At 45.8% G+C, this 62,174-nt stretch overlaps 1 protein-coding gene across 4 annotated transcripts; it reads right to left on the bottom strand.

Moving 5' to 3' along the window:
• Nucleotides 9,052–43,355, bottom strand: MRAS (muscle RAS oncogene homolog). Of its 4 annotated transcripts, none has more exons than XM_021399200.1 (6): nt 43,283–43,355; nt 25,292–25,502; nt 16,637–16,790; nt 13,544–13,643; nt 12,183–12,262; nt 9,052–9,491 (listed from the first exon to the last, which is right to left on the bottom strand). In XM_021399200.1, exons 2-6 carry the CDS (start codon nt 25,482–25,484, stop codon nt 9,392–9,394), a joined length of 627 nt encoding a protein of 208 aa, XP_021254875.1. In that variant the 5' UTR covers nt 25,485–25,502; nt 43,283–43,355; the 3' UTR covers nt 9,052–9,391. The 4 variants fall into 4 exon arrangements, with proteins under 4 accessions (XP_021254875.1, XP_021254876.1, XP_021254874.1 ...); XM_021399201.1 differs by having other exon boundaries at nt 25,292–25,505; nt 43,283–43,301; XM_021399199.1 differs by lacking the exon at nt 43,283–43,355 and adding an exon at nt 42,975–43,276 and having other exon boundaries at nt 25,292–25,505.

The raw sequence follows: 62,174 nt of genomic DNA, 5'->3' as shown, positions 1-62,174 counted from the left end.
AATAGCATAATGAGCAACAATGAAATTATGACAAACTGAGAGGCCATTAACAGTAGTAAAAAAGGAAACGATGAATTTCCCACTGACCTGTGTGGTACTTTGAAGAAACAAAACACATTCCTACTTGTCTGTCAGGCTCTGATTTTACTGAAATTTGCTGGCTCATGTCCCGTGTGTCTGTGTTTGTGCTCAGATTCTACACTGTTAAACCCAAACCTGTCATTCTCCACCCATCTGTCCGCATCAGTCAATGGCCCTTCAGTGCTGTCCTGGCACATCCTCTTCTGCCAGCCAAGACAGAAAGGGAATAGAAGTGCTGTGGAAAGACATTGACCCAGATTTACCCTGGCAAGCACGAAAGCAACAGGAGATGACCATGGGGCAGGCAGTGAGGTGCTGCCAGCTCTGAGCTTGTGATGCCTGCGTGTCAGCCTCTGTGGGCAGCTGGGCATCTGGCCCTGGGCTCTGCTGGTCATCCCCTGTCTGCATGGGGGCTGCTGGGAGTGGTCTGTTTTGGGATGCTGTAATCACACCTTGGGACTCATGCAAGTTATTAATTAGTTTTGTGTACAGGGTGCAACAGGACTGGACAGCTGGGTGTGTGGGGTAAGATAATCGCATGGTGGGGTGGTTGAGGTGGGCTAGCACTTGGCAAGGGAGTGAGAACTTAGAATCATAGAATCATAGACTCATCAAGGTTGGAAGAGACTTCTAAGGTCACTGAATCCAGCTGCAGCCCATCTTCACTATGTCCACTAACCATGACTCTCAGTACTAGCTCCTGAGATGGTGACTCCATCACCTCCCTGGGCAGCCTGTGCCAGTGCTACCACTCTTTCTGAGAAGAAATTTTGCCTAATTTTTCCTAATATCCAACCTGAACCTTCCCTGGTGCAACTCAAGGCCCATCACCTCTTGTCCTTCTGCTTCTACCTGGGAGAAGAGGCCGACCCCCACCTCGCCACAACCTCCTGTCAGGCAGTTGTAGAGAGCCATAAGGTCTCCCCTGAGCCTCCTCTTCTCCAGACTGAACCATCCCAGCTCCCGCAGCTGCTCCCCATAAGACCTGTGCTCCAGACCCTTCATGGCTCCGTTGCTCTTTTCCATGCTGGACATGCTCCAGGGCCTCGATACCATTCTTAGAGTGAGGGGCCCAGAACTGAACACAGCACTGAGCTGCGGCCTCACTGGTGCCAAGAACAAAGGGATGGTCACCTCCTGCTCCCGCTGGCTGCGCTATCACTGACACACGCCAGGATACTGTTGGCCTTGTTGGTCACCTGGGCACACTGCTGGCTCACATTCAGGTGGCTTTCAGCTAACACCCCCACATCCTTTTCCTTTGCACAGCTTTCCAGCCTCTGCCCCAAGCAGAGCTCTTTGAGCAGATTTGCGTTGCTGGAGCAGTGAGATGCAGTTCCATGGGCACATGGCTAATCAGTGACGTTTCATTTAGTGCACAGCTCCATGTGGCAATTCATTAGAAAGCCCTAGGGAAGGAGAATGAGGTTTTTATTTCAAAAGCTCTCCTCTCCAGGACACACACAGCCCGGATTTGTCACAGCCGGTGCTACAAAGCCATCCGCAGTGCATTGTCATTGTAATCGGCAGCAGATCTTCCCAAGTGATGCTGGAGGAGGATTGGAGGATGACAGCACGTGACAGAGTGAAATTACGGCTAAGGAAAGATGGGAAGAGCCGACTCTTCCCGGAGAGCTCACGGCTGTCAGGAGGGGTTTTCTTTTTTGTGTCTGAGATGGGATTAGCCATAAGGCCCATGGATTTGCTGCCAGTTGTGCTTCAGCCCTTTATTACCAGAAAGCAATGGGGAGCAAAGTGCCAGCGCTCTGCTTGGAGGCATACTGCACCAGCCCTGCAGAGCAATCCTATCTGCAGTGCATGCATTTGGTGAGCACTCTGGATGTAACGGCCCGGCAGAAGGCTCTGACGCATAACTGAGAGCACACTTAAGTGCCACGGGGACCCTCTGCCAGCCCAGCAGCTTCCTGAGTGGCTCAGCAGAGAGCGCTCACGCTGGTCCTTAGGCATTAAATACATTTCTTTCCAGTTTTGTATGGTGGAGGTGCTGGAAATGCTTGTGATGTGGCCTTGTACCCTGACCCCCGTGAGCACGAGGTCCTTGGTTGAGCGGGGCAGAGCCTGCAGAGGGGCAATTCCCAGAGCACCGTGGGACTCAGAGCAGGGGTGAATAGAAATGAAGGATGCTCACAAACTGACGTACGCTGCGTTCGCTCACATAAGCACCTTTCTGCCTTGTAGAGGTGTCACCAGCACGGACAGGAATGAACTATGCAGCAGAACTGAATGATTTTGGAAGAGGTCAATCTCTTGATCGAATTTGTCTTGTGAGAAGGTGGCTCTCTGTTAGGCACCGTTCTGTGCTTTCTGTTTGAAGGAAGAAGCCGGCTATGACTTTTCTGTCCAAGCAATATTTCTGTGCAGGTTCATGGGCATATTTTCTCTTCTAAAAGCACATGCTCAGGATCAGAGGGCTCCCTCCACCCAACCTCTCCCCCCATAGTGCTCACGCTTCCAACATGCTCGCAGAATGGGTTTGAGCCTGCCAGCCGCGTGTCTGCTGCGCATTATGGATTATATTGTCATGGATTAATGTTAATGACACAGCCTAAGCCTCCTGGGCACAAATGAACACGTGTGTGTAACTGTGCCGGGCTGTAAGGCAGTGTTGGGTGCAACCCATGCAACCCAGGCCCCTGCTCGCCTGCTGCCATGGAGGGGATTCCTGCCCCGGTGCGGCCACAACGCGTTCTGTCTGCCCGCAGAGCCAAGGGAGGTGATGTAGGTCACCGCTGCCTCACGAAAAGAATTCATTATGAAACTGTCCTTTAATTAACACAATGCGCCAGCTCCTAATAGCATTTCAGCAGGACATCTGGTAGAAGAACATTAGCTACAGCAAAGTGGTAGGGTGTGATGGCACAGAGCTCCAGCAGCTGGAAGGAGTGGGGCTGCCCTCGGGGCCGGCCCAAAGCCTCAGCGCGGCCAAGCCTCCAGCTGCTGCCCGCACAGCCCTGGGGTGCTCGCCCCATCTACCAGCACCAGGTACCAGCAGCCACCGATCCATAATCCTGACTGCAAAGTAACCGCGGCCTTCTGTCCTTGTTTTGTTTGAAACGCTAAACGGGCTTTTGTAAACCCATTTTCTTTTGGCTTAACTTTGAGCTCTTTCTGCGCTAATTTTCTCTCTGCATAATTGCGTGCTTTAATACTTCTTTGATTATCTGCCCGAATTAATGTCAGAGCAGCAGCGCTCCGTGCAGCCGTGCTGACGAGTCATGGCCAAGTGCGAATTTTCAGCCCTTTGTTTTACAGAGATCTCCCGGAGAGCAAAACGTGACCTCTCAGAAGGTTCTGGTTACACTGGCACAATGGTTCGAGTCCAACTAACGGGAGCTGGAAGATTAATGCGTTTGGAAAAATATTGTGAGCTGTTTGAGATCTGTTTGCTTTGAAGCCGTCTCCTCCACTTTTCCTCTCCTTTTCTTTTTAAGGATGTTTTTCTCTCCAGTCACAGAACTAGCAGAGAGCACCTTTCGCTAACACACATGAAGATTGCTCGGCTCCCCTTTAACATTATCCCCTTTCAACAACTTTCCACCAGCATTTTTGGGCAGTGCTGCTCCCACCCTCTGCACAGAAGGGACACAAAGGACTGAGGAGTTACAGACACTTTTTCTGTTGTTTGGCTCTCTGAGCGTTTTTAAATGCTGCAAGCCCCACACTGGTCACGGTAAAAGAAAACCCAGCTAAGCCCATTGCTAGGGCTCAATAAGCCTGCAGCTGGGCAATAAAACACTGAATCATAGAATCATTGAGGTTGGAAAAGACCTCTAAGATCGTCCTGTCCAACCCCAACCCACCATGCTCACTGACAACATCCCTCAGTGCCACATCTCAGTTCTTGAACACCAGGGTGACCCCAGCCCCTCTCTGGGCAGCTTGTGCCCATCCTGAGCTTCCCCCGGTGCAACTTGAAGCCACTGAAAACACGCAGCCTTCCTCCCTGTAGCACCTGTCTGGCTGGTGCTAACCCTGCCCCAAGGGCTGGATGCAGGCTGCACTGGACAAATGGCATCCTTCAGTGATGCTGTTTACATGGTCCCCTACCAGAGACCAAACCCTATGGGCCAAAAAGAGATGGGCAGCTCTCACCATGCTGCACAAGAACGTGGGAATGAAACTCTGTGGCCAGCTCTGTGGGAACTCAGTGCCCGAACACGGCTTGGGCTCTCGGGAAGCTTTGGGAAGCAGGATGAGGGAATGGCAGGAAGCTCCCGGGGAGGGCCGGCCAGCGCCCCGTCCCAGCTCACACCATTGTGCTTTGTTCGGCCGCCACAATGGTGCGAGCAGAGCAGGCGCATCAGCCTTCGCTTTGAGTTTCCTGCTTTTCGTCAGCTCGCATCCTGGGGAGTGCTGTTTGAAACACAGCTCTCATTAAGGAGCTCACAGAGAAGAATGCCCTGCCCTACCAGCATGTGCCCGGGCTGCCCAGCAGATTCCCAGCGCCAAAGCTCCAGCTCTAAGGGGGTGAGGGCTATTGAGATGCAAAGAGGCGTGCTGAGCTCCTCGTGGCATGCTGATGGCGAGTGAGCCTTCCTCCTGCCTCCCCCTGGCAGCACCTGTGCATTTCTCCTCCCAACCCCATAGCCACCTGTGGGTGGACCCTGGTGAGCTGCAGGGAGCAGCAGAGATTTCATAAAATCACAGAATCATTAAAGTTAGAACAGACCTCTAACATCATCCAGTCCATCATCCCACCCCCACCACGCCCACTGAGCATGTCCCTCAGTGCCACATCCACACGGTTCTTGAACACCTCCAGGGACAGTGACTCCACCACCACCCTGGGCAGCCTGTGCCAGTGCATCACCACTCTTTCTGAAAGAAATTTTGTTTAATTTTTCCCAATATCCAACCTGAACCTCCCCAGTGCAACTCAAGGCCATTCCCTTTTGTCCTATCACTGTTAACTGCCAACTCCCACCTCGCCACAACCTCCTTTCAGGGAGTTGTAGAGAGCCATAATGTCTCCTCTGAACCTCCTCTTCTCCAGACTGAACAATCCCAGTTCCCTCATGTGCTCATTTGTCACAGCAGTGGGAACAAAAGCCAGCCTGGAGCACACTGCCACGCTGCAGTGTCAGCTCTCGCTTCGGGGATCCAGCACTCCCAGAGTTGCAGGCAAGTCCCACGTCATCCCAGCAATGCAGAAGCGTGCCTATGGGATCATCTATAAAATATTTATTGCCCTCACATGAAGGAGAAAAGGAAGAAAAAAGCCTACACAATATCAGTGGAATCCCTGATAGCCAGACATTGAATCACAGTTACAAGTGATGTTCATGAGAATGCTCGGGCTGCAAGATGCAGTTAAAACAGATCACGAAATTGATGACCTCTCTTTCAGGCTTTGCTCTGATACACTGATGAGTCCCTATAAAACAAGTGAGATGACTTTGTGGAAGAGGAGCTGGAGCACCCACAGACTTTTCTCAGTGCACGTAGCTGCCTGAAGATCCAGCCATAGAGCCATTGCTTGTCAGCCTTACCTGGCTGCTGCTCCAGAAAGGCACAGACCTCTCAGTTCCATCTGAAAGTCCCAGCAAATGCCTTGGATGTCCTATGGCATCTCCGGTGACATGAAATACATACACACAGGACACAGAATGGAACCTACCTGACCGCTGGCCCCAACAGAGCTCCCATCCCTGCACAGGGAGCTACGTCCCAGCCCTGCAGTGCTCCTCAAGCAGCTGCATGCTCCACCTCAGTTCTGCTGCAGTGCTGGACGTGTAGATGTGCTGCAGCACTTTCTACATGCACTAAAGCTCTGCCTGCCTGCTAACCTGCAGCTCACAGAGTTTGGCCACTGAATCCCAACTAAAAGAATGTGTGTTTCCAGATAGATCTCTTCCATCCAATTCCAGGTACATCTATTGATGCGACAGCTGTTACATTGGCTTGGATAGATTTCTACTCTCTCTAGCCCCCTCTCTAGTTCATACACAGCTGAACCTTGACATCCAGCATAGCCCACCAGTTGTGCCTCTTAAGGAACTCCTCTACCTCATACTCCACTCTTAAAGCTCTGCAGCAAGTGCCTAATTCCCAAGCACTTCAGCAGCATTTAGCAACCGTCCCTCAAAATCACTGGGGCTGAGCAAAGCTCTGTGCAGTCACAGTTCTGGCTCCATCATGGTAACAATCAAAAAAATAAAAAAGGAAAAGTCTGAGCCAGCATTTCAGTGCTGTCCTCTCCATGCCTACCAGTGCTGTCTGCTCATTTCCTCTCGAGACCAGACACACAATGTATGTCTAAAACCTTCAGCCTAGCCCAATTTACAAATTCTAGTACAGCTGTAGGTTTAAAGAGTCAGCCAAAATTAATTATGGCAGATTAAGGAACAGAGCAACACAGTGCAACGGCCTCTTGTTAAACACAAGCATCTGATCCAAACCAAGCAATCTCAGTCTCCCACTAAGCTCTTGCAGTCATCTTGTTCCCTGTCTCTGCTATTTTCCTGCTGAGCACCATCATCTAAACACGGTTTATTCAGATGTAGCCACACTGTCACTCAGCAGCATTGCCTTGGCTGAGACATTGCTCACTTGAACCATCAGACCAGGTGATGTCTCCAAACCATGGGTCTGATCAGGTCCCACTCGCTGCAGATGGAGGAAGGGTGCTCTTGAACAGCCCTGAATGCCAAAGGGTGAGGTACATGGCAGCAGGCTTTGTATCCCTTCAGTGCTCTAAAAATATGATCAACATGGAAAAATCTGCGTGCCCCCCCAACCCTTATCATTACACGTATTAGGTTGTTAATTTGCTCCTTTCCCCTCCTCCCCACATCACTCTGCAGTAGCTGTTAGTTGCTAAAGAAGCTGCAGGAACAATTAAGACGCTTCAGAAAAAGCAGACAATTTCCCACATGCAGCGCTGAGTACCCCGCAGATGTGACTTGAGATGCACACATGCTGTTTTCAGGCAAGCATTCCCAAGGGTCTAGATAAAAATAATAAGGATGAGGGGTTTCAGCAGAAATCAGGTTATTTTTAAGTGGAAGGGCTCTAGGGGGTATTAGCAGGGCTCCCTGAAAACGCCATCAACCTCTTGTGTGGGGGATCCCATAGATTAGTTGTTTGTAATTAAAAAAATTAAGCCTGTACTCAGACTAGACAGGGACCCTGTCAGGCAAGCAACAATGGGGTTACAACAAATTGCCTCGGTTGTAAGCATCAGACACCTCACAAAGGCAGAATGAACGCGATGCCTGCAGGGAGATCCACCCCCAGAAGATAATGGCAAGTCCCAAGGGCCAGGGTTTGACCCGGATGCTTCAGTCACCGCGCTTCAGCCAAGGAGGAAACCAGAGAGGGAGAAGCGCTGGACGGGCTGCAGCCAGCTCTCAGCTGACACAGGATGTTGCAGCTTTACTGAAGCATACGACCTCTGTACAAAAAAAGGGTCCACGAGAAGTATTTCTTTCCACCGTCCCCCTCCTCAATCCATCCCCAGCATCTGTCATCGCACTATAGAGGATGGAGGCAGCTGAGCCAGCATCATGCTAAGCAGCTTACTGAGATGATTGCTGTCTTTTGGCTGTAACAAAGACTGGACAAATGAGGAAGATGTTTTCATTAGCTGCACTCACCTGAAACACAACCAGCAGCCAACTCCCACTTTACAAGGTGGCCTGGCAAAGAGTCAAGAAGTGAAATCCAGCAGCAGATTATAAAGACAAATACAAACCATTACGTTTGTGATGATCCACCATCTTGTATGAATCTTCAGTATCCAGGGCCACGATTTGCTGTTCTCAGACACACAACTCACAGGCATTCACGCTCTGCCAATATTTTAAGTCATGCCAATAAAGCATATTTGAATAGGATTCAACCTGATGAAAAGCAAGTTGTTACTTTCAAAGGAGGTTAGTGACCCCATGAATTGAGCTGATGGCTTCGGTCCAGCAGATGACAATCCATTAAATTAAAGGAAAAAAAATCACCACTCACAATCCTGAGTGCCAATAAAGGTGTGAAACAAAAACGTGGCCCCTCCGGGATGTGCACAATCATCTTTCTGGCAGCTTGAGTGGCTGCGGTTTTTTTTGCCTTGCCTTTTCAAAAGGCAAAAATATTTAGTCTCTGCTGTTTTCAGTGAAGCGTTTTAGATACACTAAGCTTATGCAGAGACACATCCCACTTGAACCATATCTAAAACACCTCTTCCTTTCCAGTCACCAGCTCTCAGGGAAGAGGAGGAGAAGAAGAAATATTAAGCCAAAGCCCCATGAACAGATTTTTTTTTTTTTTGTCTGAGTGCAAGATGAGCCTGGGAAAAGCAAAACAATTCATCTACCCCAGAGTGGCTTCGCAGGGAAAGGTTAAGGAATAATAAAGAAGGATTTAGATCACACCACTTTACACACATTTATAAGGCAGAAATTCAACACTCAGATAACAAACTCAGTTCAGTTTTTACTTCCTCTCTCCTTTCCCTCAACCCCTTAAAGATGCCGTACCCTTCCATTTGTAAATTACTTTAATTTAAATACTTCCAGGTTAACAAAACATCTTAACTTTGACATGCCCCAAGTTACAAAACAGAAATAAAACCTCTTGACAAAGGGTAGGAAAAAAATATATCCAAGCCCAAACCCCCTTTTCTAAGCTGGAGTTTATGGTCTGTGAGCTGGCTGCCCTCCAGAGTCTGACACAATGTCTGGAGAACCCAGAGCAGCTGGAATTCATTTTCTTCCTTCAAATCTACGCACTTTCATATGAAGTTGTGTTTTGGCACTGCTGCATAAGAAAGAGTTCAGTGCAAAAAATCTAACCCCAGCCATGTTTCTTTGCAACCCAATGCTTGCTGAGCAAACGACAAAAAAAAAAAAAAAAAAAAAAGAGAAGAGGACAAGGAAAAAAAAAAAGAAAAGCCCTTTCCCTTCTCCCACACATACACACACGACTGTACCAANAAAAGCCCTTTCCCTTCTCCCACACATACACACACGACTGTACCAAATGGGTCTATTCATGGCTGCTCATAAAAGGGTCACAAGGAGAAATGTTTGCAGATAAAACCAACACATTTTTTTTCTTTTAAACACACACCATGGAGGCCTCTGGAAGGAGCTGGGAACGTTCCAGCATCAAAGTCCTGCTGCTCCCTTCCACCTCCTGCTAGCACGGCTCCATGCAGCCCCACGTACAGCCCCTCCAGCTGATTGCTGGGGTCCAGACCCCTTGAGCCGCCTCCTCCGAGCCAGAGCTGCTGGGAGCCTCAGGTCACAGTGAGTTGGGAGCAGGAGGGAGATGTCCAAGGCGCTCCTGGGTGCCCCCGTCACAAAATCGCACACTGGAGTTTGTGGGAGCCTGTGGCTCGGTCCCCTCTCCATTTGGTCTTTTTCTTCTTCTTCTGGCTTTTCTCTGGGATCTGTTGCCTGTTTTGGGTGGGAGGGAAAAAGGGAAGTAAGGTGAGGGAAGCAGCCACAAGGCTGGGTCAGACACTGGATGGGGGTACAAATACATATTCTCGCATATATACGAATCTCCACACACCCCTTCCACCAACACGTGGACTCTCACACCACACAGCTAACAACAAACTCTGTTTTCAAGGAAAGAGGAAAGAAGCCATAAGGAAACATCACAGCTAAGGGCAGTGATGTATCTCCTGAGAAGGCACAGCGCCTCCAGCTGCCCTGGGAGAACTGCTACCTGCTTCCCTGCCAGTGGGCTCCTCAAATCACCTGGGAAACAGGGATGCTCCAAGAAATGCAACATCAACCATCACCCAGAGAAGCAGGGGATGACCCATCCCTGGAGGTGTCCAAGGCCAGGCTGGATAGGGCCCGGGGCAGCCTAAGCTGGTAGGTGAGAGCCCTGCCCATGGCTGGGGTTGGCATTACATGGTCTTAATGTCCCTTCCAATTCAAGGCATTCTATGGTTCTATGCTTCATTCTACAATTCTACGATATAGGATGCCCCAAGAAATAAACTGTCCTGGAAGGATTTGGTTTCAGCTGGCATTGTCTCCTAGCCACTGTGTGGATGTGGTTTTGTGTTTTTTTTTTTTTTTTTTTTTTTTTTTTTTTTGCTTTTTTTGGAAAAGAAGTGGCATCTGCTGCTAACGAGGTTCCGGCCTCCCACGGAAGTTGTGATGAGCTGCAGTGCACTGGCAGCAGGAGGCCAGCCCTGCACCCTCGTCTGTGGCTCACCCCAGGAAGAACCTGGCTGTAGCCATAGCCATCAAAAACACAGCTGCCAGCCCACTTGTGCCATGCTGCAGCAGCCCTCATCAGTCAGGTGGGCTGTGAGCAACCTCTAAAGTACTATCTATTTCCATCTCATCTGGTGTTATGCTGGTGGCTTCTCCCTTTTCATTAAAAGATGAGGCACTGCTCAGTCATATTGTTTAAAGAGGTGTGATGGTGAAACGCTGCATCAGCTCCTCACCAGGTGCTACACTGACAGTTCTGTGCCATCAGATATAATACCCAGCCTTGTGAAGCTGTAATAGTGTCAAAAACTTTAGGGGAGCTTTACCTGTTTGCACTAACCACTCAGGTCAGTCCAGCACTGCAAATTCAACAGAAGGTGGCTGTGTAGTTCAAACACCTGGGAGGCAGTCTGTGGACTTAAATTTTTTTGCAAGATAAACCACACAGACACAGGCAGCTTCCGTTGACTCAGAGCCTAAACAACCAACCTGAGAGCTTGAATAGTTCAAAATCAGCCTCCTTGCTATGTAACGTGCCAGGTGCTAAGCTGAGCATTTGGACCAAATTATCAGGACCAGAATGAGACAAAGCTGGGGGACAAATCACATGCTGTCCTTGATGCCACAGAGAATTTCACGTGGCTAGCAAAACCCCTCACTGTAACTACTTGGGGGAATGAGGTTGATCACCTATATTTTAGGTTATGGAGTGCATTTTCAGGGCTTGAAGTTAGTGCTGTATCATTACAGTGCTTCATCCAGACCGTGTCTGGAGTCACGTTATGCAGAGAAAGCAAACAGAGCCTCACCATCTTATTTTTGTTATGTTTCATTTTTTTTTCCCCCTAGAGTAGAATAGATTGCGGTAAGAGCTTGCTGTAACAAAAAGCAATATCTAGCCAACTAATGCTGAGTTCCAGAACAGTTGGGAAACAGCTTGGGACGTTTCCAACTCTGCTCTGTAGTTCTCCAAAGATTTTCTGCCCCCTGCTTTTCAGATATGTGGGAAGAGTGGGCAGTACCATCTGCTTTTGATAGAGGCTGGCTCGAGGCTGTGCTAAGAGATTCACAAGTACAGATACATTGTGAATAAATGTCTCATGGTTGAATTGCCGAGCAAGGCACTTTGACTGCATGGTGGGGAGGAGCATTATTTCAGCTCAGCACCCTCCCAGCACATGAAAAATGGAGGCCCAGAAAAACCTGGCAGACAACCCCTGCCAGAAAAACAAATCTTCTGAGAGATTTGAGGTTATCAGCAAGATGCTGAGGTGTGCATGCAGCTCTTTTCCTGCGAGGCAGCCAGGATTTTGGACAGCAGTACCTTGCCAACAGCAATGGGAGCTGGGTTCACCCGGAGAGGAGGCATTTGCCAAAACGAACAAAAGCAGCTTGTGCCAAAACTGGGAACAAACCTCTGCTGTCTGAGGAGGAAACCTGTGGCTTAGCCATTAGATCACGCTGTTTTTCATACAAAATGGCTTAATTTTTTCTGCTTAGTGAGCAGAAAATGGTAAAACTCACCTATGAGATTAAAAAAAAAATAGTTCTTTAAACTTAGGGCAACATCTTGAGATGAGAAAGCCAGGAAAAAACTGGCCCACAGCTTTAAATAGTGGCCTTTTAAAGCTGATTGTTATAGTAAGTTTTGCTTTCTTCAGTGATTAACATTTCTTTTGTCACAACTAGTTCTCAAACTGTGTAGCACTGGTACTTTACAAAGGTAACATACTGTTAGTAACATTCACGTGCATGTACAGAACAAGGAAGTTTATTAAAACCCAGAAATCAACTACCTCCAACCAAACCATCTCACTCCGGCCCCCCAGATGTTGTCTCCTGGCTCTCCAACCCAGGTCTCCTGCATGTCCCATCCACAGGCACCAACCAAGCCAAGTGTTTACAGCTTACCTTATTACTCTTACGAGATCATGGAAGGCCTTGTCAACATTTAGAGGCGGGTCCTTGGCACTAGTTTCTATATATGGAATCTGAAGGAGAGAAGTGTACCACAAAAGAGGTAAGTATCAGCTTGTATGTTGGAAACAAAGCAGTTTCAAAATGAAAAATACTCTGCAGGATGGAGAAACGGGGTGTCTAAGATACTGAAGAAATACCAGTAAACAAAATGTTGTCATGACACTGCTATCAACATCTTCACGCTCAAAGAAAGCTCAGATTTGGGGAAGAGTGATCACAAGACTCCATGTAGTCAGATGTTCTCTCTTCCTAGGTTGTGTCTGTAGACACGACAATTGCCCACGGTGGCTGAAAGATGAGCACTTGCCAAAAATTCTTGTTTGCCACATCTTATTAGGACAACTGCATGAATATTTCATGACTAAAATTCCCCTTTGGTGTAAAATGAGCTTCCCCTTCAAAGTCTAACAAACAGATGAAGCCTCCTAGAGTGCTTGCCCAGCACGATGGCAGATTGATTAAACTGCCCTCTTATAATGCATTTACATGTACATCCTTTTCCAAAATGTGTACATACAGATGGGTGCAATGTGTTGTGCTGTAGTTTCAGTGTACTGGCTCTTACAGCAGTGAGATTCCTTGGGGAGGGGAGGCAAAGAATCTGCCCTGCTAAACTCCCATTGTGCCTTGTTTAGAAACACAGAGTAGTTTGCCATCTAGGCACAGTAAGCTGCCAAAAGGTCTCAGGCTTGTTTGCTTTTACCTTTACCTTTCCATTAAGCTCCTCCTACGGGAGTTGTTGCCTCCCTCTGGGTATTCAAGACTTCTGGCATTCAGAGGAGAATAGTGGAGTATCGTGTGATCTACACCAACGCAAGACCAATTTCTCAGGCTAAACTACAGTGTGAATAATGCAGAGCTAGGATGGTGGGCCAGATTTATATAGACTTCACAACCCCGTAACTTCATTATCTTTAACAAGTTTATTTCATGTGGGCGCCTGGGTATACTTCTTAACTCCTGACTCTGTTTTTTCAGTCTGAGAGGTTGTGCTTTCCTCCCTCATTTTGAACATTGACATTTCTCACTGTTTGCAGACAGCTTGTACACATGACTTTGTGACAGCCACAGATTTGCTGTAGCCTGGCACGCAGCAGAGCTAGTTTCAGTAACAAACGGACCCTACTCTGAGGGAACTCTATAGCTACTGCTTTGAGGTAGACAAAAATGCAATTGCAAATGTTCAATTCTAAGAAAAATACTTAAATTCAGCTCCGTATAAGCAGGTAATTCAATTCTGAAAGCCTGTAATGGGACTTACAACAAGCAATTAAACAATTTTACAAACTTACATTATGTTTTGTTGCCATTTCTCTTCCCTGTTCTCTTGTAATTTTCCGTAAATGCATTAGATCAACTTTGTTTGCCACCAAAATCATTGGAAAGGACTCTCTGGAAGAAAAAGAAAACAAAACAGTTATTAGTAGGCTTCAGTACAAAATGCTAAGTCTAAGTTTCACTTTCTAATACTGACATCAAGCATTTTCAGCTACAGATGTACCATGTAATTATGAAGAAATATAAAGAAAGATCATACAAATGTACGTCAGCCCCCAGACTGAACTACTATGCACGTTCATAAAAATTTACCTTGACAACACGCACACATCCACCCTTATTTCGCAGGCATTTCAGGAGTTTATTAAGTGCCATCATAATGCTGGGTAACAGAGTGAATCCAGCTAAACGAACTACAGAATTAGTCTGCCACTATCAGAGGAAATTAACTGAGGCATGGAAGCAAATCTTGAACAGAGAAACAGGACTCTTTTGTAACAGCTAAGGCATCTCAGTAGCTGCATACCTTACAGCTGCTTGTCACTGCAAGGTAAAAAAAAAAAAGTCAGAGGAATTGGTGTCAGTTCATGTCGTGGTGGAGGACAGCACAATGCTTATCCACTGAAAGCAACCATAGGGGAAGAAAAGACAGACTTGCGGAGTTCACTCTTAGGGAGACATCAAATTGGGAAGAAAATGACTGGGGACAATGACTGTTATTACTCCAAGACCAGCAGTGGTAGCTGGGAGGAGGCTGGAGTGAACCCAGTCTTGCTACATTTTCAGATGCTATTATCTACTGTTCCTGCTTCTAATCACAGAGCAAAAGCACAGTGAACAACAGTTCTTCCATACCAAAACCATCTCGCTTGGTAATACTACACAGTATTTCTATAACTTTACCAGGCATATAAGTGACTGTCTTCAGACACTAGAAGGGAAGAGCCCTACGTGAGGCTTTCCTGACAAGGCGTGTGGATCGTGGTAAAATTCTGCGTAGCTCCAGGGATTAAATTGAGCCAGATTGTGCTACGGGAGGTGCTGGCAGCATGGCTCCTTCCTGCTCCACCTCCCATACGAGAGCATCTCCTCCAGCTGCATTACATAGAGCAAAGCTCTGCAGCGTGGCCTCTACCCACTGCTACGAGGGAGGAGGTAACTGCCAATAACTGATGCTTACTGGAGCATTATTTTCTTATATTTAACTTTAAACCCTCCTAAAATGATCCCAGTGTTCTCTGCTGTAACAGAGCTGATTTTATTAGAGTAAGGAGCAGCTGGCTGCACTCACTGCTGCATAAAAGACTTCCCTGGATTTTCAAACAGAGATTCTGTGCCATTTTTCTTTGAGACGATAAGAGCTCCATCTTCCCTGGCATGTTGCCCGTTGCTCTGGCTGGAAACACACTGTACTGCACTCTGCATTTTAAATGGGTCTTCCAGTTATTGATTCTGATAATGTGGATTTGATTTAACATTTACACCTGAGCACTAATACATCTTTACTCTGATTATTCTGGAGCAAAACACTTGCTTGGATTATTTGATTCCTTTTGGCTTGTGGCACATTGATAAGAGAAGGATTACATCTGGACAGCATCTCACTTGCTTTGTTTACATCGGGCATAAAACTGTGAGGACTTTGCTGTGAGCAGCGTGACTGCTATTTGGACAAGCTGCTACAGTTGGAAGCTCTACTGTAATTAAGGTTATGGAGAGAAAGGGGACAGAGGTTTTGAGCAGCAGCCTACAATTGCTTTAGATTTGGAGTCCTCAAAGCTGACTGCTGGCTTGAAAACCTGGGCACAGGCCTGGCAGGATGGTTTCTTCATTCATGCTGTTCAGAAAAATCACAGCAATAGGAACAATCCCTGCATGAAGTGTTACACCCCTGGCGTTATATACTCCAGCGTGGGGAAACACAAGCAGTTTCATGAGCCTGTTTCACTTCCTGGTTCTCACACGCTGCCGCTTGTTTGTACAGCGCAAGGAGGGCTAGAAGTTTCAGTCCAAAGCAAAACAACGAACGCTGCATCTTATTTTCACGAAGCTAAGTTAGACAAAACCAACATCTGCTTGTGGCAGGTTACAGGAAACACTTGGCTGTTTTTCCTTTCAGGAACAAGGTGAACTTGCCCTAAGCTAAGCCGGCAGCGAAGGAAACGCCATCATTATCTGGGAGGCAGACTGAGTGACTGACGTTTTTGTTCATTTAGATGAAATCAAAGGGTGGATTTTCCTCTACTTTCTACTCTCACGGGCTCTGTTCTGGGCGCTTTACTGGAAGAGCTGTCAGCTGTGAACCTCACATGATACGCATCCACCCTTCCTGTGGGGAAGTTATTCAGAGCTGTGAAAGGAAGCCAGCAACGAGGTCCGAACCCTCCGGTGGCTTTTGTTGATGACTTCCATAATTAAAAGCTATTATGAACGGAAAAACTAAATGTTTCAAAGCTGCAGACAAATATGGGCTTAATTCACACTCCACCTAGTGCGAAAGGACTCATCTCTTCAACTGGGAAGGGAAGAGTGAGTTATCTGAAAGATAAGGCCCTGGCAGCTTCCTTTAGGTCTGCCAGGATGTATTTGCTCACCACAGTAATCCCCCAGTGCTAATTTCTCCCACGTGTACACAAGGAGTGGGGCAGCTGACCAGTCTTATTTCCCCCCGCCCCGTCCCACCATGCAGATGTTTCATTCATTGAAAACAGTTGCTACATAGCACAATGCATTAACTGCATTAATCCCCTTTTGAGAAATACAATTCCTCCCAACCTGAGGCATTTTCCCCTTCAAGATATCTGTTCCCAGGCCCATATCATGTAGAACCTTCTAAGGTTTGTCTGGCATGACCAGGCACTCTAGCTGGAGCTTCTCCCTTCCAAAACCATTTTCACTTCATTATAGGATTCCATCAAACTTTTCCACGTGGAAAGCAAATCAGAAAGCTTATCAGAAAGGATATTTCTTATTCTCCACACGCAGACCTACAAACCTACACAGAGCACCCAAGAAGTTGCCCTGAAACATGCAGGAGGACTCAGTGACCTGAAGCCCCCAGCATGGCCTGCAGCAGGGCTGGGGAGCGCCGGTGGCACAGCACAAACCTGTCTTTGACTCTGAGGATCAGCTGGTGGAAACGGTCCACATGCTCGAAGCTGGCCTTGTCTGTCACAGAATAGACTATAAGGAAACCATCTCCAGTCCTCATGTACTGCTCCCGCATCGCACTGAACTCCTCCTGGCCTGCAGTGTCCAGAACTAGGACAAAAGAGAAAGGTTTTTAGTTACCGAGTGAAACAGCAGCTGCTGTGCTGCATGGCTCTTCTGCCTCTTGCTGGACTTGGTCCTCCCAAAGGCTGCAAGACTGCGAAAACAAGTTGGAGGAAGAAGGTGACAGAGAAGAGGGCTATATGGATTTTAGTTTCCTTCAAAGTATCAGATACCACCCACTGAACCTGGGGAGCTGCTCGTCTGCCAAGATATGGCTCAAACTATCCTGCAGCCCAGCCCTCCATCTCTCTTCCTCTTCCTGCTCTCACTGCTCCCTGCATGGAAAAGCAAAGAGCAAGTAAATGACAATCTAAATGCCAGGGACAACCCAGAGACTGTGGTGAAGCAGAGCTGGGAGATAACCTGGAGTGATGGCTACATGCATTTTCCCTTTCTCATTGCCTGGATATTATTTCTACACAATTATGTGCTTTCAGAGCAAGATGGTACAGCCCTGAGGAACTCCCTGCATAGGTAGTCCTAAGTCATGTTTTTCTATTTAGAAGATAGTTAAAACAGGCAGAAAAGCTGTTTGTGTATCACACATAGCAGCCATGTTTCTGAGTCCGGACCTGCCTTCCGGGACAGCTAGTAACGATGCCTAGATGCGTAAGCTCAAATCCTACAAAATACTCAGGCTATGGAAGCAACATAATGCTGTTCCCCAACAGACTAAGCTCCTCTCCAAAGCAGCCATAAATTACTGCTTCCATCAGTTTGCCTGCTAGGGTGTCCTACTGGTTATGTCATGAACCACATCTGGAAGAAGCAACACCTGCCTTCTGGGAGAGCATCATACACTGATGCACGTTAGTAATGCCAGTTATCAGGCTCCAGCTTAGTACTGCTGCCACAACTTTGGCTGGCAGGAGGAGGGTATGAAAGGAGTTCAGCAGCTTAAGCTAGCAACACAAGGTGTGAGCTCAGAAACCATTGGCTGCTCTGAAGTAGCTGTCCATATGCATCGTTGTACCCTAGAGGCAAACGCAGGATCTTCATGAAGATTGGAAACATTTTCACATCCCAGCCAACTGTGCAGAGTAGGAAAGCTGTTTTCACCTCTGCTGTACAGCTACAGAGTTAGCATCTACTACCCACGAGTGACAGGGAAAGCCCTGGGCACTGGTGGATGGAGACAGTGTCAGGTGTGTACTGCTGACAGAGCAGCAAGGCTTGATGAGAGTTTTTCTAGTCCAAGCAGGCCCACAGTCCTAGTAAGACACTCCCTGCAGGGTAAGTACTCCAGATGCCCTGATTTCCAGATGAGGCTTGGATAAAGCCCACTTCGCTGCCAGCATTACATGCTGAATCAGCACGGGTGGCCATGTGGGGACATGCTCAACATGCTACACAGCACACCACAGCACTCTGTGTCTAGAGGAAAGGCAGCTGTGCTAGAGGAGGTATTTGGCAATGGCAGACCTCTCAAAACTCCTCAGTCTTATTCATTTGCCTTCCCTCACTTTGAAAACCTGAAGGGTAAAAAATGCTTCTAGGCTCTTACAAAGAGCCCAAGATTGAGGATTGTTTGCTGAGTAGCTAGAACTTGCTGGAAAGTCACGAGTATCCTTTCACAGCTTTTTATCCCACTTCCCTCCCCTACATCTAGGGAACAAGGGTCTCAGCTCAAAGGCATCCAGGCTGTTCCTAAGGATTGTAGAAAAAAAGAAAACAGGAAGGAAGAAGAAAAGAAGATAAAAGGAAGAAAAAAAACAACCCAAAGACACTGCATGCGCTGGTGAATTTCTACGCCCTGAGCAGAAGAGCTACCATGGAATAAGGCCAAGACTGTGCGGCTGGAATGGAAGAGGAAATCAATCCTTCCTATCCACCCAACCTGTAAGGAGAGGTTGGGCTGCCCTCATCTGACTCTTGAACCAGCTGGAAGCGATGTCAGGGCAGGGCTGGGAGCTGACTGCCAGCCCTACATACACTCCCTTCCTTTCTTGTACATGCACACCCAACCTGTGGAGGAGTGGGACAGCTTCTAGCAGTGGGCTGGGCTCTCCTGCCATTCCTCCCCCATCCTCACACTAAACACAAGCAGGGCTGCTGCGTCAGCAGCCACTATTTACAGGGAATTCATTTGCAGCATTCTTGGAAAGGAGAACAAGTCCAGGCAGCATTGAAAATGGCACTTTGGAAATTTAGGCAAGAAGACGCACAGCGGTGAAAGTTAATTTCCAATTCATGCAAAGTTAAGGGTCATAGGTTTGGCCAGAAGTCATCCTTGCTTCAACTTTAAATGTGCTCTTCTTAAAGACGGCCCTCTATATCCTAATGGTTTTCACAATTTGTGTAGTGCAGAAATCAGAGCAGAGAGTGCAGCTGGGATCCTTTTGCAGGGAGAACTGGGTCACATCCTGGAAATCATCAGCTCCAAAAGAAGGCCAGAGGCAAGCAGCTTTGCCTCTAGCATAATGTTGTGGCATAAAACCTTCAGGATTATAATGCACTGAAATGGGAAAGCAGCAAGCAGAAATCCTGGGAAGATGCAACTCAAAAGGTGATTTGGCTGGCTTCCCAACAGGGTGAGGAGATTTAGGACTTCAGCTAGCATACTTAATATCCTAGTTTCTGCAAACAGGATGCCAGGAGACTTAGAAATAATCATAAGCAGAAAAGAATTGCGAGCTCTCTTCCCTTGGTACTCTTTAAAATCAGCACTCAGTACTTTGACTGTCAGTTGCCACCCTGGCAACACATAAAAGCCTATGTGGAAATAAGGCTGGAGGAAAGCACAGCGGGTTTCCCCTCCCTCATTCTTCCAAGAACTGAAATCAAATTCATGGACTGTGCAGTGCAGAGAGGGCCTTCCGACAGCAGGCTTGGTTTAGTTCCCACAAACTTCATCAAAAAGGAAGGAAGGAAGAAGAAACCCTAATGAAAACCTATGGGAGAGCAGTGAGAAGCCAACAACTGTGTCTGAAGTAGGAAGAGACATCCAAAGAAGGCAATGCAAAACTCTTATTACAGAGCTTTCATGCAAATCATTTGGAGAATAAACTAAGAGCAATTAGCCTTCAGAGCCCAGCGTGAGGACTCTCGCTTAGCGAGTGAAAGGTTGCTAAGCAAAGAGATAGCCTTTTCTGCTTTCCAGTGGATGTGACCACAACTGCTGTAATTATGTTAATTGAATCCTTAGAGCTTTACACACCGTTTTCCTGTGAGTCCCAATGAGTTGGACAAGAGCATGGCTGCTCACAGAAAGCACTTCTGAGCAGACATAGGAACTCAAAAAGCCCAAAATAGAAGCACTCAGTGCTTCCAGGTATAAATGTCTTCTGCGTAGCATATCTCTATAACTGAGAGTGCTCTGAGTGCCCATCCAGAGATACAGGCATGTAAATCTAAGTCAAGGGCAGAGACATATTGACTATGAAATTCAAGCCATGACACTACTTTTTCCAAAGCCTCCGCTGGATTTAGCACAGATTAAAAAATGGCATTCCCAGCCTTGAGGGAGCTCACATCTGGCTGTGCAGGAGAGTTCCTCTTTTTCCATACCGAGGCAACACTCCCTCCTGTGTCTTTATCTGTACATTGCTGGGCAAGTAGGTATATAGATCAACACGAGGGTTCCTCCACTATCTCACCTAAGGGGCCAAAGATGACAAGACAGGCACTTTAAATCTTTTTTCTATCTTCCACCCAAAAAATCAAATACCAGTGGCATCCACACATTGCCGCAGCCAGACCTGAAAGCAGCTCTCAGAGCAACTCTCGTTCTAGAAAGGTGGCTGTGCACCACACGGCTCAGGGACAGGACACAGTTCTTCATGCTCACATCAATCTCCTGCTCGGAAAGGCAAGTACAATGTGCATGACCTGATTTTTGCAAGCAGTCCCTTCGGCTGTGTACACGTAGCGTATGTGCAAGCCTTGAAAAGGCTGGATGGGTCTGCAGGCAGACAGGAGCCAGGGATAGGAGAAGCAGCAAGAAGTCTGACTCCAGGCATTTTCTGCCTCTTCAGCAACTTAATGCAAAATACAGAAAAAGTCCCTGGAGCAAAGAGCAGAACTAGGAATGTGGCACCGTCAGGGGAATGCTGTCATCATGGGCTACAGAGCCAGACTCCTCTTGGCACTTCTCTCTGAGTCTTGATTTTCTCTCTGCACAGCAGCTCTGCTTTCAGAGGTGGGGCCAGGGAGAGAATCTCCATTCCCAGTTACCCTGCGGCTTGGTAGCTCCGGTCAAGGGAAAATTTAACTTGAATTGACAAGACAAACCTAACAGTTTCAGGCTGAAGAAAGCCCTGTCCAGTCTTCACACTCCCATCAGCAGTACTGGGTAGAAGGCAGACCCAAGAGACATTTGTGTTAGCTGAGGAATTGGTTCTTTGGGTGCTGAGCAGACAGGGCAGAGGGACCCCACAGCTTGTACGCTGTATTCCTGCACCCCAAATCACCCTGCAGAGATATGGAAGGTGCTTGTGCCACAAGCAAGGAGAGGCAAAGTGCTTTGCTTGGTCTCTCCAGTTGTCACTGGTCTGCTGAGATGCAGCCACCATGCCCCTGGCGTGAGAGCCTTCCACAGGGATAAACATGTGATGGGAAACACTGGGGCTTTCATAAGCTTTTCTTCTGTGCCCTAACTAAATACACAGATGTTATAATATGGAAAACCCAAGTACTTGAATTCTTGCCCTTTCTTTAAGGAAAGAGAAAAGGGGAGCCTTCAGAAGAGAGGCTGCCACATCAACACACAGAATAAAGATGCGAGCCCTTAAAGGAACACTTTCTCTAACAAAGGGCAAGTATTCAAAGCCTTGTGTTTTCCATGTTGCAACATCAAAATTTTCCTGGCAGGAAAAAAAAATCCCCACAACTCAAGACAAAAAAACCCTCTTTCAAGGTTGCAAAATCCAAGCAATCAAGGGAGGGAAAATACTGTACACACAAATAAGAGGATGAAAGTATAAACTTCATTTGAATTTTAATTCTTTCAATGACATTACCCAAAGTTTAAAGAAATAAAGAAAGCGAGCCGCAAAGCAACCATTCTGCCTGCAAGTCTCAAGTGACCTCTGCTCTCCCTCTGGCCTCGTGGCTGAATTGTTCCCAAGCTTCCTGAAGAGAAAAGCAGACAGTCTGTCCTGAGATGACTAGCAGCAAAAACCCTCTGCAAAAAGGAATGCATGGGTGACATGGGTGGAGAGGGCAGAAAGAGAGCCCGGAGAAAAGAACAGTGCTTGCTGCTATTCCATGGGGATGCACACCAGGTTGAGCCCAATGCAAGGGCACTCAGGGATTGAGACAGGGACTAGGGTAAAGGGAGAAGGAAAAAAAAAAGAAAAGAAAACTAAAGCTCAGTAATAGGAAGACAACTTATGGTCAGTGGGAATTTCATCTTAATGATTCTGGTGGAAGGAAAGAGAAGAGGAGAAAGAGACCACAATCACCCAATACACAGGCACAATTCCTGGCTCTGCTGCTACCAACTGGCACAGCTGTACTGGCAGCTAAGGGTTTAGCCCAGCTCATCATCATGCCCAAGCCATCTGTTTGTGGCCATCACTTCCTCTCCTCGTCACCACCTTTTTATCTGCATGTGGTTTATGAACTACAAGGAATTTTGAACCACTGGGAATTTTTCCTGTATTGATACTCCACTTTTGTTTTCATGCCCAGATGAATAATTCCAGATTGGCACTTCACAGCCACATCAAAAGAATCCTCTGCTAAGTCAGCCTGCACACAGAAAGGAGCGTACCAAATTAACGATAGCAACTCAACTGGAGCAACAGCTAATTAAAGCAGATTAACCCTGGCCCCCACTTAATTCTGACCTGATGCTTCTATACAGCACCTGCATGCGGATGCATTTAACCAAGTACATCACCGTGCTGATTTCAGTATGAACAGCAGGGAATAAACAAGGATAACGCATGCAGAGAAAATTGGAGGCTGATCTCAAAGCCTTGTTGGAGATGAAGCAACCTAAAAACAAGGGCTAGCCACAAACTGCCTGCACATCTCTTACCCAAGTTAAGTGCCTTGTTCTACTCTATGGCACCTGTCCTCCAAACACTGAATCAATGGTCCCAGAAAACTGATGTTAAGGCCTCCAAATAAAGTATTTCTGCACTCAGCACCCAGTGTACTGTTGGACTTGAATACACCAAGTACAAGTCAAACAGTGTTCTGGGAGGCATGAAATGATCATAGATTCTTTTCTCTTAGGAGCATATAGACAGATACCCGCCTGTGCCAGAGAGCAAATGTGTAGAAGATGAGTTTGAGCTCAGGCTTGTCTCTAAGATCTAAAATCTGAAATAAAAGCCCATTCCATTTAAGTCTACCATCAATGAGAGATTTCAGCAAAGGAAAACAAAAAAACTAAAGTCAAACACTTTATCAAGCTGCAAGTTAGTGCAATAGTGCTGTCAAATAAATGTGGGTGTAGGTCTTCACAGAGGGAAGCCAAATACTTTATGCAAGCTGGCTAGCACAAGGTGAAGATTTTTTGGTGCATTTTTTGTTTGTTTTTAATCAACATAACACTAGTGCAGATATTTAGTGCTGGAGATGCTCAGTGCTTAAGTGCTTAAGTGCATTAAGTGCTACAGAACTGCTCAGGCTACAGCCTAGAAGAGGATGGGCTGTATGTTTTGCTGGTTTGGTTTTTATTTATTAAGTTGCTGGATGCCTACATATATATATATTTTATAAACTATTTCTACAAACTTAGAAACTTATGGTACCCCTCACACTATGTCCTCACTAAATAGTCTTATCTTCTAAAACTGTTTCCTGTTTTGGAGGTGGGCAGGATGAGGCAAAAGGCTCTTTTGGTTACCCTTCCTTTCTCCTCCCCCCAGAACAAGCTCTGAGGAAAAAAAAAAAAAAAAACCACAACAGAAAAACCATCCCCCTGTAAAGAACTTAGCCATAAAGCCAAGTGGAATGTCTAGAATTCATCATGATGCATCTGTACCCTTCCTATCATGTTTGTCCCTAATTTTATACCATAATTGATTCATGCAGCCATGTGTAACCACAAGGAGAGCAGCTGCCCAAGTGTATGAGAATGTCCTAGATCCAAGTCCCATGACACATGGCTGTGGCAGGAGACACATGCGATAGTCAGTCTTCATGCCATGTTTCTACTGGGCAGATGGTAGAGGCTAAGCTTCTGCTTGTTGGAAAACAACCTCCTTCCCCACTCCCACTCCAGGCCAGATTTTTTTTTCCTGAATAAAAAAAACCCAAATGCTCAGTGAAAGTTGCCTTTTCTTCCAAATAATAATAATAATAAAAGGCTGTTTATGTCAAAACCATGTATACAGCAGCTGATACCATAATATTAGAATATGAGGCATACCAGAGAAGGTAATTTTAAAGGGCTGGATTATGGACTAAAGAGTTATAAATTAAATCAATTCTCTCATGTATAACAGGATCTTTTCTTTCATTTTTTTTAATGCTGCAATGACATTTAAAAAACAAAAGTTACACAAGTACATTATGTGACAATCAACTGAGAGCAGGTATCTCTGATGCAGATAACACCGTGAGACACACATGAGAGGGAATATTCACAAAGTAGATGCCCATCAGCCACCAACTGCTGACATAAGTAAATGAACAAATGTTGGCAAGATTAAGGTACTTTTTTTTTTTAAATAATGAGTTAAGGCTGTTCTTTAACCCCTTGGGGGTCATTAGTTAGTGAAGAAGGTTTTTGATTAAATGCTCTTTCTGGTTATAACCCCCATTCAGTAACCCTCTTACCAGTATTTCCCAGGATATAAGCTAGCTACCATGGATGCCTACCCCAAATATCATTTGCAGCATGGTATAACCATGCACAGACATAGCCTAGAGCTCCATGTTGTGGAGTTCACAGTTGGCAGAGCTGCAGGGTAGTTGTTTTTGAAACATAGCCAGCTACAGCAATTCCTCATGCAAACAGCAGAGCAGACGCTGTACTAATGGGAAACTCGGGAGTTTCTCAGCAAAGTGGTACAGCAGTTCAGCATTAGTTTAGAGAAGAAAGCATAGATTTAACTAGAAGTTATATGCTATTTTCTTCCTCCTAGCACTATTGAAGCACATGGCATTCTCCCTAAAGCCTCTGTAGGTCAACTGTACTAGAGGAGGTCATCACAGTGGCTCACAGCCTGTCCACACAACCCTAACAAAATTCTCCTTGCTAAATGCAGAGGATTTAAATAGGTACCCCTTGGTCATTAGAAGACTGACAACATAGATCCAAGCAGCCTGGAAACCACCGCTCAAGATGATCTAGTGGTTTTCACACTCCTTCAAGAAACAGTTCTGTGCAGAACTGGAACCAACGCAGCCAGAAGTAGAAGCTTTGCTGGAGGTCAGCTGCAGACCACATGCTGCTGCTCACAGGACAGCTTGCAATAAGATTCCTGGCAGCTCACAGCACAGGAGAGACGTAGAAGCACAATATGCTGTGAAAGATACCATTCTCATGTTCAGCAAGAAAGGATAGGGGACCATGAAGATGGTTTGCTCACCATCAAGAATAGCCCATTGCCCGTCTATTTCCGTGTGCTTCAGGTAGGAGTCTTCAATAGTTGGGTCATAGTCTGGCACAAAAATCTTCTGGAAAAACTGTATGGTGAGAGCGCTCTTCCCCACGCCGCCATCTCCAACCACCACCAGCTTGTACGTGGGGAGGTTTTCGCTGGGAACAGCACTTGTAGCCATGCCTCCAGTGTGCTAAACCTGCCGGAGAAACAGACCATGTCTGATTATTCATTAGCAACAAAGAGAGTAATATGCACAAGGCAACTCTGACCTGGTATCTGAGAAGCGAGGAAGAGCTCCACACCAGTACTCAAAGTCCTTCTGGCCCGCAGCGCAGCACCTGCCCTCCCAACAGCTCCATCGCAACTCAGACCCATCAATTCCACAGGCAGACAGTACCACGGCTGCAGCTCATTTACACAAGTCTCAGTCTACAATGCTGGCTAATTGTCACCAAACACATGTCCCGCTGGCAGACAAGAATGCACTTAACCACTTTCCTCTCTCTCAGTCTCAAGTCTGAGAAATAAAAACCAAGAAACACACACAGAGGGCAGGAGGCCAGGAACTACAGGTGTTTTTTGTTTTGCTCTTTTGAAAAAAAACTGCCCTGTCAGGAAGGCTGGTTTTGTGGCTCTGTGAACAGCCACGAGAGTCAAGAGACCAGCTTCCTCTTGTGTGTGGCCTGTCCCCTTAGGTGACAGCAGCGGAAATGATTTTTTTAAGAGACAAAACAAATCCACTGGGTGCAACTGGACAACAGCACACGTGGGTGTGAAGAAGGGAAAAGAGGCTGAGCTGGAGGGAGTGCTTCACACCACCATAAACCATCAGTATCCTGACTGGTATCCACATTAAGCCGCCAAAAGCTTGTGTGGGGTTCTCAGTGACTGTAGGGATTTTCCTCAACTAAGAGCACTTCCCAGCTTTATTGGGAACTCTGGTTGGCAACCCTACCCACAGCAGGGGGGGTAGAACGAGATGATCTTTAAAGTTCCCTCCAACCTAAGCCATTCTATGATTATGGAATCTAACCTCCAAGTTGAGTCTTAGCTTTCTCTAGTCCTACTCTCTCAAAACACAGTTTCAGTTTAATGCACATTATTGAACCATAAAGGCAATTTTCACTTAGAGCGCTTGGGAGTCCCATGTTCCTTATTATATAGTGGAGATCCTACCCTTTGACAAAGGGCTTTTCACAGCTCTACTAACCAACTTCTGCCCCCCCACTACACACCCACTTTCCCATGCATGTGAGCAAACACATGAAAGGAGGCAAAATAAAATCAGATGTGAATATCCAAATTTGAGTTTGTTTTACTTATGGGAAAAAGATTCTCAGGTCAAAGCAGCCTGTGGAATTCAAGCCGTAATCAAAAATGTATCCCCCAGAATATTCAGCGTCAGCAAGTGACCCCCAAATGAGCTGTGAGAATGCTGTTCCAGTCATAGCTCAAAGACAATGTAAAGATAATGCAGATGATTCACTGCACTGTGCATATGCATTTTTGCCTGCAAAATAGGCATAAGAAAAAGGTTTATTTGCTATTTAATGCCTCTGACCACCACATTATGACCCAACTACTGCCAGCGCAACACAGTTCGTGAAGTTGCGTTCCCAGCTACAGTCACAGCTCAAAGCCAAGAGAGAAAAATCCTCCATTTTTTAAATGGGGGACATCTTCCCTCCTCCTTCCTGCCGAACACTACATTATGTATGATAAGGTACAGCTTGTGCCTGCGGTGCTTCTGAAAATACAGAAATAACTTGCCATATGCATAAGCTGTATACTGTACAAGTTGAGTGTCTTCACCTCTAATTAAGGCTATGTAATAGACTTCTAATGTAGTAGACTTCTTCTTGGGCCAAATGAATAGGAACCATCCTAATTTTTCCTCTAAAAACAAAACCCTGTTGAAAAGAAAGAGGGTTATCACAGAGGTGAGATCACTGGGACTAGTGGGAACTGCAAAGACCTCTCGTCAAATGGTTGACGCAAGCCAGCGTTTTCAGAGGAAGGAGAAACATGACCAAGCCAGCTCGTGTCTGAACTGCCTTTGGAGAAATTCTTGAGAACAGCATCTCCACCTCTAGCAGTAGCAGCTGGATGGGGAGAAGGGGATGAAGCACAGCTGAGCTCTCACCCACTCTGATTTCAGCTCCTCAGTACAATCCTGAGGGAAAGTTTCTTACTCCTGTTTCACTAATAAGCAATTTCTCTCATGTTTACAAGATCACACTATCAACAGGCAGCATGCCTGGTTTGCAGGAACCTACCAATTTTAACTAGCTCTCTCACGTTGGCTTGTAAGATCAGGCTTTCTTTCAGTACCATCATGCTAGAGTCAGATGATCCTTAGAGGCTCCTTAGTCCTAAGGCTCTGCCTAAAAGCTGTCCTCAATCACTTCCCAACACATTTGACAACAATTTTTTTGCTTTGCCTGTGGCCGCAACTTCACCCTTCCTTTATTTACACTGGAGCGCCCAGGAGTCAGCCACCCTGCGTGTCTCCGATGGGCTGTATGAAAGCCCGATTGTTGCTCACAATGCAGAGGACAGGACACAGATGTGAAAACCACACTTGGTTTGTGCACAGTTTTGACCTCCTCACAAAACCGCAAGCTACTGCTCAGCAGAGAAGAATTACGTTTCACCAGCATTTAGTACCAGCCCCTTTAACTCCCTCCTGAGAAGCCTTGAGCTTATCTTGCACGGAACACTTCCCGAAGTACTAAGATAATATTTAGCCCATTGTACAAACTGACTGTACAACACTCAAAGGGGTCAAATCAGAGTGTTTATCTGCAGTTACTTTGTTATACTGAGCAACCTACAGCCTGCAGAGAACCAGCAAGAATATAACTGAGAAAATAAAATAAAAAAAAAATAAAAATCAGTCAGGCGCTGTAAGCTAGTTTATTGAGTACAAAACCTATTTTAGGTGATGTCAGCATGAATGGACAAAACCTTCTATCCGAGTATCAAAAGGCAGCACATGAATGCTTCTGCATGGGTGTTTCTACTGTGTCAGCATCCACCAGCAGCAGCGGGGCCCCAGCATGCTGCCCAGATGTGCCACCCTCAGCACACTGCTGAAGGTCCCCTGAGGCAACGACAGCCAAACTGCCCAAATCACTCGAGCATTTCCTAGGGAGTGTCCTTGCGCACTCTAGACAGAAATGTGTCTTTTGGGTTCAAAGCTAGACAGTCACGTGTTTCGGCAGACACCAGACGTGTTCATGAAAAAGCTTCCACCTCAGAAGAGAAAGCAGCGCTCCCAAACCTGCCGGCACGTAATGCAACCTCCAAAATCCAAGTACTTCCACACTTCTACACCTCCACCTGCCTTGACAATCAAAGCAAAAAGATGGATCATGCCTTGATGAGATTATGATCTCAGCCATCCAATAAATCAACCCTTGAAAACAACATATGTCACCTCCTGGAAAGCATTAACCACTCACAAAGGTGCGCAGAGCTTCACGCTGGCTGGTTACATCGCCACGGGCAAGTGCACAAGAGTCAGGCTGATTTTGTTATGTTTTTGGCAGGAGTACTGACACAGCCTTTCTCAGAAGGGAGCAAGGAGGAATGTATTTGCTGTAGATTTGATTGAGAAAAACAAAACACAGACATTTTTTAATCTATTGTCTGAATACAAAGCAGCATGTGGTAATACGCTAATAAGCTGTGATGATAATCATCTTACAATTTACAGTTGTTTATTTTGAAGGAGCCAAGAGAACGATGCGTACCCTACACAGGCAGACGCTGGCAGGGCGCTGGTTAAGTCACTGCATGGAGGCGGATTTATGCGGCCCCGCTCACATGTGCTGAGGAGATCTGTGTCCTGACAGCACGAGCCCCTAACACTGAGACAGAGATGTGGCCCATCAGTGCCACTGAGGTTGAGCACTCCTCAGCAAGAAGGATTTCAAGTACACAGGCAGAGCGAATGGAGTAAAGTGCCATTTACTTGTCTGGACAGAGGTGGAGTGGAAGGGGCTGAGCAATGCATGACAATGGAGAAATTCAGCTTAGTTCGTGCAACCAATGGGTCACCACACCACAGATGTGGTGCACATCACCATGGGGAAACTTGCCCTGAGAGTAAGTGGGGCAAGATCTCAGCTTGCGTAAGCCATTATAACTCATGCTGATTGGAGCAGAGGTGGGGCTCTGTGCCATAACAGCGAGATCTGCCCCAGATACTTGACAGTTAATGCATGAGTGCTCCTGTGCCTGGCTCCAGCTCCACTCTCCTGGAGGCAGAGCTCCCAGGGCTAAGCCATTACCTCAGGTAAAGAGCTCAGAATCAAGCTCTGGATTCACAGCTGAGGTTACAGCAATTAAAGGCATCAGCTCCCTGACAGAAAAGCCCAGCATGACAGTGATTTATGGTCTCCATGGCAACACATGACAAATTGCTTAATTCTGTTATGAAACCTCAAGAAAGCTGCAGCAGGGTCTGTGTGGGAGCAACCAGATCCCTCCTCCTCGCTACAGCTCTCCAAAAATGACAACTTTAGGGAGCTGCTAGAGCAATAGGCCAAGATTTAGTGTATGCATGCATATTTATGTTGATCAGCCCATCCTCAAGCAGATTTGCCATTGCTGGTATGCTTTGGTCCATGAACAGCTTTTCATGAATGCCCTGCCAGAGCTCCGTGTACCTGAGGACACAAGCCTCACCTGAGGCCAAAGAAGCCACCAATGCTGCCAACTACTCCTACAGTTGCCATTAATAACTCTTCCCCTAGCCACAGCTCACTTGCTTACACCTTTTTTTACCCAGTCACTTTGCAAGCACTAGCAGCTCCCTGCAATGCCTCCAGGGCTGAAACTCTGCAAGAGCTGAACACTTCCCTCTCTGTTCCTCTTGCAGGCTGCTGGCTGCAGCCACACCGCCACCACGACACACCCAAAGACGCTTGCCAGGTACCAAAATAGTTCAGCTTTGCATCTTGGAGGCAATCCCTTGGACTGGAAGCTACCGAGAACCCTTGAAACATGGGATGTGCACTTTTCAGAGGGAGCTGTCTCCCTAGAGTAACGCTGAATGAACTTCAGGAATTTCTCCCTTGAGTTGGCATGACTGACTTCCAGGCCTTTAGGAGCCAAAGGACCTGCAGGTGTACGAGTAATCACCAACAACTGTTACTTAATAAATACGATAAACTCTTAGCCAGGCTTCCTTCAGTCTGTCAGATATCCTGCTTGGTTGATGCCTCCAAAAGGATGCACTGAGCAAAAGCCGGACCACATGAAAGTCTCCAGTGGGAAGTCAACATAGAAGAGACCAGTTGTGTGGGAAGACGGAGTCTGACACCCTTCAGCACTATGCTGTTAAAAACCCAAGTTTCAACTCCTGGAGGTTTTCTAAACAGGATCTTGCCAGGTGAGAGTGCTCTCAACTCCTTCAGTTTCCAGGATGTCTGATGGAGTGCAGAACCTGGCAAGACCTGCACAGCGAATTACAGGCATTTCCTTTTGGAGCAGTGATCAAAACATTATTAGATTGCTATTAAAGAAGAGGAAAAAGAATAGTCATAAACCTACTGTTGTTTGAAAATAAAATCCTCTGCTTTGCCACTGGTTGAATTTTGATTTGCGGGATGTAGCTGCAGACTTGAAAGTGGCCTCCTGAATTCTCCTCCAGTGCAAAAAGATGTTGTACCCCAAAGGCTGTGCTTTCTGAACTCCTTATTGATGTTCTGTGCCAACCAGATCTTTTCTCTTTCTTTTTTAAACCAAGATCACATCACCTCCCCCACTGCACAGATGCTGCTCAGATTTACTGTAAGATAAAGAAAACTCACCAGGAGAGTAATGAAGCACTTGAGATTCACACAAAAGGCAGCTAAAGGCAGTAGCTGCCTGATGAATACGTCGTCGTTATTTTAGGAAACATGGAATTAAAGCCTGAACAAATAATAATGTAAAAAGCCACGTCACTGGAAATTGCTTGGGTTGAAGGCAGCCCCCTCTGCTTCTCTCCCTCATACTGCCCAGTAAATTCTTAAGTAATAACAAGGAGCTCTTGCAGTAGCACTGAGCTGTAGCAGCTTTCCCTTGCTGAGGCTGGGCTTGGGGGTTCACTCATCTTTACTTTTAAGCATGTGCCTGTTGCTGCTGTGATCTTTACCTAAATGCAGCACAGCACACATCAATCATATTGACAAATGTCACCGAAACAAACCCCAGCTCCTCCTCCACCTCTCCAGCAACTCTGTACATCTTCAGCATGTTTCTTGTGGTGATTTAGTGCCCTCTTCAAAACATGTAACAAGACTCGTCACCTGACAAGCCTACAGTCAGATGAAGAGGTTAAATTCATATTAAAACAAAAAACTCACCCCACAATTTAGTCTAGGGTTGCAGAACCACCGCTATCAGTTTTGTAGGAGAATTCCTATAGGTTAGGAGGGAGCCATTCCTCCATCTCCAAGACCTGCATTAACACGATATGGTTTCCAGTCTAGGAGTGTCCACCTGCAGTTGTTCCTACCCTTTTGCCAATAAATCAAATGAGAGCATCCCTGCATGCTGGGCTGGGGCCTTACAAAGCACATGCCTCAGCTGCTTTTGTTCGCCTCACTTATGTATTCAGATCCAACATCCCTTTCCTTACTCATTTAATTCCAAAGCTCCTGGGAGGCATTGTGGGATGACAGATTCCTGTACTACTCTTGAAAATTCTTTGCTAGTGAGGCCAGGAACGCCTCTCATGTTATCATGGAAACGGTGAAGCTGACCTAAACATGCTGTAGCAAAAGAAATCAGATATCCAAGATGTTCCCCTGCCCTGCCCAGCCAGAGATAACAAGAACAAATTTGCACTGGAGGAAGCAGCTTCGAATTCCAATAGCTGCCCTTCCTGCTAGCACAATCCCTGGAAATGGGCAGCTTCCCTCTTACACATCCCAGCCTGCTGACACACCAATAAAAAGACCCCAAATTCACTATCCGGCGTGGTTTCACTACTCTTCTGTACTGTGCAGGAAGGTTTCCATAGCAAGTGCAACAGAGCAGTGCTCAGTTCCTCTGCTGCTTGTACATGGCTTGCAGCAAGCCAGGTGATACAACTGGGTAGGAATCCTGAGCAGCACCAAAAACTGCCAGCATGGACCATCCTTGCTGCTCCACATTGCCTTCCCCAGTGTTGTCTGGCAACAGCAACAAAACAAGGGCTGCTTGATCCTCACCATGCCATGCACCAAGCTCTGACCAGCTCCATCACTGCCTGCTGTGCTGTGACCTTATCTGGACATTGGGCAGGCATGGCTGAGCCAACACAGACATTGTGGCACCTACAGTTGCTTCGGAGATGCTTTATGGAGTGCATCTCACTCCAGTCACCCTTCTGCAAATCAGTCAATGCATTTGGCTCCAAGTTTGCATCCAGTCAGGCTCTATTGGGTATTTAATGGTTTTTTTTACATCTCTCTTGTTACTACATCTTCTGGGATGTAAATGGTTTTATAAAGACTCCCTTCCCTCCTGGCAAACACACTTTGTGTCTCTTTAGACAGCTGTAAAGGGCTGAAGACTGTGAAGGTCTCTGGTTAACACTATTTCCAGATGTGGATCCTACAAAGTCCCAGGCTGATGCTGCTAGTCTTCTGGGAAGAGACAGGGGAAAATGAGAAGAGTAATGATCCCATTTACTGGCTACAGCTCTCCATGAATCTGTCTGAGGGCGTGGAGCACTTTCACCTCCAGCATCCAAGCCCTGGCACCTCTCAGCCCTTCTCTTGTGCAGCAGTCACCTCCTTCTTTGTATCCTCCTCATGCTCTGGGTGGCGAAGGCAGACTTGATGCTCAGACATGAAGGAGATGCTAAGGAACCAGAAGGCAACTGCCCAAAACCACCCTTAAGCAACAGAGTTTAGCCATGCCTGACTCAAGTCCTCCCTCCTGCTGAGCACATTTGCCTTGCCAGGGCCTGAGAAGCATCCTGTGAGGATCCAGGGCACACGAAGCCTGTTCCCTCTATGCTCAGTCGGAAGCCTCTGCCTCAAGCTTTAAGTCATTCAATTTCCCGCAGTGTGGGAGGGTATATATGTACATTCATTAACACTTCCATTATGCCCTGCGGTTTGGCAGGTGGTACTGCATTATGGATTTAAACAGTGCCAGCAAGCGAGCCTACAGCACTTCACTGGATTAGCGTGTTATGGAAAACTGTACCTCCAGAGTGTTTTGCACTCTCTTGAAGTACCTTGGATGAGCAGGGCTCCAACCACCGCTCACTGTGCAATCACATCAGAAACCCACTTGCAACTTAAACATAACCCCCCTCAAAAATCAATTACTATTTGGATGAAAAAAATTAAACCAAAACAAACAAGCAAAACAAAAAACCAAGAGCAGAATCTCTCCCTAGCTAAAGGAAAAGGGAGGGGCACACCCTCAGCTGTCATCACCACAAAGCATCTTTCTCACACAAACAATAACATCTTTTCCTTCTGCACTATAGCTGCTTCTAGCATCCACATGGGGAAAACATGCCATGCCACACATGGCCAGACACATGTCAGGAGTCAGCCTTGAGGGTACTCAGCCCTGCCAGAAGATGATCTCTTCTGTCTAGTCACTGGGCTGGAAGGAACACATTTCCAAAATCTGCAGACCTCCCATGGGGCCCCTGTCCCAGAGGTATGAGGAGATATGCTGGGCTACGTTCCTTCAATAGGGACCCAGAGAGCAAATGCACCATTCAGTATTGGCACTGGGGAACCTCTGATGGGAGGAGAGGGTGAAACATCAGTCAAACACTGACAGCACCATATTTCTCATCATTTACTGGGGCTGGACACACATTTTTTTCTTAAGTGTGAGTGCTTCTATGTGCAGCCATGCACACAGCATACAGCGAAGTTTCACAGCATCTTCAGAACTAGCAGGACTCATTTTTCCTTCTATCCACTGCACAGATGTGAGGTACAGCCATCCTGCCGCAAAGTCACAACAGAGTCAAGACATTGAGATATTCTCAAAAATCCTGGGATGCAGCACTGCGCTGTTCCAACTACACAGTAAAGTCCCATATGCCATCCCCATGTCTGCAGAGAGCCGCTATTTTTTTTTTTTTTTTAAATACCAAGGCAAGAGAATGCCAGCCTTAGCCTTGGCAACCCAAGTACATCACGTTTTAAATATCAGGATCACAGGAAGAACAAGAGATTGGGAGGGATTGAGATCCCTTCTAGAACTGCAGGATTCTCCCTAAGGGCCACTCACTCCACACAGGGGTTCTTCTCATATGCTTTGGTACATTCAAGGAGACCGGAGGAAGAAAAATAAACACAGAACAAAACCAAAACTTGAATAGAAAGATAACTGTAGATATCCTTACGTTTTATCTTGACCCTGTGAACTATAACATAGCATGAGATGAGTTGCCCTGCTGGTGTTTTGGCATGATTCTGCATATAAAATTCTCTCTATTAAAAGCAGAGAAGCCTAGATAGAGACAGCATGGATTGCAGCCACTTGGAAAAAAAAAAAAAAGCCCCAAAGCGTTTAAGGGCTGGTAAGGGACACGATTACTTTCATCCTGCCACAGCATGTTTCAGTTTAACCACTGCATCTCTCAGCACTTTTGGTTCATACTCTTTTACCGCACCAGCTTGGTACACACCCAGTCTTAGGAAGGGGAAACTATATTTTGGGTCATAAGTTCCACCCACTGTGTCCCCCCCCACCCACACCGCACAACGCTTTTGAAGTGCATCGGTCAGCTTGGGGTCAGCAGGGCTTGGTGAGCACTGCCTAAAGCTGCAGACCTCCACCCACCACCAGCGCTCAGGAGCCCTCCATCACCTTGGCTCAGCCTTGCCCCTTCCCACCTCATAAGCTACACCCTTCCACCTCTTCACCAGCCTTCCCGAGCCCACACCAACTGCCAGTATTGGTGCTTTCCCCTCCCTCTCCAGAAACAGATGAGGCAATCCGACCTCCGAACCAGACAGCTGCTCCCAGTGTTTTGCGCAGCAAAAGGATTTATTCTGACACAGCACAAAAGCAAACACATGCTTCCATCCAGCCTACACCCGAAAATGTGATTTTTCTCCTTCGCTTTGACAACTTAACGCTTATTCCCATACTCTTGCGAGGCTGCTATGTAAACAACAGGGAGTGACTTGCTGTGCTCAGGGGGCCTTAGAAAAAGAGTTGTATTTCTCAGCTCTTCTGGACCCAATAAGTCACCCTCCTGAGGTTCAAAGAGTTTCTGAAGCCTGTAATTGAAAAATTCAAGGAAAAAAAATGGGTTGCTGGAGATCTTTACTAACACAGAAGTAGACTGAAACTGTTCCGTTATTTAATAATTCAAATCCCAGATGCTTAATTAAACAGACTCGCTATACGGAGAAAAAAAAAAAAAAGAAGAAGAAATTACATATCCCCTGAGCAAACCTCACTGATTAACATGAGAGACTTTGCATGCTACCATCCAAGTCCACTTCATAACTACAGCCCCACAGAGCCTTAACCTCACTCTTAATTTCAAGCTACAATTCTTCACCAGCTACCAACACGGCCTCTTCAGGTGGAAGTGAAGCACAGCGTGCACAGGATGGGCTCAGGTGATACCTGATATGTTTTCCAAGGGTGCTTACATCAGGTACAGATTTGTGGTTACAGAGGTACCTAACTGTGAGAGCTAAAATCTCAGTAGTGATGTTGCTCTGCTGTTGCACAAAAGTGATTTTCAACAGTTTGGGGTTTTCCCAGAGCACTGGGGCATGTCTCCTCCACCTCCATGTTCACTGTGAACTCATTCCCACCAAAAGCCAGCAGCCAACAAACCAACCTCCAGCCCACAGGTTTGCAGCAACCACTCCTGAGCGAAAGGGACTCTCGTGATGATTTCCCCTTCCTGGTCCATCACAGGTTCCTAATGACTCTTTCTGGGATTGAGCACTTGGTACTGGAAAACTTTCCTCAGCAGTCACACTTTATAGGTAGATGTTCCCCACCCAGCAAGTCTTACACTTACACTGGTGGCATTAGTACATCCATACCAAGCATTATGCAAGACATCAGTTGCATGTTTTCTGAAGATCGCAATCTTTACTGAATTACCAGCTGCCTATGCAGACCACTCGTGAGTTATCAGGATATGTTAAGTAAAGATGACAGACCTGATAACAGTGCCTAAGATTAAATTCCATCTGCATCCAGTTACTTTTTTTTCCCCCATTATCTACCTTTATAGAGTCTCTGTCAAACAACCAACTGCTAAAGCAGCTTTTATCACAAGCTCACAACCTGTAATCAAAAACTCCCTAAATACTCTTTTAGCATCAGTGGGCGCCTAGAGACATGTGGCAGTGGGTGCTTTGGTAGCCCTTGAAATGGGAAGGCCAGTTCAAGAAAAAAAAAAATGGATGCAGTTCCCATTGCACCAGTGTCCATTAACATCCTTTCAAGTTGGATTGGGTTGGCCTTTATTCCAGCTATTGCATATCAGATTCACCCTTGCTTCCAGCAATGCAAGTAAGAGATGTCTATTCAAAAGCTTTTCAATTCTTCTTTCCATTGTAAGATGAGCAAGTATTTTTACCAAAAACCAGAACCAGCTTCACGGTTGTCTCTTTTCCAACATACTTCTTAAAAAAAAAAAAAAGTAGAAGAAGCTTCAGCATTTGGGAACTGGTATGACAGATTTTTAACAAGTAAAGCAAAAAGCCTACTAAACGGGAAGATTTCACTTTAATGGTTATTTGCTGCTAGGTACTAGTTTGCACAGTGCTGCATTCATGGCCTGAAACACACAGGGATGCAACACCGACTGCCACTGTGACTTTCCAGTAGATGAGCAGCTCAGCAGCTCCGGCCCCAGCTCTGTGACTCACATCCAAGTGCAGGGAAGCTGACAGCACTGAGCACTTCCAGGGCTTGCTAGGAGAGTACTTCACTGTAACCAGCACCAGGTACCTGAGAAGGGCGCAGAACAAAAGCACTGCATGACTTACAGCTGGCTTCAGCTTGCTCCATAAATCCCCTAGATGCTTCACAAAACAGTTACTTAACTCCTGTTGCCTTCAGCCTCACAAGAGCATTAGCATAGCTCCCCATGACTCATTTTTTTCCTCCTTTTTAAATATAGCAACCTATAAACGTAGATACATTCTGAGAAATAAAACTCATTGTTACTGTTCACCACGCAACCCCCCAGAGATAGAATTCCTTCTGCCAGCTTTACAAGTTTCTTTTCCTCCAAACAAATCACTTCGGTGCCCCTCGCAAGGCTGAGACAGACAGAAGGAGGCCATCTGGCACCACAGAGCCCAAGGACATGGCACAGTGGCAGAAACTTTGGAGCCAGTGACTGGGCAGAAGGTTCTGTGGCCAATCCAGCCACTTACATCAGCTCTATCCTAAAGGGGACGTTGGCAAAGTTGGCTCTGGGCACAGGAAAAGCAGGTATTTGTCCAGAGGAACAGAGTTTCAATAGCTGTGATGTGCCAGCATGAGGGAAGCCAGGTTTGCTACAGAAGCAGTGGTAGCATCTCGAGCTAGAGGATATTCCTCACTCCTCACCTTTTCTCAGACATACATCAGTATCCATCTATCTTGTCCCTCCCTCATCAGGCTTGACCTTTCCTCCTTTTAAGAGCCCAACCTCACCTTGTCCAGGTGAAGAAATACCCTGAAATACCTTAGAAGCATTGAGGAAGAATCTAACTAGTAGAGTATGGAGCAGAGCTTGGTGGCTTTCACCAGCATTGAGAGGCAATCTCAGCACCCTCCTGCCTGTCCTGCTGCAGTCTTCCCTGCATGATTCTGTGCAGTATTCCAGCTGTAGAAGCAAGATAAGTAGAAGGTGCCCATCACATAGGTATGTTGCAAAATAAATACACTTTTCATTATTAGTGTTCCAGGAATACTTTAAAAATTGCACCACAAGTGCTAAGAGTAACCTATCACTGCTAAAAAAGAAACCTAAGATTGAAAGCAAATTAAAGTCTTAACAATGCAAACATATATATCAGAGTACAGAAGACTGTTTCCTTAGTTTATCTGTTTCTTCTGATAACTGTGTTTGTCCTGGTGACTCAAACTGTTCCAATCACATGCTGTTTGAATTCAGTGCCCCAAATAGTATCTGAAGAAACACGTGGTTTAGTCTGTCTACATTGATGGCCAAGGCATCTGCCATCCTCCTCACTGTCCTAAGGACACAGCAGAAAATATATGTGCATATCCACCCTGCTGTCAGGTGACAGAAGAATAGACATTTTCACAACTTGGATTTCTCTAGTAAGATTGATTACCCATGAGAATCTACTTTCCCACAGTATTTTTCTAATCTTTCTTCAACCTCCTCAGTTAATATCTGAAATAAGTAGAGTGGAAGAGCTGCCATACCTGTCCTCGAAATTGACATTTTAAAGACATGATAACAGAAGTCCTTTCTTAAAACTTTCAGAAATATGCATGGCTTAAAAAGCTAACTCCTATTTAAAATAATGACTAAGCCTCTCAGGAATCCAGCTCCCAAAGTCACACAGGTAGTTCTGAATATGTTACCCTTTTACAGTAATTACGCTATCAAAGTTCCAGTCAAAAACTGATGAGTGTTACTAATATATGCTGATGAGTGAGCTTCTAAGTGAAAGACCTTCTTGCTTTATTTACACTCCAGTAAATCACAATGCAAACCAAGACTTACTTTCACATACAAAAGCAATAGACTTGACCCCAGGACACACTTAGCAAGGTTAACCCATGCCCAGGGAGGTGGTTTATGGGAAACTGACTGTGAGCTGATGCAGTTCTACCCATTTTTTTTTCCTGCTGTAGACTGTGAGAACTTGGAGCAGCCATTTGGTCTTCAGTGGCTTAACACCAGTCACTGCATCAACCAGCAAACCTAAAGAGAGGCAGAGTCACAGGTATTTATCCATAAGAATTTCTGATCTTACTCTACCACTTCAAAGGCTGTGACAGAGAAGACATCGGGAGGTAGGTTTCCTATCTCTTCAGCTAGCTCTGTCCAAGGGACTGCTCCCTCTGATGAAGTCTACACACGTGTTACTGCATTAACCACCACTTACTGAAGAACTCAAGTCTGAAGCAGTAAAGCTGGCAAGAGGGTCAGCAGTAAGTACTACAGCAAACTACTTAGAAAAAATAAATATTGCTAACTTCGCTCAAATCTGCCCCCACCTCTTCCCTCAGTCATTATTCCAGCAGATACATTTCTGTAAAATATTTCATCATCTAAGAGCAGGTGGCCAGTTTGCCATATCTCTATGCAAGATTTCCATATGTATTACTCCTCCGCTGACATTTTCTCATACATACATGCATGGATCAGCAATTGCTCCACTACATTTTCAAACAGAGAATAAGAGTCATAAATCTGAAAAAAAAATATATATATGCCAAGAAATCCAGCACCCTAAGCTACAGCTGTTCACTTCTCCCCTCCGTTCAGGAAAAAAAGCCAGTTGCTCCTTACTGCAGATGTTATGAAGTTGATGGACTTGCACTGGATTTACATTAGATACAAGCACTCAGGTTTTGACCCACTGGACTGTTGGACATTGGTCCCCATGCAGAAAAATCCAGTGACATTCAAGTAGGACAAGCAGCCTGTACTCTCCTCCCACTGACTATCTTCTGTTGAGTCCTTTCTGTAGGCAACAACAGAAGAAGCAAATCCAACAAGGAGTGGGCTAATGTTCCTCCCATCTGCCAGTCCCACGCTCATTCTGTTTTCACTTGGACCAAATCTTCCCAACTCCTTCTGCTTTACATTTCATTAAATTTGGATGCCTCAGACACCAAGAATAATATTGTTGATCTTTGAAAGGTCACTTTCAAGGCACATTTCCATATCTTTTAAGACCACTTCTCTTCCTAAGCCCTGTCTACAGGACTGTCTTGAAAGCCTGAAAATGAATTCCATATTTTCCATATTAAATCTGTCCCCTCAGCCCTGATCTACTTATTGAGGACAGCAAAAGCTTATGCAAATACCATTCTAGGGGATTCATGTTAGTATTCTCCATCTCCAGAATCTGACATTCCCTCTGCACTGAGAAGCTTCACATTACTGCACTAAGGTGAAATCTCTTCCTCCTTCAGCCTAGACAAGTATGAAATGTAAAGGAAGGCACAGAAGCTACATATCGAGGCAAAGATGAAGGTAACTCCCACAAGCAGGGGGAATGCATTGCATGGGCCGTGAAGTTTAAGTGCAGCAGAGCAAGGAGCCACCATGAGTGACAGCATCACAGGAGCAGTGCAAAGCAAATAAACCAGGCAAAGACAAAGTAAGACTGGTCCAGTTGAAGTCAGCATCCTAAACCCCTCAAGGACAGACTAACTCATTTGAATGAATTGCCCAACCTGTATGCAACAGGTCAGCAGGGAGACCTGGTTTTGCATGCAGGTGACATACATAGAGACTCCTAGCTTAAATCCACACAAAGAAATTTCACACCCAAAGATAAAAAAAAAAAAAAAAGGATCAGAAACAAGCAGGGCCAAACAGCTACCCCCAAGGAGCCCTCCAAAATTATTAACAGACTATCTGCTCTGATGATCCCAGCAGTGAAAAAATCACCTAGCAGCCACCAACAGCACACAGCACGAGCAGCAGGCCACACAGGTCTTGAGCACAGGATACAACCAAAGAGGAGCACTGAGGAATTGCAGCATGATGCCAACAACAAGAATGGTTCATCACTTGTCCTATATCCACCTCTTACCACGCCCTTCCTTACTACTTTGCCAGGGACAACACCAGCTGAGGTACAGGGCTTGTACTCTTCCTCCCAGTCCTGAAATGCCAGTGGGTCTCTCCCAGTATCAAGGAGGCATGGAGAAAAGGAAGGAAGTTCTGTCTACCTGCCTGAAGATCCAGTTTTATTCTTCATTTTTGTAAGTCTAAGTCTTAGTTTAAGGAAGAAAAAAAAAAAAAAAACGACAAGAACTCCAAAATGAAATAAGCAAACAAAATACCACCCAATCACACACAAACGCCACAAAAAAGGCAAGCTTTGTTTCTGCAATTCTTAGTTCCTCTACAAAGAATCTTAAGCGGGTGAAAGCACCCACCAAAGCTTCAGTAAATTGAAGCTGTCCTTCACATTAGTTCTGAACATGGATGCTAGGCCAGCTCCGTTCCTCCTGCAGCTGCTCTGATTCAGGAACCACGCTAGCAGGGTGTTTGGCCCTCTGCAATTTGTACTGCACCCCATGTTGTGTGGGATATCTCCTGGGATGGAGGATCAAAATAAAAGCAAGTCAAACAAAATGATGCAGAACAATGACATGAAGTACATCCATTACTTTTAAATAGATGCTGCCAGCTTTGCTGTCAGGATCAAGTACAAAGAAAGAATTCCTATCTCTATCAGAGAGTCCAAAGCCATAGGTGTACTTTCTAAAGCTTCTACTTTACTTCCTTGCCACACCCCGTCACTTCTTTTATCTTCTCTTAAAAGAACAGAACCCCATTTTTATAACGACCCTAACAGATATGGAGCAACAGAGAAGCACCTTTCATAAAGAAAATGAATGACAGCAGATCCATGCAAATTTTGGCCTTTGAGATTTGTCTCTCTTGTACAGTTTCATTGCAAAAACACAGAAAGGTACACCCTGGTAGGGTGCACACCAAGCTGGTGCATCAGTACTAACCAATGCAAGAACGACAGTTTCCAGATGAGACAGATATTTCCAGACAACAGCACTCTTTTAAGCCTGCCACCAAAATCCCAACTTGAGTTGACTCATAAGACAGCCAAGGCCTTGAGGGCTTAGACTTTCACACTTCCACAACACTGAGCAACTAAAGCAGAGAAGTGCCCGCTGGTGCATGTGGAGGTGCTGCAGTTACCTGTGCCAGGACAGCCGCACTCAGGGCTCAGGTCTTCACCGTGAGCTGTGCTCCCCTACCCAAGCCCCAGCCTCTACTCTGTGCTGACACGGCGTCCCAACGTGTTGCACAAAGTCATCGATCTGCAGAGAGTCCCTGGAGCAGCCCAGGATGCTGAGAGTGGTCCACAGTGAGCGGAACGCTACCTCGCTCCTCACCTGTCAGCTCGGCTCTGTCAGAACCCCTCTGCCCGGTGATCAGGGCTCTCTGAGCACAGTTTCCAGAGTTTTTGAGCCGTTGGGAATAAAAAACAAGCTGCAAGTTTTCTTTCTGATCCCCAGCAATCCCACGCACATGAGCTGAAAACGCCCAGTCCTTTCTTAAAAGAAAGAAAAAGACCAAAAAAAGAAAAACTACCTCCTCCTCATTGTAAGGAGAGAGAGCATCTGCGTCTTGCTTCGAGAAGCCAGCAAACGCTCGAGCAAACCAATCCGGAAGCTTTCACAAAGTACTCTGAGGTCCAAAAGCAGTTTCAGAGCAAGATAAGAGCTGTGGCAGCGTGAAGAGAAGGGAGGAAAGTAAAAGATCGGCGCGCATCTGAAACCGCGGGGAGGAAAGCAGCGAAGACGGACACAAACGCAGCGATCCCCCGCCCGACAAAGCCCTCTCGTGACACAGTGTAACTCGGCACAACGCCCTCCTCTGCCCACCGCGCACTCGGGAGGGAGAGACACGGGACCCGGAGCATTCCCCTTCTCCCCATTCTTCGCGTTACCACAAAGCGAGAAAACCCCACGAAGCCGACAGCCCGCACAAAGCAGCCCCTACCGTGGGCAGCCCGCGGTCCCGAGCCGAGCAGCGCGGAGCTTCCTCCGGGGCCCTTCCTTCCCGACGCCGTCTCGGCCGAGCAGGGCCCGGCGGGGCGGCTCATGCCCGAGCGGCGCTCCGCATCGCAGCGCTGCGGGGAGAGGGACGGAGCGAAGTTGGATGCGGCTCCCACCCCTCCGAGGGCATCTCCGCGCGCTCACGCAGCCACGCTCGCGATTCTCCACAAAGCCCCCAGCGCCGCCCCGCGCAACCCCGGCTCCGCGTCCCCCAGCAGCGGGACGGGTCCCCGCCGCGCTCCCGCCGCTCACCGGGGCCGCCGCCACCGTGGGCCGCGCCCTCAGAGCCCGCCCATGCCCGCCGAGAGGCGCCCGCCGCCGGGCAGCGCCGGCCGGCCCCCGCCCGCCGCCGGCCATCCCTTATAGCGCCGCGCCGCTGCTATAAATAGAGCCGCCCCGCCGCCGGGGGCTGGGCCGGGCGCTGCGGGCCGCGGGGAGGCCCGGCGTCACCTGGGGGGGGCGGGGAGGTGTGTTCCGCTCCGGGCTCGTTTACCGGGGGACCGCAGCGCGCGGCCCGAGGGCCCCGGCGCGGCAGTGGGCCCGGCGTTAAGGTGGAGCGCGGCGGAGGAGTGGTGGAGGCACCTTAAGGCGCCCGGGGGCTGTCACGGGGACGGGGCGGGGGTCCCTGCGGCAGAGGGGCTGTGTCCCGTAGGGTGCTCTGAGCATCAGTTCTGCTGTACGCACACGTATAAATGTACATCTGTACTAAATACAAGGAAGCCCTATACCTCTTATCACGATAACACAATTTGCCTTTTATGCACCGGTCCCAGTTGAGACTTCAGGAAATGTGCCCTCTGCTTGAGGTGAAACCAGCCCAGTGCTTCACACCGCACCTCACCTGCAGCTTCCTCTGCCACCCTGCACCTTCCTGAGGCAGGTGAAGGCAGCCAAAGCCCTGCATCTGCACAAGCACCAGTACAGGGATACACAATGTTCTGCAGAGGATGTGGGCAACAGCTGCCTGAGAATAACTCATGAGTGAGGGCAGTCATAGAATCAGAATCCTTAGAGTTGGAAGGGACCTCTGAGAGCCATCTAGTCCAACTCCCCTGCAATGAGCAGGGACAGTCAGCCTAGACCTGCCCCTGTGCTGTCACAGGGCTCAGTGGAGCACCAGAGCTCTTCGCCAGGCTGTGTTTGGGCCCTGGAGATGTGCCACCCTTGCCAGCTCAGCTCCTGCAAGTGGGCCTGGGCCTTGCTTAAGCCCCTGGAGGCACGGAGCCTGAGCTCTCCAAGTCTGGGTGAGCCCCTCTTATCTCGCTGAAAAAGAGCCCAGCCTCATACCAACTGGTTTGTTATGAACTGCCATGAACACATACCGCAGGCGAGCGGGCCTTCTTTGCCTGTAAATTCTTCACTAATCTTGCTCTATCTCAAGGCATAGAAAATGAGTGCAGAATAACCCCCTAGGCTTTTCTGACTAAACCATGGAGCTGAGACATTTTGTTCACGTGAATCAACAGCTTGGCTGGTAGGATGAGGGTTTGTCAACAGCAGTTGCAGGTTTGCATGTGAATTCAGTGCAAAACTGCACTATTGTTGGCTGCAAATTTTCCTTTCTGGACAAAAGTCTTCTCAGTTTTCTTAGGACAGATGTTTGTCAGAATTGTTAAGCATGCAGTGCAGCAATGGAGGTGATGCCCAGCTCCGAGCAAACCTTGTCACTAAATGCTGGGACACTGCAGGCGTGGCACCAGTAGACCAGAAGCTTCAGGCTTACGTCTTTGAATCTGAGCATGCAACTTAGTATTTGGGCATCTTAAACATATCTCTGCTCAGAGCAGGTAAGTTTCTGCTTATGTGGAGGTACTTCTATTCCCAAACAAGGAGCAGACCAACCTTCAGACACCCAAATCTGAAAATCTTACTGCGTTTCATACCAGTGTTAGCAACATTCAAGAGAAAATGCCCATGGCCTGATTCCTGGGTATCCCTCCATTCTCTAGAGTCCTCCTGCCCATGTGCAACACTGACATTTTGCAAGGAGGAAAGCCAAAAATTCCCATTTCATGTTTCTTTCAATTCCAGCCAGAATCTGGAGCAACATTAAATGTCTTGTAGTGCATATTAGTTAACATTGCTACGGGGGAATTGCTGCTGCGGTTGAGTTCTTACACAATACAACTTCTATTTAAGTGCATTTTTTTGTATCCTGCTGAGTCACCCCGAGTAGCCCTCAAAGAAAACTTTCAGTTCAGTTTGACAGCAGACACTGTGTCAGGAAGAGCCCTCCCCAGGAGGATGCAAGTGCAGGTTGGGCAAAATTGCAAATTTTATAGAAAGCTCAAAGAAAAAAGCACCTTAACATATTAGCCAGCATTTCCTCCATACAGCTTTAAGCACACAACATTTCCAGCCTGGTTCAACATCGCTCAATAGATTAAAGTGACCGCACAGTCTCTGAACTACTTGGGTCAGGCTGTACCTCAGGCCAACTGTCTCTAAAGGGGTGTATTATCTACATAGTGTAACATTTCACTACTAGGGCTAAATAAACAGCATGGCTGTTTATTGTTCCTTGTTAAAGCTGTAAGTGGTTGCTGCAGAGAAGGCGGAGAGTGTACCTTGGATTTTAATTGTGGAGATGGGCACAAGGAGACCAAAGCCTGAGCCCTGCCTGATGGTTGTCTCAAATGAACAGCAAAGGAGATAGTTGGAAGGTACCTACGACATGTCAGATGGATTCAAATCTGTGTGAAACCTATACAACACCTTTGTAAATCACACTGTAACTCCAGTTGGTAAGAGGTATTGGAGCACTCCTTCAGGCTATGGATGAGGAATATCATTGTGCATCTATAGACTGGGAACTATTAAACTATAAAAATACAGCTTAAAAAGCTGGGGTTCATTTCACTGAATTTCTGTGTGGTGCTTGGCATGGATTGAGGTAAAGCTACTTAGCAGTAGAGGACATCTAGTGATATTCAGATGTAACTACATAAACCCCATAAAAGTTCATGTGTGACTATTTAAAAGATGCCATGGCTAAAGATGGGATGTGGTGTGGCTCTAACAGCTTCAAGAGGGCTGTGAGAAGCTGACTGTACAGCACACACTATAAACAACCCATAAAGAAGAAGCTGCAGAGAAGCTTTATATATGTACGTATATGAATAAATATATGCACAAGATACATAGAGAGCATAGGCAGAAAACTCTGGGGAGCTGGTGATGATGCACCTTTTGACAGAGAGACATTACAGGGAAGCACAGCTTTTTAATTTCTGCAGCAAAGACCCTGTAAGCAGGGAAACAGATTAAAATCAGTCATTTTCTTTCAGGACTCTGCTCTTATCTCAATTTGCCTTTCATGTGACTCACCCTGAGCACACACTACAAACATCAGTTTTAAGATGAAGATTCTTTTTTTCTCTCCAAGAGATGAACTCTTTCTCCATCCCTTTTGCAGCATGCCACCCTATGCTTTAGCAAGGGTATGCAGAGCCCATCACCTCCTCCAGGTTATTTATAACAGGAGAATCTCTGGAAATCTTTTTCCATACATATTCCAGGCCTAGGGTGAGGAATTCATCTGCAAAACAAAGAGACTGCCAATTTGGTTTCTAGAAAGACAAAGATCAGCAGAGCTGTATTCTGGAAGAACACTCTTCCCTAAGGAAGTAGACTCAATTTATCTGACACTTCCTGTAAATGAAATTATTCACATTAAGATCACCATTAATTTAGGAGTAAGGGATACACATTTGAGACCTTGCCATCTTGCACTTATTTCCACATCAGACATACTCAGTTTGTAAGTGTTGAGGAGAGGTGGAACCTTATTACTCCTAACAGAACTCAAGTAAGTTTCTGCAGGGCAGACTGGATCCTTGGGAATAGCTGTGCAAACCTACAGTAGGCAACTGTTTGTAGCTCAGCAAACAAGTCTGACACAGGAGCAGTGTGGTACCTGGCCATTGAATGACAGCAGCAGACCAGGACTGGGAGTAAGCTCCGATCAGTACGAGTGCAGAGCGACCACAGCCCTAGCGAGTAGCAAGACAAGATTTTTTATCTTGCAGAATCATTTCTCAAGGTTGAATGGCACATTGCAAGCCTAATCCTGGAAACTCTTTCAATGAGAACTGATATTATTAGTTGGGTGTGCAAAGATTCATACTCAAATTGCAAATGACTGTGTTGACGGGCCACAAAGATGAGAGCAAAAGAACAGGAAAAAGCCGTTAGCTAAGACGACATTGTAACATCTGCTGGTTCTTGCACTCTTCGCGCGTTTGTTTTATATATCAATGGACTCTATACTTAGCAATTGTAAGACGTGTGTGCGGAGCAGCCCCAGCTCCTTGCTGGCTGAGGGGCTGTCCCAAGGGGAGCTGGTGGCTAGCAGAGGCTGGCACAGCTCTGTGCCCTGCCATAGCTGCTTGCACAAGGCAAGAGTCATTTCTCCAGCACACTGAGTCATTGTAGGAAGGAGACCAAATTTTACCCAATTTCCGAGAGCAGAACAGCTCTAAGCCCTCTTGTGATGAAACAAAAGCTGGCAGAGCACAGGCTGTTATGTGGCAGGCAGGGAGGCCACTTGAGACACATTCAGGAGGTCTTCAGATGAGCACCAGTAAAGGATGCTTCAGAGGCTGAAAGCTGCTGGTGTCGAGTAGGGAAGGCACAGTGCAGCTGCCTTAGTACTGGAGACTCAGAAATTGATGTATGATGTGGGTTTTAAGGCAAAGGAGAAGAGGAAATCAATGACCCAGACAAAAAGGGAGATAGTGCCAGATGAAGCCCGATGACGACATTTCCAGGCAATTTGTTCACACTGCTGGGTGAGCTGCTTGGGGAGAGATGGAACAGATTAGAGATGACTGCATATACTTTGCCCAAGAGCAAGATTGTGAGATTCACAGTTGCAAGGGCCTCTGTGGCTCCACACAGAAACATTAATAACTGATTCCATTACCTATCAAAGCCTTAGCTCCAGCTGACTTTACCATTTCTGCATGTAGGAAGGCAACTACTTTCCCTTTTATAATTTCAAGCAATTTACAATGTTACAGTTACATGTGCACTCACAAGTATGGTGTCATGAAAAAGGCAAGTTCTCTGGAATTTCAGCCTGAAGGGACACATGTCAACCAGAACACTATCAAAACTTAGCCATAAAAAATGTTATTCTAAAAATATTGCAATTGCCATTTAACAGCAAAGAGAACTGTAAGGGCTTCTTACATCACTCTGGCAGCACAAAAGCAGATGTGGTGCGCTACCCTGCAGAGATCTAACAACAAACAGAAAGCAAAGGTAGCTAATCTGTATATTGAATTTGTATACTTAATGCTCAGGTTTCTGGTCAGACATCCATCACATCTCAAGAGATGAGACAACAGAATTAAGCACAAGAGAAAGGTAAGTGGCCTGGACTGAGGCTGCATGCTGTGAGACGTGAGCACAGAGCATGGCGCATGGAAAGTAGGGTATCTATTAACAGTACTTCTATTTTAATGATCTCAGTTACACCCTTACCTTCTTGGAGTGCTTGAGCTTTGGGAAGGTAAGCTCAAGCGCTGAGGTGCAACACCGTGGCAGTCTGGAACATGCTGTGCCTTTGCCTACAACTCCAAGTACACAGTAGTGAAGACACATTGAGCAATACTATACTGTGAGAGCTGTAGCAGCTGCATGCAGTTGGTGGTGACTCTGTCCTGCTCTTCTCAGGCACTTCCCTACAAGTTATTTATTATTCCCCCAGCTTGTTTCAACTATCCTATTCAGTGACCTTTTGCATCTTTTTGGCTGCCTCGGTGTGTTTCAAACATAGGAGAGATGATCCCCTAAAAGCAGATGCATGTCAGGCTCAGTATGGAGTCCAAGAAACACTAAAGAGCAAACCCAGGATTTCCCAGATATCTGTCCTTGCACCTGGAGCTTATTTCTGCTCCTGCTGCAAACAGGCCACAGATGTACGTATGTGCAGCAAGTCCCCTCTGCCCACACACAGTATGCCCTGCCATTTATTGAGGGCAATACCTTAATAAAACAGTTGAGCTTGTAAAGGCTATCAGACCTACACTGGGACAGGGACCTTGCTCTTTGCTTGGCCTCATTGGCTTGTATACGGAGCAGAATGCTGTAAACAGAGCTATAAATACTCCTGTGCCCACTGCATGCTCGAGGTCAGAGCAGATGAGCATAGCAATTCCTTCTGGCTTTAAAAATAAGCTATGAATCAATGCATTCATTGCAGGCTGAGTATCCCTGGAATGAGCTGGATGGTGCTGCTCCAAAACACTGGCATTCTGGGTGAGAGCACTGTTAAGAGCAAGGTACATATTGATAAAAAGCAAAGAAGAAGGAATGAAGCAGCCTGATCCCTAAACCCCACCTATGACAGGAAGGGATTCAGCAAAACTCCTGAATGCCAAACCTGGAAATACCTGCTGGCTTCAGGAAATATTTATATCCCTCTGAACGGCACTGACCTGTCAGGTCACATCCCAGATCTGTCTGCTGCATCTCAGCCTCCACACTCTTCAGGTGAAACTCATTTTATCAGCATGTAGCTGAGGAAGCAGGATAGGCAAGAGGAATGGGAACAGACCCAGAGCTAGAAAGCCAAACCTCAGTCCTAGGCGGGGCATCACGTCTTCTCTGCCAGAACAACAGAGAACACAAGCCCAGAAAATGCAATGGCAGAGGTAGGATGTAGTACTTTTCACTGCCAAGAGCAGAAGCTAGTGCCCTTCAAAATTCTTTAAGCCCAGACTCCCTACACAGGAAAAAATGCCATGGATTCAAACATCTGCCAGAATTATACAATGGCAGAATCCAGATCTGGCCAAGTTCACTCTCCCTGCATTATTTACGGAGAAGCCATATAGTTCACCTAGAAGCGATGCACTCTCTGAACCCACCTTGGATTTCTGAAAGGCAGTTTTGTGGGCAAAGCACAGTCTCCAGTAACTTCTCAACACCGCTGGGACAAAGACTACAGTAGTCAATGTTTTTGTAGAAAAGCATTTCAGAGAAATTCTCCCTTAGATTCTCGTTCTGATTCATATTCCTCTTCTCCCTCTACTTACTAACTTTGCAAACATTTCTCTAGCTGAATAACATTTTTGGTCCACTGCCTGTTGCAATCAAGGAAAACCTTTCTATTGACTTCTGGGACAGTCAGACCCAGCTATTAGTGAAACATAAAAGCATTCAAACTCTACACTGTTGGGACTGTGTGTGTAAATGGCATTACTTCCCTCCTCCTGTGGTTGCTCATGAGATCAGGACACAAAGGCAGCCTGTCTTTTGGGAGCCTTCTTTCCTTTAGAAGCCTATTTGCCTTTCTACCTCATAATGACAGTGAGAAATCCTTAAGGGTTTTCTAACTCCCATTCCCCAACGAAGAGACTCAGCAGGCAATGGCTTTGTCAGGCAGCATATTAATGAAACAGAAAACATGACCTGAATTTTTATAGCTTGTATTTAGCAGGTCATTTACTTGTCATGAAAAGGGACATTTTGTATTGGTCGCCAATAATAGCTTCAGAAAAGCAAGCACTTAGCTCTCCTGTTTAATTCCCATGAGGAGGAAGGGAGAGAGAAAACCCAAAGCTGCTGCCTTTACCCCACCCTACAGTGGTATATTCCAGCTATGCAGAGCAGTATCCTAAAATTTTGTTGCAGGAATGGGGGTGCTTGTGTCATCTCACTAGTCGGTCCACCAAGGTGAGCCCTGTATCCCAACCTGGAACAGGAGGAAGAGGAGGAGGAGGATTTCTCTGATGTGTGAGCTGTGTGATTATTAGTCAATGGCAACAAAATTGAGTCACAATATTATTCCATTAATTCCTTCTATTCATACAGCTCACTTCTATCCAAGTATTTTTCTCATCTGTTCTGTAATGAAGTCAGGGATCGTAGCATCATAGAACGCCCCGAGTTGGAAGACACCCACAAAGATCATCGAGTCCAACCCCAGGCTTCACACTGGACCTTCCCAAAAATCAGACCCTATGTCTGACAGTTTTGTCCAAATGTTTCTTGAACTCTGGCAGCTCTGTGCCATGACCGCTGCCCTAGGGAGCCTGTTCCAGTGCCCAGCCACCATCTGGAGGTCAAATAAAACTTAAGGCTGATGTTTTCATGTCCTCATGTACCAGTACTACCTTAGTCCATCACTAATCAGTGGTGCTGCTGTTGGACAGTCCTTCACTCCAAAAGAGTCAGATGTCAGAAAATTGTCCTAAAAGTTAGCCCCTGTCCTGAAGAGCTGAAGCAGACTAAGCATAAGAGAGTATATGTAACACAGTACAGAGTAGGATCCAGGAGTGCTGACATGCTGCAGCCCTAACTCATGTCAGTCCACACACTTGATCACACATTTATGTCTTTAAGGTACAACTCCATGTATCTGTCAGGCTCCTCTGACTGGTGTCTTTCACAAGCCATCAAACCATCAGACTTAACTCTGTGCACGGTCTCTTAGATACTGGTATCCAACTGTATTCACTAGGGCAGGATCATTGAATTACTGACTGCACTCAGTACAGGATATTTAATAAGTCCATGAAAAAGCTACTGAGAAACAAAGATCATGACCCTGCTTCTCCTTAACCAGTTTAATTTTAAAATAAAAAAAAAACACTAAAGAAAAATTTTAAGGGACCTGTAAACATAGATAGCATGTCTCATCAGATTAATTACAGGACAGAGTGCATTTCAGATACTGATCTGGGTCTGGAAAGGTTTTAATAAGATTAGTTAGGAGTTACTAGCATAAAATGGAGATATTTATCTGGTTCATAGCTTTGCTGAAGTCAAGGTACTTACACTAGACAGAACTTCGGCCCTTTGAAAACCCCAAGCTACCACAGGCTTTACAAACATAAGCAAATCAAGCCTCAGAGGAATTATTACCTCATTTTATGTATGGGAAATAGGAAAACAAAGGCTCTTTGCCCCACAGTTTTAAAGGTGGTTGATGGGAAACCTTGATGCACAGCAAATTCTAGGAGACAACCTACTCACTGCTCAGTGCACCTGCTAGGCATTAGATCAGGTCACAAGCAACCTTAGACCTCTATTCTGTAAGATCTACCTTGAAATGGAAAGTCAGTAGAATAACCATTGTGGTTGGTACAAGTAAGCTCCTTTTTTGGTGCTTCCCTAAGAGGGACAGTTGAGTTTGCTACAGTTTCAAAGGCAGGCTAATCATTTCATCCTTAGCAGTCTCTGCTCACCCAGCATCCAGGCACTATGTGGAGACCTTACAGGGAATGCTGCTTGGATTTTGCTGCTCTTCATGCTTCTTCTGCTTGATGCCATTTTTTTGATAAAAGTGAGTTATTTGTTTTCAAAGCAAAATAAATTTTATGTTGCCTGAGTGAACAAGGACTCAACCCTTCTCCCTTGAGCCCCTTGCCCATCAGGCTTGGGTGGTATTTACGGAACGCTGTATATTTTTACAAATCGCTCCTTGCAAGAAACAATACTGAGAATCACGGGACTTTGGCGGAAGTCTCCCAGAGCTCTTAGAATCTCTGCTTGAATATAGTTGCATGGATGCATGCAAAGTTGCTTGTAGCATTGAGGCTCCACTTCACCCTCGCATTACTGTCACTGAAATATGTTTGGATGAAGGATGTTGCTTGCACAGGTCTTGATATTCAAGAAAATAATTTCTTGAATTCTATGACACTCTGGGTTCCACAGAATAACCTGAGAGTGTTCTGAATGAACACACAGAGGTTGTTTACATGGACAAAAAATTAATTTGATCTAAAGAGGTGCTTCAGTGTGTTCCCATAACTCAGATTGCATGCTAATTCAGTCCCTGGCCTATTTTCTACTGGTGCATCACCAAAATTTCCAATACTCCATACAATCCATGTCCCTTTAGAAAAGATAGAAGCTGCCAGAATGTTTACTAATGAGCTGTCAAGCAATGCTGGTTTTTCATCAGGACCCAGCCAACATGCAAACCAGGAGAGACAGACGAAAAGGCTCTGAAGTTTGCTACTAACCAGGATCTATCCAATTGCCCTCACCTACGCAAAGATCACAAAGAGCTACACAATTTATGAGCCAGAGCAGAATTTTTCAAGCAGGTAAGCTATAGAAAAGTAAAGACCAAATATCACATCCTGAGACATTTGAGGAAACATCATAACAAAGTGTGAGAAAAAAAAATCAGTCATTTGCAGGAAGAAAATAAATACCAGCTTACATGGATTGTGGAAGGTGGCCTAGGCCATTAGTGAGAGATTTTCCTCCTCATCTGGCAGATGGTGTAAGCAATAAAGAACATTGTGTTGTTACCTGAAAGTAGAGATCCACTAACATAGGAATTCTAAGACTTAAGGGAAGATGATCTTGATATGATGCTATGCAGATGTCAAGTTTTAAAGCGTTGTAATTAAAATAAGAACATTTGAGGAAACCAGCAAGTGACATAGCAGACTGAAAACAAAATTCTTGAAAGAATACAGGCTCAAAACACAGAACAAAGAGAGAATTAAGGAGCTGACGTGTCGTGTGCACTTCAGTGATGAGAAAAAAAGCTACAAGAAAAAGTAAGCATTCCATTTTGGCCTATATTTTTCTTTAGGAGTGGGGTGGGGGGAAAGTAATTATATTCAGGGGAAAAAGATCTGATTGTGTTTCTCTCCTAAGAAATTAAGCTAACAAGGGATTTAGATTTGAAAGGAAGAAAGATGATCCTCTTTGCTTTCAGATTAAATACCTAACAATGGCACTTCTGCCCAGAGTGCTTAAAATCCGTGGAAGTGCTCACGTGTACACTAAATCCACAGGATTTATATCTCAAAGGCTGAGACTGCTCAGGCTGGGTGAAGACCAGCAGTTGGGCTCCACTTCCATCCTAAAAGCTCCTCTCCCCTCCCACTCCCTTTTTCAACTTTGATGTGAAATCAACATTTCCAAGATGTGCTCTTAGAAGCTTGCAATCTGATTTTAGGGGAAATCCTCCATCCAGGATAAGCTGTTTCCATGGGAATTAAATATTTGTGTTTCATTTTTGTGCTGGGAGCTTCCACAGAAGATTATTTGCCTGTTTTTATGCCACTAAAACGATAAGGAAGATGTGACCATTACAAAGGTCAATTTATACTCCCTCTGTGTAGAATGTAAGGGGTAGAGGAAAGCACAGCATCTCAAACCTGCATGATTTTATATGAAAAATCCAAATGTTCTCCCATTTCAGAAAGATCTGAATATACAACTGAACGAGAAATTGCCAAGGATCAGTTTAAATAGGCTCAAGTCTTCAACTCCTTATGAGCACTCCAGAAGAATACCTCAGGCATTCATCTAGGGCCCATACTGGAAAAAAGAAGCCAGCACCCCAGACCCAATATATTTGAAGATTAAGGTGGGAAAACAGGCAGTAATGATGTACCTAAATAGGGTTTTCTCTTTTGCTTTTTATTGTATTAGAAACATATGGTGCCCCAACATGAATTCTGCACCTGAGTCAAAGTCTCAAAAATATCTTACTCTTAGAATGGCATTCCCAGCAGGAAGCATGGATCCAAACTGGTCCATATTCAAGCCAGATCAGGTGTGAGTGAGCACAGTAAGAGCAGGCAACTAAACCATGCAACAACCCAAAGCTGAACACTTGTTTGGTACTGCTGACTCCCATATGTGTGCTTCAAGACCATTCTGCAATGCAAGTACTTGTGTCATTCATACCTGGATGGATCCTGCTAAAAATGGGTGTTGTGAAACACTATCAGGCTATAATATGGACTATCAGGACTTGGATTTATTGTAGTCCTGAGGCTGGTGAAACTGTGGTTGGAAAAGTTGAGTTTCTTTTGCAGAGAAGTGCCCTTTTCCTGTTGAAAAATGTGTGTAATTCTTTGTCAAGAATTCTCATGCTGTCGCTAAACATATTGAAGACCTTTTCCCTCCAACATTTTAACAACTATAGAGATCCACTTAGCTGCTTTTCTCTCTGCTCATGGGACTTTGAGAACACAGAAAAGACTTCTCACCTGATCCCCTCCCTACATCAACCTGTCAGCTGCAGGGCCTGCCTACCTTTTTTGCTATCACAGCTGTAGTCTTCAGCCTTTAAGGTACTCAGTTAGATGCTGGGTTTGCACAAGAAAGCAAGCACTGAATGAGCTAATTTGGGCAGTGAGGAGAATGAATGGGGAGATCCTTGCTTCCAGCTGTTTTTTTATGTGCTGGCTCATTCACTTATTGATTTATAGTTTGTCACTGGTGGAAGAAAAAACAGAGCTCCAGTCTATTGCTGCCATATGAAGAGCAATGTGAAAAGCTACCTCTGTAGGTTGCCTGTGTCATGGACCTTACCACTGCTGCTCCTAGGATCAGAGCATATTTGGAACACACTGCTTAAAGGCTGAATCTGACACTGTCCTTCTTTTTAAGAGGCTTTATAGCCACTTCCTTCTCTTTAGCAAGTATCATTACTTTGAAGAAATTCCATTCTCAAACTCAGTTTGTAAAATTCATCTTACTATTTCCCCCAGCCCCCATTACCAGCTTGAGTAAAATATCCACACTGTTTTCTTGATTAAAAGATTGTTGCAATCAGCAATGAATGAGCAACTGCTCATGTGGGTAAAATTGAAACGATCCCTGATGTGAGCACATGAGCTGTTACCAATTTTTCCACGCTGAGCTTTCAAAATAATTATAGTAACCTTGCATAATTCAGCTTGAGCTCTATTGTATTCCACATCAAATCAAAACCAATAATGGTTATTTCTAAAATAGCAATATTTCTTCAGTACAACTCACCCAAATAGAATCAGTTCTCTCAGTGGGTGTTCTCTTCTGTAAAGAAATGCAGTGTGGTTTACAGTTACAGAGACAACTGACCCACTGATGCAGTCCTGTTGCTGGGACCATGAATAACAGGCTCTGCTGTCAGAGATTCACCTAGTTAAAGACAGCAGGTATCCAATACTTAATACACAAGTGACATGCCAAACCTTACAGCTACTCTCAGACCACACCCTGGCGAAATTCTAGAATAGAATCATGAAATCATTTGAGTTGGAAGGAGCCCTTAATGGTCAGCTAGTCCATCTCCCCTGCAATGAACAGGGACACCTACAGCTTGATCAGGCGCTCAGAGCCCGGTCCAGCCTGACTTTGAATGTCTCCAGGGATGGGCCATCCACCACCTCTCTGGGCAACCTGTTCTGGTGGGCAAATAAATGCTTCTGTTTTTTGAGCTCCACTCCTGATCTTGCACATAAAAACAGATCTGCAAACGGGATCCAAATAGCTGCAACAGACAATTCATAAGGAAAAGGATTAGGTTAGAGGTCCATGTCCTGAGATGTGGCTGTGCAAAGAAAAGGAACCAGGAATTACATAGCAAAGGAGCAAGATCAAGTTAAGCTGGATTTAAATAGACTTAAAATGTTTTCAGATGTAAGTGTACAAGTTAATGCTCAATTGGACAAAGGTTGGAAGCCCTTGAAAATAATTAGAAGAATTTGGATTGATGAGTATTGAGTTAGGAGAACAGAAATGGGAACAGAAGGAGGTAATCCTCTTACTGTGCTACTGAACTATTGGTGGAATTGTTGGGTGAAAGTCCAACTTACAAACCGATGCATTCAAATATTCCCCGTTAACAGGAAATTTTATCCCTCTGGGGTTTATCCTGGCAGGGAATGGCAGTACTTGAGTGACTTGCTGCAAACTGAAGCTAGAAAAGTTTCAAAAAAGAAATAAGGCAAAGTATTCTAAACCAAAGTCAGTGTTTATCATTGGAACAAATCCCTGATGGAAAGGCTGGATTTTCTCCCATTTGTGCTTTTCTATGGAGACAAGATGCCTTTGTATAAGATCTCAAAAAACCCACAGTTTTTGACCTTAAAATAGGGGAACTTGGTAAAATTAGGATCATCTGAAATACAATGTTGTTCCTTCATGAAAGACTCTGGCTTTGAAATAGGTTTTTGTTTTGTCCCAGCTATAGAAATAAAGCTTTCAGAACTCTACGGTCCCAAGGACAGAAAAGAAAGATTTCTTACAACAATTACTAGGCCAAAGCCTGGGGCTGATCTGAAACATGGGGCCCCAGTTCAATCCCTCCTCTGTCCAAGCTGGTGAAAACATTTGGACCAGGGGCATTGTTCTGTGCCCTCCTTGTTTGCATATATAAATGCTGCAAAGAAGGAGGAAGAGTTATCACACTGAAGTTATCAAATTACTAACAAATCTTTTCATTAGATTTATTGAAATAATCTCCATTACAAAGAGACTCATTTCAGTTTTGAGGAATTTGGTGAGGGGGAAGTAAGTGCAAAGAGATATCCTCTATGATTCTGCATTGTATGAAAAGGTGATGTGCAGATGATTGCAATACATGGGCTAGTGGGCACAGATATTGTTCTTTATATCTTTAGATATCTAGGGGATGAGTTCTTTTTAATGTGCTAGGTGAATTTCAAAGGTGGGTACTCTATTATTAAATTAACAAGGAGAGCTGGGAGGGAAAAACAAAAATAAAGTCAGGTAGCTCTCCTCTTGTCTGAAATAAAACTAGAGAACTACATGAAGATTCCCAATTGGCCATTCAATTCTCAGTAAAAATGGAAGGAGGAATTACCTTTAATGAAAAGCATATACTGATATTTTACAGATGCAGGACTTAAAATGGAATAATACAGTCTGTTCAGTAAGTCATAGATTCAGAGAAATGTTAAGGTTGGAAAAGACCTCTAAGATCATCTAGTTCAACCATCACCCATCCCCACGATGCTCACTAACCATGTCCCTCAGTGCCACATCTTGCAGTTCTTGAACACCTCCATGGGCAGTGACCCCACCACCTCCCTGGGCAGCCTGTTCCAACACATCACCACTCTTTTTGAGAAGATATTTTTCCTAATATCCAACCTGAACCTCGCTGGCACACATTGAGGCCATTCCCTCTTGTCCTGTCGCCGTTACCCGAGAGAAGAGGCCGACCTCCACCTCCCTGCAAATCCTTTTCAGGGAGTTGAAGACAGTGATAAGGTCTCTGCCCTAAGCCTCCCAAGTCATTAGTAGATAGGATGTGAAAGCATTTGCTTATCCAGGGTTCACAAGTGTGTTCAGGGTCACAAGGAATGATGGATCAAGAGGGATTCCCAGACATTCCCAGCTCTGTATCAGTTTGCAATGCTCCCCAGGCTTCAGAGGAGCTATGACAAGCCCTGGCAGTGGGTCACAACCCAAAGCCAAACCCAGCAGACTTCAGACATCAGGAGAGATGCTGCTAACTCCAAGGTGCACAGTCAGAGCCTAGAGAGTGCATAATCTAAAAGCTGAAATCGTTACTCAAAGTCTGTGGATATTCAGGACCTCTTGCATTTTAAATCCTGTCTTTCTTGAAACAAAACCTTCACTTTCCTTAGCTGGTGCCAAAAGCAAGCAAGCGAGGATGCTGCGCGGAGAGCTGAATAACAACAGCCTCCTGCCCACTGCAGCTCCCAGGTGGCTCCTGGGGGAGAGCAGCTCCCCTCTTCAGCAGGAAGCCAAGGGAGATACCCTGATTTTAGCAGTAATTGCAGCTGCCCAGGACCAGGCCAAATAGCAAGACAGTCGCACAGGTGTTCACAAGTGCAGCAATAGCACCGCTGACCTCCAGATGAGCGCACCAAAATCCTGCTCAAGTCCTGTGCAGAATAAATGACAAAACATCCTCCTGCCAGGATATATGAGCACTGTAGCTCCCTATGCCCTCCGTACTCCAAGCACGGTTTCTTCATGCTAACTCAGTGCTCTGGCCAGCTTAATATTTCAGCTTGTTCACTGAGTCACGCCAGAGGCATCGTAAGAAACAGCCTTGACGTCTACATCTCATTTCTCAGCGAGGATCGCTGTGCTGCTGTCAGGAAAAATGTCTTTTAGCACCTTCTGGTGGTGGGATTAGGAAAAATCCTTGCCACCAGCATCAGCTGTGGGAAAACATGCCTCATCTTTCACTAGGGAATGGAGCGCTCTGATTTTCTAACAAGTTTATTGGTTACTGTAAATAATAATAAAAAATATATAAAATTAACATCCACATTAGATACCAGGAAGCAGTACCCTGATGTCGGATAGTTTTTAAATACTTACCAAAGTATCCGCCAGAAATATGCATCACCCCTTTTTCTTATGCCTGTGTTTTTCCCCCGCTCCTTCACCACACCACCTGTTTTCATTGCGAGCTGTGACAAGAACTTTTCTCTAACCTGTGCTGCTGTGAAAGGTCTGAGATAGTACAGGGGTAAACTGATAAACTTCTGACGAATGTAAAGGTCTTTCTCATCTCTCCCACAAGAAGAGTTTTCCTGAGGCTATCATCATGTTTAAAACTCCACTAATCATTTTAAAATTAGGTTGCAAACAACAGTTTTCAGAGGGAAATATCTGGAGCACAGAGGGCATTTGCAGCGAGGCTACTAAAAATAGGAGTGTGGTCTGACAATGTTCTATTATTCACATATTCACAAGCACAGGGCAAGCAGGCTTGCCACCAAGCATCACCAGTACTGCTGAGCTCCAATATGTGCTAATGCATAATCTGCCACAGCACTGCACCTTTCTGCTAAAAAGGGGTTGCTGTTTTATTCAAGAAATACCAGTGGAAGTTCAATGGGAAATCCCCGTCCAGGTTCTGACAAAGCTGTCTCAGCTATCAGAGACTCCCTGCCATGCTCGTGCAGGCAGTGAGGCTGTCACTGCCACAGCAGCCCCTTTTTCTCAGGGAGATGTCCGTCAGGAAGCCAGCCCATGAAACATTTACTCCACATTAATGTCACGTGCTGCATGCTTTTCTCTCCCAAACCATAAAAAATGCAGTCTGCCTCCCTGCCTTCATCTAATGGGAATAGTTTTGCAGCCAGCTGGTTAACCTTCTTTTCCTCACCCTCCACTTGAAGATGACTCTCTGCTGCTTTATCTCAGCGCAGGAAGCTGAGTAATTAAGGCACCTCACAGCAGCATAGCACACCTGTTGGATGAACTTCCTTCACAAATCGCCAGGCTGGTGCTGGAGTTCTGTGAGCAGCGAATCAATGTCAGGGACACTAAGGGTCTTCTAAGGAAGCCTGAGTTGTACCTGAGTCATCTGGTGTCCATATGGGAAATGCTGAGGGAGGGTCGAGATGTCTGCCCTTGGGTCTTTCTAAAATGCTGTTCATCCTGGATCCGTCTTACTGTTAGCAAGATAAGGCACCAAGCTTCGCCATTCAGCATTTCCCCTTCAAAAGGAAAGCTAGCTGAAGGACCCAGGATCTGTACGGGGAATTGCTAGGTGGGATGTGACTGGGTCTCCCAGGCTGCACTCAATTAGCACACAAGCCTTTGCAGACAAAAGCAGACTATGGTAGGCTGAGAGGCTGAATGATTGTGCAGCAAGATACAAGAAGTTATAAACCGGCCAGTGTTAGCAAGATAATATTTTATGACTAAGAAAAGTTCCCTAAATTGTGCTCCACTAATTTCTAGTTCAATTAAAAACTTGCTATCCCAATGTCTCAGGCACCTGTCTTCAAAAGGAATAAAATATGAATTAGTGACTGTATTAAGAACCTTTAACATGCCTGAAACTGCTAGGTGCTGCAGACATGCTGAGCACAGAAACTTTCCCTGTCTCAACTACTCTGAATGAGATCTCCCCTTGTCAAGATCAGTCTTGTATTCCATAACTCCACACTAGTAAAGACCACGCACCTCTGGTGAGATCTCATGGTGACAGCAAAAGAGGGGAAGAGCCCCCCTTTTTAAGATTAAAATGTAACCAGTTGCAGATAACCGTATACTAGTCACTTCATCGGGGCTGTGCCACTGATTAGTTCTGAAACTGCTGAAAAGAAACTGTGCATCATAAAGCAGTAGTCAAACTTCCCCCTGCTACCAGATGCGAAGTGATACTTTCATCCAGGTATGAGTTAAAAAGTCAAAAGAGATCCATCTCTACCTTGTTACGTAGTTAAAAAGCTAAACGTAAGACAGATATGGTTCCCAGCATTCACGCTTCTTTGTATTTAAGAATCAGGCTTTTTTTCCCTTGCAGTTTCTAATCGTGTGGGGCTGCCAAACGATAATTGACACCCAACTTCCCATTTATTTCCCCACTAATGATTATAGAGGTATTGCAGCTTTCTTGATGCTTGGACACAAACAGAAAATAAAAACCTAAAAGGTGAGAAGTTTGAAAAATACATTATTTTTCAAGGTAGCCCAGAAAGTCTTTAAAACGGCCACAGCAAAACTTTGTGAGAGCTTGGAAGGTGGAACGGAGTCAACTTCAATTTAAAAATCAATTTCTGTGATACAGACTACAGCTGATTGAACCCACTCAGTGGAATTGCACTGAGAAGAGCTGGGCACTAGGATGGGGTAGGAGCTTAGATGTCAGATTTGGTGAGGTGGAAGTGAACCAGCCATGGTTTTCGTTGAGGAATCTGCATTTCAAACAGGAAGGAAAATTCTCTTTCATCACAAACTTCAAAGTAGTTTCCAGTAGTCTCATTGACTGGCTTATTGATTCTGCCTTTTGTTCTCAGAGGAAGAAAAAAGTCCAAGAGAGGTAGCGTGCCTTAAGAAACAAAAGGCTGTACTATGGATCTCATTGAAATTCTCCGTGATTATTCATTATTTGGCAGCTGGTTTCTAAGACTTCTCTTCAGCTATTTCATATGCCTTCATTACTAATGCTCTCCACGATTACCCTGTAAGGTCCCAATCTCCTAACTCAAAGCTTTGCCCGTGCAACAGAGCTCAAAGAAGCCTGTCTGTGATTCTCCAGTGTTTTAACAGCCAACTGATAGGCGGCTGCAAGTACAGTGTGCTCCACACTGACCATCACTGTGGCCCACTGCCTGTCACACAGCCTGGAGGTGGCTTGTTCTTTCATGCAGAGAGCAGGAAACAATGGTGCTCAGCAGTGTACAGGGAAGGCTCATGAATATCTTCTCCTCTTCAGACTCTGCAGAATGGTTTCCACAGCTCTGCCAGGTCTCCACCCAAAGAAGTGATGTTCATTGCTTATGAGAGAAGTAGTGGACAAGTGACTTAGAAGCTTGGGTAACTTCTGTGAATTACATGCTGCCACTACAATTCTTGATCATCAAAGATAGCTAAGTAAATTGCTTAAAGCTGTCAATACAGAATAGTTTTGTGAAAGAGAGTTGCAGATTTT

The sequence above is a fragment of the Numida meleagris genome, chromosome 5 (assembly GCF_002078875.1).
Source record: "Numida meleagris isolate 19003 breed g44 Domestic line chromosome 5, NumMel1.0, whole genome shotgun sequence".
In the NCBI taxonomy this organism is placed as follows: domain Eukaryota; kingdom Metazoa; phylum Chordata; class Aves; order Galliformes; family Numididae; genus Numida; species Numida meleagris.
The sequence above is the reverse complement of the archived record's forward strand: the minus strand, read 5'-3'. Positions and strand labels throughout refer to the sequence as shown.

Excerpts from the sequence above, each read along its gene's own strand:
- MRAS (XM_021399200.1), bottom strand. The coding sequence starts at position 25,484 with ATGGCTACAAGTGCTGTTCCCAGCGAAAACCTCCCCACGTACAAGCTG. Across the intron at positions 16,791-25,291 it reads GCAATGGGCTATTCTTGATG|TTCTGGACACTGCAGGCCAG; the intron begins GTGAGCAAACCA and ends CTTTTGTCCTAG. Across the intron at positions 12,263-13,543 it reads AAATGGCAACAAAACATAAT|ATTCCATATATAGAAACTAG; the intron begins GTAAGTTTGTAA and ends TCTCTCCTTCAG.